Source organism: Phocoena sinus, chromosome 7, assembly GCF_008692025.1.
Source record: "Phocoena sinus isolate mPhoSin1 chromosome 7, mPhoSin1.pri, whole genome shotgun sequence".
NCBI lineage: Eukaryota > Metazoa > Chordata > Mammalia > Artiodactyla > Phocoenidae > Phocoena > Phocoena sinus.
Genome location: NC_045769.1, coordinates 22,192,537 through 22,264,625, shown reverse-complemented (window position 1 = coordinate 22,264,625; position 72,089 = coordinate 22,192,537). Strand labels below are relative to the sequence as shown.

The window sequence follows — 72,089 nt, the reverse complement described above, 5'->3', positions numbered from 1 at the left end:
TTCAACAAGTTTCTATTCACTGCATTTTATTCTTAGATAATAAAATTTAATTGATACTAAAATTAACAAAAATAAAGCAAAAGTGTAAACGAGGGGGAAAAAAGACAGCAGGAATAAGATAAGATCTCCCTGTCTCTGTTTTCCTTGAGAGGAAAATTTCCATGCTCCGAGGCCCCTTAATAATTCTTCTGGGTGGGAAAAGGCATGAGAGCTGCAGGGTCTAGAGGAGAAGCTCAGTAAGCAGCTGCACTTCCTTCTTCACCAGGACACTAGACTCTCTTGGTTGCCCTACATCACCGCTCACTCCTTTTCTGTCTCCTTTGCTGCCTCCTCCTCTTCAGCTTGTCCTCTTGACACTGGAGTAAACAGGAATAGGGTCTTGGTGCTCTTCTTTCCCCAGTGACACCCAGTCCCATGCCTTCAACACTGATGGCTCTTACACCTAGTCCAGGCCAGACCTCTCTCCTGAACTTTGAGCTCCCATATCTCACCACCTAATCAACTTCTCCACTCCATGCCTAAGTACATCTTAAAGCGAATATATTCAGATCTGAACTCCTGATCTACCCACCTCAACCCATCAAGCTGTTCCACTCACAGCGCTGTAGGCTGATGGCAACTCCAACTTCCCGGTTGCTCAGGTGCAAACTTGGAAGCCATTCTTACCTTCTGTTTCACTCGCATCATGGTCAGTCATCAGGAAGTTGGGTTGGCTCTACCTTGAAAGTGTATCCAGAAGCAGACCACTTCTCACCCCTCCACCACCAGTGCCCTGGTCCCAGCCCATCACCTTTGATCTGGATTGCTATAACTGTAGACCTATATGTCTTCTTTTACACTTAACCTCTCCCCCAACTCACACATACAGCCTATTCTCCGTATGGCAGCTGGAGAGATCCTGTTAAAATATTTGCTCTGATCATGTCCTTCCACTCTATGACCACCCACTTCACTCAGAGTGAGTCAAAGCCCGTACAGCAGCCCACAAAGTCTTACCATGGGCAGCCCTGCATCGTACCTCTCTGACCACCTCCCCTCGTATTTTCCCCTCCACTCCCTCCACACCCCAACCATGCTGGTCTCCTCCTTTAAGACCCTCAACGAGCCAGGTTCTCTCTGAGCTGAGAAACTGTTTTTTTTTTTATCAGTTTTTTTTTTTTTTTTTTTTTTTGCCGTACGCGGGCCTCTCACTGTTGTGGCCTCTCCCCACCGCGGAGCTCAGGCTCCGGACGCGCAGGCTCAGCGGCCATGGCTCACGGGCCCAGCCGCTCCACGGCATATGGGATCCTCCCGGACCGGGGCACGAACCCGTGTCCCCTGCATCGGCAGGCGGACTCTCAACCACTGCGCCACCAGGGAAGCCCGAGAAACTGTTTTTTAGCTATTTTGTCTGCCTTCTTCTAGACATTCACAGGGTTAGCTCCCTCATCTCCTTCTCAGGAAGGCCCACCTACTTAAAAATGCAAACTCCACCCCTGATTCTCCATTGTCCTTATTCTGCTCTGTTTGTCATTTTTCTACAGCACCTAGCACCTTCTAACAAATGATGTAATTTACTTGTTTGTTATGTGTCCTCCTCCCTCTAGAATGTAAGCTCCATTTGGATGGGGCCCTTTGCTTTATTCAACAGATTAAATGAATTAATAAGCAGCTACATTCTCACTAGATAATTCTGAGACTGTATCAAAATAATGGTTAAAATAGAATTAAAGATTTTGGGGGAAATGCAGAACAAAATTAAGAAAGTGGGTTTAATAACATTATTTTTTTAAAGACTCCACACTATAGATTAATTAAACCTCAAAAAGAAATGTATTCAAAACAAGTAAGGAAAGGAATAGATACATGAGTATAGAAAAGACTCCTAGCTGACTAGAAATCAGAAAATCTCCAGAGAAGTCACTACTCTTGCACTTATTAACCCGAAAGGCAAACAAGGTCAAGAATAGTCCACAGCATTAAATACATTAGGAACATCAGTTTCCTAATTCATAAAATGGGAAAAACCATATATTACTTTCTTATATCAAGAAACTATTGTCAGGCTTGCAGGCAAACATTCCTTGTAAATTGTAAAGCGCTTTATAAACATGAGTTATTTTAATGTTCTGGTGTTGAAATACTTGCTTAGATTGGCTTTTCTTGGCAATTCTCTTAATTGACAATTGGCAGTTAGAACATAAAAATCCCTGAGTAGTTCTCATTTAGGGGAAGGAAAATTGATCCCTGCCTATCTTAGCTCTTCAGCAGAGACAAAGAAAGGAAAGCGGGTGATGGGCAGGCAGGGTCTCTGGTGAAATAACTGCTTTCTGCCAGAGTTCCAGCCGTACAGCCTTAAGGATGCAAAATGCCCACAGCCACCTTCTTAACTGGCAAAAGAAAGATAGGGAATGTTCCCAAAGAGTGAATATGTAGGAAGGTTGCAAAGTCTTAAATGAAGATGCTGTTTTTTCTATGTAAATTTCTAAATCATGTTATTTATTTTTATCAATAAAGATATCAATTAACTGGCCAGTAACTGGTGTCTCAAAAATTCAGCAATGACTAGATAAGTAGCCAGAATCTAGCTGTAGTGTTCTTCATTTATTTAAAGTCTCGCTTTCGGGCCTGCTTTAAATTTGTTTTATGAGACAGATAACACTAAAATAGTTTGAACATGAAAGTTTTAGAACATATTAGAAGCTCGATGTAGAAATCTGTAAATAGAGTATGTGAAGACCTTGCAAGCAACTCCTCTGTACTTGTAATTTTTTACGCCAAAAAGTTGCCTTCGGGCTTCCCTGGTGGCGCAGTGGTTGAGAGCCCGCCTGCCAATGCGGGGGATGTGGGTTCGTGCCCTGGTCCGGGAGGATCCCACATGCCGCGGAGTGGCTGGGCCCGTGAGCCATGGCCGCTGAGCCTGCGCGTCCGGAGCCTGTGCTCCGCAACGGCAGAGGCCGCAACAGTGAGAGGCCCATGTACTGAAAAAGAAAAAAAAAAAAAAAAAAAGTTGCCTTCTCAGTTTTTAGTTGTGCTAGTGCCCTCTAGCGGTCGGTATGGTAACTGCAGTTTTATTAAATCATTCCCTTCCTTCAAAATGCGCTTGACCGACCACCCCTTCAAAAAAAGAAAAAAATTATATGTATATGTATATGTGTGTGTATATATATATATATATATACACACACACACAATAGAATCATCAATTTTTTAAAATGCTGCACCAGAATAGAACCTATAGAACAAAACAAAGAAAATTAGTCATACACCACAGTTAGAAAAAAGCTTTGTACATTAATGGAATCTCAAAAATTTGAAGAAAGGTTTACGAGGTCAAAGATGGAGCTGAGGGGGGCTTCCCTGGTGGCGCAGTGGTTGAGAGTCCGCCTGCCGATGCAGGGGACACGGGTTCGTGGCCCTGTCCAGGAAGATCCCACATGCTGCGGAGCGGCTGGGCCCGTGAGCCATGGCCGCTGAGCCTGCGCGTTTGTGAAAGCTATGGACTTACTTCTTAGAAAAATGTGCATGCACCTATAATTTCAGGAGTTCATGTAGTACCTGAAGAGTCTGCATTCCAAGTTAAAGGCTTGGGGTTTACCTACTTCTATACACATCCCAGGTTCTCCAGGTTTAAAATTCTATCTGAGGGCTTCCCTGGAGGTCCAGTGGTTAAGACTCCATGCTTCCAATGCAGGGGGCTCGGGTTCAATTCCTGGTTGGGAAACTGAGATCCCACATGCTGCGGCCAAAAAAAAAAAAAATTCTATCTGAAATGTTGAGTTTAAAAATCAAGTTGGAGAAAGATATGTATAGCATGATTGTACACAAAATGAGTCTGTATAGTTTCTATGTATACACAGTAAAAATATACAAGCTATGGGAATGATGAACATTGATTTCATGATAGTGGTTACCTCTCAGAGCAAGGGAGGGTAATGGAATGGGGGAAAAACAAAGGTGGCCACGGTTATACCTGTAGTATATCATTTCTTTAGAAACTATTCAGGTATATATAGCGTAATATAATTTTAATAAAGTTTGGTAGATTAAATAGATAATGGATTTCCATAATTTTATTTTTCATTCTTGCCTATGTATTTGATATACTTCCCAACTTAATTTCCTAAGTTAAATTTTAAAAGTAATTATATTTTAATAATACATGATCTAATTTCATTGTCATATATAACAGGTTAATTTTCAAAAATATCCAAGTGTTAAGTTCATGTTCTGAGAAACATATTTAATTCTATATTGTATAAATCACCAAGCTTATTTTAAAACAATAAGGGAAATATTAATATTAAAATGGAAACCCTTGTTCTCTTCACAGAATCCTTAAGTAGAAAGCCTGCATTTTTAATGTTATAATTTCTTTTTTTTTTTTTTTTTTTCTTTTTTTGCTGTACGCGGGCCTCTCACTGTTGTGGCCTCTCCCGTTGCGGACCACATGCTCCGGACGCGCAGGCTCAGCGGCCATGGCTCACGGGCCCAGCCGCTCCACAGCATGTGGGATCTTCCCAGACCGGGGCACGAACCCGTGTCCCCTGCATCAGCAGGTGGACTCTCAACCACTGCGCCACCAGGGAAGCCTTAATTTGATCTCTTGATAAAGAGGAAAGGGGGAAAATTCTTCTGAAACTAATGTTATATTGGAACGAAGTTTATTATTGATCCATATTCACTGTACTACAAAATATAATAAAAGTTTAGATAAGGTATTATTCTCTTTGGGGATTTCATATATAACAAAGTCAGTGTGAAGCCGACTACGCCATTGCCTAGAGTCTGAACCTAATAGTCACTTAATTGATTCATGCTTGTTGCTGCACAGCCACGGAGCACCCCAGAGCATTCAGAGGCTGTGATCAGATACACCTCGTCATAAAGCAAACCCGCAAGATCTGTGCCTCCCTCGATTTGAATGGAGCGCGGGAGGAAAGAGGCAGCACAGGCACTATGGAAGGCTGGTAGGCAAGAGCACCAGTTTCTGGCTCACCTCTCCACTGATAGAGGTGACAGACCCTAGACATGCCTGGGGAGGTAAATCTTGACCAGGCATTAACCATCTGTTGGACAATATACATCGTTGGCCTCTGTGGTCAAATCAAGGCTCCAGTCCCCCCCGCCCTCCAATCTTAAGGAGAAGCAGTATTAATTTTTGAGGATCTTCACTGGGCCATGGTTTTGGGGCAGAGGGAAGAACTCCCAGTGTTAGGGTAAGGAAAAGGCACAAATCTTCTGCCAATGCTCCCCAGCTGGAATTGGTTTCTCAGAGGTCCTGTCCTTTCTGACTCATCTCATTAAAATGACTTTCCCAACAGCTCTAGAAAGAGATCCTGCTTTCCACCTACTAATCAATTCCTTCTACTGCCTCCTCTGACCACCCACCCAAACTCTGCTTCCTGGCTTGTGAAAGAAAGGCCTGGCCTGGGGTAGAGTGCTGGACCACTTCACCCTAGGTCCTAGGGGTGAAAAGAAATCATCCCATACACCCCCGCTTTTTCTTTGGGTTTATCCTTTTTTTGCCACTAACGTGAGAGCTGAAGAAATCTCTTTTAGTTAGGCCTTTAACAAAAGACACATAGGAATGTTTTCAGCCCTACATAGTACAGCACAGCTCATCAGGCCGAGGAATTCCACATAGGATGTTGGCACCAAACCTATATAGTAATAAACAGTACTCATGGGCTTGGCCTCATCCTCAGTTCACGCATCTCCCATGGGGGATCTAGAAGTAGCTGTGATAACAATAGGTAGCTGTTTAGGGATTTGGTGATCTTGAGTCCTGGCCTAATTATCAACTCAGAAATGAATGACATACACTCTTGGAACAGTTTGGAAAGGAGTAGGGAGAAAGCAAAGATTAAGGCAAAATGAAGATGGAGATATCCTGTATGCTAACCACCCATCTTAAGACATGGGCCTATCAGTGTGGCTTCCCCAAATATATGGTATTTCTGAAGCACCTAAATTATATTTCTGAATATTTGGATATTTTGAGCTTTTTTCTTCTTTTTACCATGTTTACAGTTAAGCTACCTCCCAAAGCAAGCTCCATCCATCCTAAACCATTTGTTTTAAAACCAATCCCATCTTTAAAATATTCCTACAGATAAGCTGGTAGTAAATATCAATATGATAGGTAAAAGAGTAGCCCCCACTCGCTGCAACTAGAGAAAGCCTGTGCACAGCAACGAAGACCCAACGCAGCCAAAAAAATAAGTTTAAAAAATTATTTAAAAAATAAATATTTTACTGAAAGTATAGCATAAACACAAAAATGTATACAAATCATTAGTGTACAGCTCAGTAAAATTATAAAATTCAAAATTTCAAAAAATGAACACAACTATATAACCAATATCCTGATCAAGAAACAACGTTATCAGCACCTCAGGAAGCCCCTCAGACTCTACCCCTGACAAAGGTACCCACTATCTTGATTTCTAAACACCGTAGATTATTTTCATCAGATGTAGTTTTCATGGATGCTTCCAAGTTTCCTGGCTGGATGATCCAATGAAAATCATTCCTACTTTGGGAAAAGAGCCATGAGAGCAACTAGATTCTGGCCTGGGGCCCAAGTGACCTGGGTAGCAGGGTGCCTCTCTTTCCTCATCCCTCACTCTCTCCCCAGCAATTCAACCCATATACCCCTGCTCCTAGTTAAGAGATTCCTGGTGGCTAGAGCTTCACTGGATGTATTTCTTGGCCTTTACAAAGGTAAGGTTTGTAAGGAGAAAAAGAGCTGAGGGGTCAAGGCCAAGCTCCAAAGTCAGAAAACCTGGTGTTGACGTTTCCAATAGTACCCTGAGCGAAGGGCAGAAGTTATCCAAGAAAGAGAACCTAGATGCCAGCTAAGAGAAGTTCCTGCCCCACAGAGGGATGTACCTGGACCCTAGCATGGTGAGGGGATGCAGTTGCATCTGGGGGATCTTCACGCCAGTGAATTATTCAAGAGAAGCAGGAAACAGCTGCAGAAATGCCAATTCCCCATCTCTTGAAGCAACTGCCATGCTGACTGTGCTGAGAACAGCATGGGCAGCCAGTGTCACCTACCTCTGGCATTAAAGACCAAGCAAGAGGATCCCACCCCTCCCCTGCAGACTTGGGCTGTAGGCTGCATTCATTCCCTGAGGTGTCAGAATCAACCAGTGAGGAGTGGGGAAGAAGTTTTGAAATGTTGAATGAATTCTAAATCCTGAGCTGACCTGAAAACTCACTGTTTTGAAGCGGGAGAAAATTAAATGAATTAGATTAAGTTGTCTACATGAGCCACAGCAAGGGACTCAGTGTCAGCAGTTACACTGGGTTCTAACAATTTTTTAAAACCTCATTGCTGTGGCCATGATTGTCATACACACGGCAGAGGCTATTAACCATTTCATCCATATAGATGTAAAACACTCAGTAATATTTTCCCCTGGTTGAGCTAGGTTTGCTGTTTTGGGGATCCCCTGACATTGGCCCACTTACTAGTTGGAGCGATCATGTGAAACCACAGGCAACTGAACCTTGGGAACACCTGCCTCAGTGTTTATAAATACAGGGATAACATCAGGACACTACAGCTGATAGATCCTGGCACCACACAGATATAATTACAGTCTGTAGGCCTTCTCAAGGGGAAGTGGAAGTGAGAATAATGAAGTCAGCCTCATTCCACTCCCTAATCCGATTCCCAGCCCAAGCCAAGTGGCAGTGTGGGGCTGAGAAAAGAGCAGAGGAACCCATAGAAGAGCTGAAGTGTGGTCAGTACACTGCTGCAAGTCCAAGAATTATCTGTTATTGGTTTATGGCAAGATAAGTACAGAAATTGAGAGTAACGATTTAAAACTTTTGGAAAAATTTGATGATAATTGTACGGCTGCTGAAACTAATAATTTAAAATGTGTGTTTCTATTTTGTATGGCTTTATTTTCATTTTTCCATTGCTCTAGTACATCAATATTACTGTAGTTTATAAAAGTATTGGTCAGCAACAAATTGGAGGGGGCCAGGGGATCTGGTCCATCATCTGGTTCAAAGACAATTTGTAAAGCACTGATCTAGACGTTAAGGCCCTTAGGTCTATTGATTAAAATCTAATAACTTACCTTTTTATGCAAAAGTACTGATTCCACATAGATAATGTCTTTTAAAAATTTTCCTCCAGTTTGGTTAATCTCAGCAAGTAAAACATGAAGTCTAAATTTAATGTCAAGATTTAGATTTGACAACTTCGGGCTAAACAGTAAACTAGCAATCATTATGCTCATCAGATATAAGTCAATTTAATAACATTTCTTTTGCCTGGTTCAATGGTTTATAGGCTTCCAAGAAGCAATACTATTTAATCAAATACCAAAGGCATGCTTATTTCATGAGATGCTACATTCCACAGACAATAATAAAAATGTTAAAAAAAAAATGTTATCAAAAGTCAGGAGAAATGACTCTAGTCTAGATAAATTAAAAACAATTTAACTGAAAATATGAATCAGAAGACAATATTTTAAAAAGCAATTTTCTCCTTTGGCTTTGTCCTATCTTTATAGTTCTATGAAAAATTTTAATACAGATCAATCTCCAATACAGATCTCATAGTGTTATTATTGAAGCTCACAGTTGAAAATGCTTGTTTACAAATGTTTATCTTGCCAAACAGATAAACATTAAGGTGCTTTGTAATGGGTTTTTGTTTTGAGTTTATCCATTGATTTGTAAAATTCACAGTGCAGATCCCCTGTGTTAGGCTTTTAAATTTGCAAGCACTGGAGTTCAATCAATTCCAATTGTTGGAGTGGGACCAACATCCTTAAGTGAAAGAAAACATTACTTGATAACTCCTTTTATCTTCTTTAAGCTGAGGAAAGCAATGGTTTCATTCAAATGCCAGCTTCCCAATGAGAAACACACACTTTCAGCTTTATCTCCAACATAAGGCAGAAAGAGAATACAGCTAGCAGAATACTACATTGTGTCTGAACATCTGATAGCCACACACAACAAAAACAGATCTTAAGTTGAATCGTTGCACCTTTAAATGGATCCAGCAGTTATTAAATGGAATCATTCCTTTAATCATAAAAAACAAGTCTTTATATTTTCTCTCTCACATTGCAAGTATTAAAGATTTTTAATACCTTTTTCCCGATTATAAAAGTAATAACATTCATTATAGAAATGCATAATAAGAAAGCAAAAAGCATTCATAGTCTTATCACATTTCGAGATAAACATTACTAATGCTTAGATATACTACTGCCCTTCTTTTCTATGGATATTCACACATAATTAATTTTCTATACAGCTGAGATAATAATATGTATATCACAACATATCAGTGTGTATCTTATTCTTCTATTTGCTATTAAAATATATTTTCCAAACTCAACAGAAATTAGAGTACACAATTTCCAATGAATGCATAATATTATATTGTACTGAAGTTAATAACGCACATGGGCATTCTCTTATTGTTGAACACAATTTTTTTTAGAGGTTACAAAGATGGTTTTAAAATCAGACTTGGGGGCTTCCCTGGTGGCGCAGTGGTTGACAGTCTGCCTGCCGATGCAGGGGACATGGGTTTGTGCCCCGGTCCGGGAAGATCCCACATGCCACAGAGCGGCTGGGCCCGTGAGCCATGGCCGCTGAGCCTGCGCGTCTGGAGCCTGTGCTCCGCAACGGGAGAGGCCACAACAGTGAGAGGCCCGCATACCGCAAAAAAAATTTTTAAAAAAACATAAAAAAAAAAAAAAAATCAGACTTGGTTCAACTGCTGGCTGGCTCTGCCATTTATTAGGTATGTGACCTTAGTCAAGTTACCTAATCTCTCTAAACAGCAATCTTCTCAGCTATAAAAAACTAAGATGATAATAATACAAATTACAGGGTTGCAATAGTAAACAAGATGATGCATACAAAAGAGTTAAGCACAGTGCCTGGCTTTTCTCAGTAAATGTTAATTATTTTCATACTGGGATGAACACCTTAGGTCATACAGCTTTGGTCTAGTTTTTTATTTAGTTTAGACATATGCCAAGAAGACCAGGAATAGAAAAGTATATTTTAATGAGTACTTTTCAGCTTAGAGTACAATCAAGAGAAACTCCTGGACAGTGACCAGACTTTGTCATAATATGCTCCATTACTATAAGCAAACTTATAAATATACACCAAGTCTGTTTACTCCGTAAGTCATCAAATACGAGAAAGAAGAAAAGAAATGAGATAAGTGGTAAAAAGAACTACCAAAAATATCCAAACTCATTTACTCCCACAAATCTCTTAAACACTTATAAGAAATAGAAGTTAGTTACCCATCAATTAATTTATTATATTTGTCAAAAGAATACACATGTGTTAAGTAATTTTTTTCTCCATTTACGTTTTTGAAAGACCTTAGGCAATTGAGTTTATAAGAACAACTGTGGCAGCCAACCTCAAAGATGACCCTCATGCAGTCACATCAAATAAAACTAACATGTATACCCAGCAGGATACTATGGAAATGATTGAGTGTGACTTCCAAGGCCAGATCATCAAATACGTTGCAGCTTCCACCTTGCTCTCTCTTGGATCACTCACTCTGGTGGAAGCCAACCACCAACCATTAAGTGGGACACTTAGTCTTCCCTATGGACAGGTCCATGTTGTGAGGAGCTGAGGCCTCCTGCCACCAGCCAGCATCAGCTCATCAGCCTTATGAGTGAGACACCTTGATGCAGTGATAAATAGATAATACAACTGAAGTTGCTGCACCTACAGCACTATTGTTATTAGAGTGCTCATTTAGTTCTTACTGACCAACTAAAATTTTACACCATTATGTATAAAAAGAGTTTAGAATAACAACTTAAAAAAATCAATTGTGAGGTCAGATGGGGAAAATTAAACTCCAGCAGTCCCCAAATACATCCCAAAAGTGGTTATTCAAGTGGTCTATAAATATACAAAAAGGTTCTCAGATTCACTAATCATCAGGGTAATTCAAATTAAAAGCACAATGAGATACAGCTATATACCCATTAGAGAGGCTAGAATTAAAAATAATAACACCAAGTGTTGATTATGATAGGAAGCAACTGGAACTCTCATACACTGCTGAAGAGTGTACAGTCACGTTGGTAAACTATTTGGTAGTATGTACTAAAAGTTAACTTATGCATACCCTATGACCTAACAATTCCACTCCTAGTAATAAACCCAACAGAAATGTACCTATATATGCACCAAAAGACATGTACAAAAATGTTAACAGTCAAACACTAAGAACAATCCACATGTCCGACAGCAGTAAAATGGGTAAGCTGGAATGTATCCATACAAGGAAATACAATACAGCAATAAGAAAACAAATTACAGATATACCCACCAACAAGAATGAACCTCACATACATAACACTGAATGAAAGAAGTCAGTCTTTTAAATCAAAAAAAAGAGAAAAGGACAGCTATGTAATTCCATTTATATAAAGTTCAAAAGCAGGCAAAACTAATCCATGGTGATAAAAGTCAAAAAGTCTTTGGGGAAGAGAAGGAGGCAGATGAGAAGCAGGAAGTGACTGGGAAGGGACACAGGGTGGGGAGCTTTTGGGTGCTAACAGTGATCTATTTCCTGACCTGTCTGGTAGTTACAAAGATGTGTTCACTTGGTGGAAATTCACTAAGTTGTGTATCTATGATTTGTGCACTTTTCTGTATGTATGTCATTGTTAGATAAAACTGTTCAATTAAAAATATACCCAACATGGTAATGTATCAACCTTAATTTCCTGATTTTCATGATTGAACTTTCATTAGACAGGAGAGTGCTCTTGTTAGGAACTGCATATTAAAGTATTAAGAGGTAATAGGGCACATGTCTGTACTTCTCAAGGGAATAAAATATAAAATATACAAACTATAGGGCTTCCCTGGTGGCACAGTGGTTGAGAGTCTGCCTGCCAATGCAGGGGACACGGGTTCGTGCCCCAGTCTGGGAAGATCCCACATGCAGCGGAGCGGCTGTGCCCATGAGCCATGGCCGCTGAGCCTGTGCGTCCGGGGCCTGTGCTCCGCAACGGGAGAGGCCACAACAGTGAGAGGCCCGCGTACCACAAAAAAAAAAAAAAAAAAAAAAAAATATATATATATATATATATATATACATAAACTATATAGAGACAAAGCTAACAATGAGGCAAATGTGGTAAAAAAAGAAGTTAACACCTGGGGAGTCTGAGTGAACAGTATGTGAGAGTTCTTTGTGTTATTCTTGTAATTTTTCTATGAATTTGAAATTATTTCAAAGTATTATAAAAAGTTTTAAAATATATCCAACTTCATTTCTCTATGCCTCAGAAGGCTCTACTGTTACATGGCCTATTAATATCTACCTTTTAAGGTTATTATAATGATTTGAGAAAATAATAGAAATAATAAGTGACAGTTACATAACTTGCCTTAGTTAGTGTGAGCCAGAATTTGAACTCACAGACTCTGACTCCAGAACCTACATTTCCATCTAGCACACGACTCAGTCAAGCAAATGACACAGTGAATGACACATAGCAGATGTCATTAACAGTACCTACGATGATGACGACAATGATACTTCTGTTAGTTTGCTAGGGCCACCATACGAAGTACCACAGATTGAGAGGTTTAAAACAACAGAAACTGGGAATACCCTGGCTATCCAGTGGTTAGGACTCTGCGCTCTCACTGCCGAGGGCCTGGATTCAATCCCTGGTCGGAGAACTAAAATCCCACAAGCTGTGTGGCATGGCCAAAAAAAAACAAAAACAAAAAAACACACACACACACAACAGAAATTTATTCCCCCACATTTCTGGAGGCTAGAAGTCCAAAATCAAGGGGTTGGCAGGGTCATGATCCCTCTGAAGCCTCCAGGGGAGGAGCCTTCCTCGCCTCTCTCACCTTATAGTAGTCCTAGGCACTCCTCAGCTTTTGGCAGCATAACTCCATTCTCTGACTCCATCTTCACCTGGCCATCTCTCTGTGTATGTGTCTGTGCGTCTTCTCCTCTTCTTATTATAAGGACACCAGTCATATTGGATTAGGGCCCGATCTCATTTTAATTTGATTACATCTACAAAGACCCTCTTTCAAAATAAGGTCACATTAATAGGTACTGGGAGTTAGGACCTCAAAATATAATTTAAGGGGACACAGTTCAACCCATAACAATGATTAAAAACGTTGTCATGTTCTTTCCAAAAAGAGTAAGTTTAACTAGAAGAACTCCCTTGCTGATTCCTGGGCACAGAAGAGATGATGCTCGGGCATGAGGAAAAGAAATCCTCTATGACTCCTCCTTCTGCTTCAAAAGAAAGTGAAATGGGGATGCTCTACTCTACTCTCACTAATGTGGTCATTTCAAAGTTTATTCAATTCCTTCTACATTAAAGGGTACAGAACAAGGGCAGATGGCCAAGAGTGCCTGGAAAAGGCACAGTTTGGAAGAAACTATGTTAAAGGGTAACAATTACCCCTCAGGGTAATAAATATAAAGTGATACATATATAAGAGAGCAGAGACCCTGGCCAATTGTCATATTTAGCTAAAGATTTCTATTCCTCTCTACAAAGTACCTTTCTCCTTGGGAAATAGGTGTGTCTGTGTGTATTAGACTTGATAATGGGAGGCTTCCAATGAGATGGTGTATCTCTATTTAACACTGAAGGAGGAGTAGGAAAGAGAGAATGGAGAAGGGGGTTTGCCATGGAGACTAGTGCCCACCTTGGGACTATCATGGTGAAGCTCCCAGGGGTGATATTCTAGCTTGAATAATTCAGATATACAGGCAAGTCATGCTGTGGATAATGATGTCTAGAGATTACATGGAAGAGGAAGATCAAACAAATCCCGGTGAATAGAGAGGGTTTCCCAAAAGGGAATCAGAGGTTCACACAGCATAGGTATGAAGAAGAAAGCAAGTACCAAGAAATGTGGAATTGAGGGCAGGAGATCAAGGAAGGAACCTGAATTGTGTCCACAAAGGCAATCCTTCACAAAGGTTCGAGCCTTTGGGAGCTTTTCCCTTGGGAAATGGGAATAGTGACATGCAACACACAGTTTAAAACTTTTCTCTATGTCCTAATTCTCTTTCCTCCCAACACAATAGGTGAATTGGACACATCTGCACAGCCTAGTGTAGCAAAGAATGAAACTAAGGAAGGGAGTAACGAAAGGAAGTACAGCCAGTTGCTCATCTACCCCTCTGCATGCAATCACGGGAGGCCTAGTTTCCAGAATATGTAAGCACTGTTAGCATCAGAAAGAGTACTGATCAGTCCCAAAGTAGAACAACATGAGATGGGAAGCACAGTGAGCCAAGAAAGACAAGAGCCAAGAGGATCGCTCAGGAGCTGGTGGAGGATGAGCAAGATTTCCAAAATACTCCAGGAAAAAGTGACTTGGGGAGATGGATGGCGAAAGGTGGCGTGGTATTACACAATCACTGGAAACGCTTGCGCCCAAAACCCCACCACTTCATCATTTACTATTTGTATCATATGCTTACATTTTTATAACTTGTATTTTAAAAAGTTACCAGAAATTTGGAGAAAACATGGTCCTGTTATCTTTTAATATCACTACTCATTAGGGTCTAAGTTCTGTGAAGTTAGATGTGTAACTTACAGAAACCGATCAACTGCAAATGATTTTCGTCCTGAAGAGAAGCGACTCTGAAGGTTATGGTTTATTGCCATGTAGAACATTAGTAGCCAGATTTACATATAATTTAGCAATCTAATTTCAGGATTCCTTTTTGTTTACTTTTTTACTTATTATACATATCAATCTCATATTCTTATTTAGCCTGGTGTTTTTAACCTACTAATTAAATGAAAGTTTGATCCATGCTATCTACTTATATACAAATTATATTTATATTTTGAAATTATACATTAAATCTGCATACGTTTGCAGAAAAATCACATCAAAGGATATATGCTTTTAATTTTGAGCCTGGTTGGTTAGAGATAAAACAGGCAGAAGAAGAACAAGAAAGGACATGTCAGACATTTCAGGAAGTATATTTGTAGTCTGTAAAAGCAAACAATATTATAATATTTTATATCTGACTACATAAATAAAGCATCATAGATTTATTTTGGTTGGTGGGAATGTGTAGGTGATAGCAATGATTTGCAAATGGAGCATGACAATTTTATGTTTATTAACAAAGGGGTTACGGATTCAAAAGAAGTAAAACACATTCCTTTAGGAAATTTTTCAGTATTGTAAACTTCATGTACGGGAAGAGTGATATACTATTCCATTTACTATTGCTCTTATTTTTAAATTTTACAAACAAACTAAAGTGTCCTTGATATAAACTTTAAGACTGTATCTTTGGCATACCATAAATAATCATGTTGCAAGTTACTGCAGTGTGTGACCAATTAGCTCAGCTTGTTAGTTCCTATGCTAATGAGCCCAAGGCCTCCTGATGATCCCCAGATGATGAAGCAAGTCTTGCAAATTCATGATGGATTATTAGTCACAAGAGGGATCTATTGATTAGTAAGAATCTGGATGAAGCAGCACAAATGCATTGGCCCCCAAATAACTCCAATTGTACAAGCCATATTTCACAGTTTGGCAGCATTCTTTATCATGGTATGGGGGCTCAGAAACACGTCAAACCTAGAGCTGACTCTAGCCAATGACTTTTTTTTTTTAAACTAATGAAAGACAAGAAGAATATCGATCATAAAATATTGATCACCCTTAGTTTTAATAATTCATTCACCAAACTATTAATAACGAGGGCTTCTCTTGTATAGAAAAATGTATTTTGCTTTAATCATCAGCTGTTATACTGGAGCCTTCATCTGAGGCTGACCTATCCTCAGCTTATATTTAATTCACTCCGACTTATTTGGCTTCTCCAGGGAATGTGGATTCCCTTTCACCAAACCAGTTCTAAGAGTGATAAAAACCCCTACAGCCCTTCTTCTCTGCCAGAGGCTTTTGGTGGTTTTTAAAAAAAGAACATACTCTCCTTTCAGTATCTAAGGACTCAACCTTCCTTGGTCTCTGTACGTAAAGAAGAAATTGGTTTTTCTGTTCCATGTGCCAAAACCTGAGAGAGGAAGGAAGAGAGAAAGAGAGAGAGAGAATCCTTTCTTGCATGTCATGAAGAATTCTTCCATCTTATCAGGTATTTTTATAGATTGATTTCCTACACCAAGTCCAACAGGATTTCATATCAAAGGAAACAAGTTCCCTAAAGTCTATTTGATACTTGATTTTTGCAAAAGTCTATCCTCTCTAAAAGATCATATTTTTTCAAGCAACATTTTACACACATTCAAATGAGGAAGGCTTCTCTCAGAGGCTTATCAGAAGCTAATTTTATCCCATTATTTAATTATGGAAGATATAATACATTAATAAAATCACCTCATTTATCTGTAAAATTATAGTATATTAGATGGCAGTAATATTACATAGAGAGAAAAGTGGAAGAGGAAGGAAGTATAGAAGGATGTGAATGGTTCTGTAAATACCTGAGTAGCTAACTCCCTCTTCTCCCTCAAGTTTTTCCTTAAACATCATTTTCTTAGTGAGGCCTGACTTGATCACTGAAGCATGTCATTTTTGATCCTCTGTAAAGGATTCTATACTTTCTTTTTCTATAAGATTTAAGGTTGAATTTACGTCTTTATTTTGTGCATTGCTTATCTGCAACCTCTCTTACTCCATGAAGGCAGGAATTTTTGTCTATCTGAGTCACTATTGTACCCCAAGATTTTAGAACATTGCAGAATAGGTGCTCAGTAAATAGATATGGAATGAATGAAAAGTGCAGTTACGGACGGCCTCTCTGAAAAGTTGACAATGAGGAAAGATGTGAGACTGGAGAGGGAGTGAGCCCTAAAAGTGGATGCATGCCTGGAATGTTGAAGAAGCAGCAGAGATTCCACTGTGGTTGCAGTGGAACAGACAAAAATGTGAATAGTGGAAGAGGAAGAAAAGTAAGAGGCCAGATTGTATAGGTCTGTGGCTCATTATAAATACTTCTGCTTTTACTCAAAGTGAGAGTGGAAGCCATTGGAAGGGTTAGAGCTGAGATGAATTATGATTGTATACGCTTTTGAAAGGATTTCTCCACCCGGTCACACTGTTGAGAATAGGCTGCAGGGGGAAGGGTAGAAAATGAGAAAAACAGTTACAAGGATGTTGCAATAATCCAGGAAGGAGATGACAATAACTTGGCCAGATAGGTAGTTGTAAAAAGTGGTTAGATTCTGTACACATTTGAAGATAGAGTTGATGGGAGTTACTGACAGACTGGATATGGGGTATGAGAAGAAAAAAAGAAATTCAGGGCAACTTCAAGGTGTTTGACCACAAGTGGTCAGATACAGATGCACTGATGAGACGTAAAGACTATGTGAGGCATTCTTCGGGGTGGGGGGAAGTGCAGGGATGGAAAAAAGCTTTGGGAATCAATGCTTTTCTGCCAAATTTTGATTTTGATGTTCAAAGCAGTTCAAATTTCTTGTCCTAATTTATTTTCCCAAGTCCCCCAGCAGTTTATACTGTGGACTTACCCTGAGGCGTTATTGAGTCCCTTAATGGCTACCACTTTTGGGGGCTCCCAATACAACTACCCTGGAGTCTTTCTAGAAACCCAGGAACTTTCTGGGAGGGATATATATACATAGAGAGAGAGTGTTTGTGTTGTAGAACTTCACTCAAGGGAGTGGAGCTCCAATTTGAGAGTCACTTACCCACAGCTGTTAAGGATGAGAGGGGCAGAGAACTCGAAGGTATACAGCAGGCGCCTCGCTTGTGTCTCGCTGTCCCATAGGCTGTTAGCAGTCAGCTTCGGATCCCATTCCTGGTTGCCAAAAGCTGTTAAGAAGTGATTAAAGAAGAAAACTGAGGTGATAGCAACACCTTTATCTAACACTTCATGAGGCGGACAGTCTCCTCTCAGAGAACTCCAAAATGGGGTGGAAGGGGCTTCCCTGGTGGCGCAGTGATTGAGAGTCCGCCTGCCGATGCAGGGGACAGGGGTTCGTGCCCCGGTCCGGGAAGATCCCACATGCCGCGGAGCGGCTGGGCCCGTGAGCCATGGCCGCTGAGCCTGCGCGTCCGGAGCCTGTGCTCCGCAGGGGGAGGGGCCACAACAGTGAGAGGCCCGCGTACCACAAAAAAAAAAAAAAAAAAAAAAAAGGGGTGGAAGGCTGGACGCTTTTCTAGGGCAAAGAATAAAGAACCCGAAAGAGACGAACAGAATATACCTGATTGGCTGGGGCCACAGAGCCAAGCGGGTTTGGGGTGAGTGGGAACAAGGACGCGAGAACAGAGCCCAGCGGTGGTCCGGGCGAGGGGACTGGCTGACCGCCTAGACTGCGTTTCTGGTGAAGCCGGGCACTGACAGGGACCTGAAAGTGACCCTTTTAAGTTTCTGTTTGCTCACGTGGCACCCGAGCAGGAGCGGCTCTCTTGGGGGCCTAGAAAGTTATTCCGCTCTGTTAGTGTGTTAACAAACTACTCCCAAATTTTTAGCAGCTTCAAACAACGGACGTTCATTACCATTTGTGGGTCCACATCCGGCGGGGGCTGGGGATCAGGGTCCCTCGCGGAGGCCGCAGTCCCCCGAAGGCGCGGCCACCGCCCGAGAAGGAGCCGCAGCTCAGCGCCTCGCCGCTGGCCTCTCCACAAGGCCGCTCGCAGCACGGGCCGGCCTTAGCCGGCTCGCCGTCTGAGGGAGGAGAAGCCAGACAGTCCCGGATGGAAGCGGCCCCGTCACTTCTGCCGCGTCCTGTCGCCAGGCCAGCCCTGCTAGTGTGGGATGGGACCCCACACAGGTGAGGAGAGCGGGTGGTGGGCATCCTCTGGGACTACGTGGGAGGCTGACAACTGCAAACCCACTCTGATCAGTTCCCATGTTTTTCGGCACAACACGCTGTGGATCGTCGAGAGGCTGGATAACGCACTATTTGTTAAACAGCGCTTTGCTAGTACAGTCAACCCTCGCGTAAAGGCGGGGGATTGGTTCCAGAAGGCCCGGGCACCAAAATCTGCGCATGTTCAGGGCCCAAAGGCCGCCCTCTCTATGCACGGGTTTCGCATCCGCGGATTCAACCCACTGTGGATGGAAATTTCGAATCTGCGGATCCGAATGCCAACCGGAGAATATGGAAGGCCAACAAGTCTTGGTGAAAGTGGACCCGTGCAATTTAAACCCGAGCTGTTCAAAGGTCAATTGTATGTCCTTACATAAGAAAGATGGGAGAGGATTTTCTGCGGAGCCGCTGGCGCCCATTTTGCATTTGATGTTGGTACTGTCTGGATCTTACCATGTGTCGCTGGAAAGTTTTGGGTTTTTGTTTGTTTTGTCTGAAAACTATTTCCTTACCTTAATGCTCCCAGTAGCAATCTAGTACGGCACATAGTAGGTATTCTTTACATGTTTGTCGAATCAATGAACCTGTCAAATGATCTAATCCAATTCCTTCATTTCAATATTAGCCCACGGCCTCTCAATCTTTCAAAAATCCTGGTGACAAAGCAGTCACATTTGCTGCACACTGAAAATTGTCTGGTCAACGTTAGCAGATGGAAATACATGTAAGGCAAGAAAGAGGTGGGCCTTCTTAAGAATGCAAAATAAGGGTGGAGAATACATCCACTCCCGCAGTGTTAATGAACTGTGTTGCAAATTCCACTTAAGCAAAATATTTTCTCTTTTGACACCAACCACTACTACTACCCCGCCTGAAATTGGGCATTGCTTTTTTCTTAAAAGGAGTCAATGCTTTTGAGAAGGGAAGGAAACCTTAGGATCCTTCTCTAACTTTGCTAATGAGTCAGGAATCATCTGGTATGCATCACTTTGAAATTTCAGTGAGAACTAGCCCTATAGCAATGACATACAGGATAAACACACTTTAGTATGAAACAAGAGGAGAGAGAATTAGGAAGACATGACCAAGAATAAGAAGAGTACAGACTCCTTGTACCACTATTTTTTTAATTAATTTTTATCAGAGTATAGTTGATTTACAATGTTGTGTTAGTTTCTGCTGTACAGCAAAGTGAATCAGTTATACATATATCCACTCTTCTTTTATATTCTTTTCTCATATAGGCCATTACAGAACACTGAGTAGAATTCCCTGTGCTTTACGGTAGGTCCTTCTTAGTTATCTATTTTATTTATAGTAGTGTGTATATGTTAATCCCAATTTATCCCTCCCCGCTCTCCTCCTTGGTAACCATAAGTTTGTTTTCTACACCTGTGACCCTATTTCTGTTTTGTAAATAAGTTCATTTGTATCATGTTTTTGTGGATTCCGCGTATTAGGGGTATCATATCATATTTGTCTTTGTCTGACTTACTTCACTCAACATGACAATCTCTAGGGCCAACGATGTTAGTGCAAATGGCATTATTTCATTCTTTTTTCTAAAATAAATTTATTTTATTTATTTATTTTTGGCTGTACTGGGTCTTTGTTGCTGCTCACGGGCTTTCTCCGCTTGCGGCGAGTGGGAGCTACTCTTTGTTGTGTTGCACGGGCTTTTCACTGCAGTGGCTTCTCTTGTTTCAGACCACAGACTCTAGGCACACGGGCTTCAGTAGTTGCAGCAAGTGGGCTCAGTATTTGTGGCATGTGGGCTCTAGAGTGCAGGCTCAGTAGTTGTGGTACACAGGCTTAGTTGCTCCACGGCATGTGGGATCTTCCCTGACCAAGGATCAAACCCATGGCCCCTTGCACTGGCAGGCGGATTCTTAATCACTGTGCCACTAGGGAAGTCCCTATTTTGCTCTTTTTTATGGCTGAGTAATATTCTATGGTATATATGTACCACATCTTCTTTATCTATTTCTCTGTTGACAGACATTTAGGTTGCTTCCATGTCCTGGCTATTATAAATAGTGCTATAATGAACATTGCAGTGCATGTATCTTTTCGAATTATGATTTTCTCTGGGTATATGCCCACGAGTGGGATTGCTGGATCATATGGTAGCTCTATTTTTAGTTTTTTAAGGAACCTCCATACTGTTCTCCATAGTAGCTGTACCAATTTACATTTCCACCAACAGTGTAGGAGGGTTCCCTTTTCTCCACACCCTCTCCAGCATTTATTATTTGTAGATTTTTTTGATGCTAGCCATTCTGACTGCTGTGAGGTGATACCTCATTGTAGTTTTGATTTGCATTTCTCTAATAATTAGTGATGTTGAGCATTTTTTCATGTGCTGTACCACTTTCTTTAAGAGGTTATCAACACACATATGCACACATGCACACACACAAACATAAGTTTATGACACACTTTATTTTAATTTTCTAAAATTGGAATGCAACTTAAAATTAATGTGGAGTGTTATACCTCTCCTCCTACCTAACAGCAAAAAAAAACTGATATAAAATCAATGGTATACCTGAAAAATTCAGTGGTTGCTCCTTTTTGGCTATAATTCATGCTCCCAGGAGGCTGTCTTTTATCATTAACTCTCTGTACTATTAGCCCAAGCACAGACTTTAGAGTAGAAAACATAGTTTCAACTCTATCACTTTCTAGCACTGTGACCTTGAGCTTCTGACCTTGAGGCCTTCACATTCTGCATCTGAAAAATGGGGATAAGAATAGAATGCCCCTCATTGTGTTATAAGGAAAATGAGCTATAAGAGCACTTTTTAAACCTGAAAACATTATGCAAATATAGTTGATTATCTTTGACTTTGAGATTGCAAGTTGATGATGATGACCCAGGGAACAACCTTTGCTGCTCACTAGGGGTGGCATGTTCTCCTGGGAGCACTGTTCTAGAAATAAATCATCTTTGCTTTCATTACTCTTTGAGGTGATGCTTTTCTTTTGATATGCTTAATATTCTGTGTAGAACTGCATGAACTCATTGCATAAATATTATGTAGAAAATAATCTGAGCAGAGAATGGTTTAATTATTCTTCTGTGATTGCACTTTCTTAGATTTCTCCACTTCTCTGCCCTTGTTAAGCTTAAATGTCTTAAATGCCCTCCTTTTATCCATTCCCATCTCCTTGTCCTTAACATTTTAGCAAACATGAATTTTTAGTGGGAAGGAGGAAGCCTGTAAATGAATTTGCACCATGCGTACTTTGTCCACTTACATTTGTGCTCTGTTAACCGTAGGTCTTCTGGCCCCTTTCTAGTTTGCATTATCCTTCAGAATGAAAACTGATCATTTTATTTAAACATAGCTTTTTCTAGATTCCTTTCATTTTTGGCCAAAACAAGTTAAAAGTTTTTTCTGAAGACAAAAATCATACTTATTCTTTATTGTGTTTCTTCAAGGACCTAGTCCTTGCCCTCTGCTCTCCTGCTATTATATCCATCCAAAAAACAAATAAAGGAGACAGGTTCCTAAATGCTTATCGAAAACTTACTATCAAAGAGCCCAAGTAGATTATGTTTGGATTAAACAATACAAACTTGAAAATTATATTAATTTACAGTTGACATCCCTTAATATTTAATGACAAAAAAGTGAAAATAAATTATATTGATGCTATGCTGAAGTAATTCTTCTGCTTGGAATTTCTTTTGACATTCAGGTTCAATAATAAATAGAGGCACTGTGGGATCTCTTGGGTCTGATATTTAATCTTAATCCTAAACTAGATGCTTTGGTGGGGAAAGGAGACAGATGACAATTGTGTTTCACCTTATGATTGAGCACATGGAGTCTTTACTGTATTTTTTTTTTAATTTTAAATTTTATTTATTTTTGTATACAGCAGGTTCTTATTAGTCATCAATTTTAAACACATCATTGTGCACATGTCAATCCCAATCGCCCAATTCAGCACACCACCATCCCCACCCCCACGCGACTTTCCCCCCTTGGTGTCCATACATTTGTTCTCTACGTCTGTGTTTCAACTTCTGCCCTGCAAACCGGTTCATCTGTACCATTTTTCTAGGTTCCATACACATGGGTTAACGTACTATATTTCTTTTTCTCTTTCTGACTTACTTCACTCTGTATGACAGTCTCTAGATCCATCCACGTCTCAACAAATGACTCAATTTTGTTCCTTTTTATGGCTGAGTAATATTCCATTGTATATATGTACCACATCTTCTTTATCCATTCAGCTGTCGATGGGCATTTAGGTTGCTTCCATGACCTGGCTATTGTAAACAGTGCTGCAGTGAACATTGGGGTGCATGTGTGTCTTTTTGAATTATGGTTTTCTCTGGGTATATGCCCAGAAGTGGGATTGCTGGGTCATATGGTAATTCTATTTTTAGTTTTTTAAGGGACCTCCATACTGTTCCCATAGTGGCTGTATCAATTTGCATTCCCACCAACAGTGCAAGAGGGTTCCCTTTTCTCCACACCCTCTCCAGCATTTGTTGTTTGTAGATTTTCTGATGATGCCCATTCTAACTAGTGTGAGGTGATACCTCATCGTAGTTTTGACTTGCATTTCTCTAATAATTAGTGACGTTGAGCAGCTTTTCATGTGCTTCTTGGCCATCTGTATGTCTTCTTTGGAGAAATGTCTATTTAGGTCTTCTGCCCATTTTTGGATTGGGTTGTTTGTTTCTTTATTATTGAGCTGCATGAGCTGTTTATATATTTCAGAGATTAATCCTTTGTCTATTGATTCATTTGCAAATATTTTCTCCCATTCTGAGGGTTGTCTTTTCATCTTGTTTATGGTTTCCTTTGCTGTGCAAAAGCTTTGAAGTTTCATTAGGTCCCATTTGTTTATTTTTGTTTTTATTTCCATTACTCTAGGAGGTGGATCAAAAAAGATCTTGCTGTGATTTATGTAAAAGACTGTTCTTTCTATCTTTTCCTTTAAGAGTTTTATAGTGTCCGGTCAAATGCACTTTGAGTTTATTTTTGTATATGGTGTTAGGGAGTGTTCTAATTTCATTCTTTTACATGTAGCTGTCCAGTTTTCCCAGCACCACGTATTGAAGAGACTGTCTTTTCTCCATTGTATATCCTTGCCTCCTCTGTCATAGACTAGTTGACCGTAGGTGCGTGGGTTTATCTCTGGGCTTTCTATCCTGTTCCATTGATCTATATTTCTGTTTTTGTGCCAGTACCATATTGTCTTGATTACTGTAGATTTGTAGTATAGTCTGAAGTCAGAGAGTCTGATTCCTTCCGCTCCGTTATTTTCCCTCAAGACTGCTTTGGCTATTCGGGGTCTTTTGTGTCTCCATACAAATTTTAAAATGATTTGTTCTAGTTCTGTAAAAAATGCCATTGTTAATTTGATAGGGATTGCATTGAATCTGTAGATTGCTTTGGGTAGTATAGTCATTTTCACAATATTGATTCTTCCAATCCAAGAACATAGTACATCTCTCCATCTGTTGGTATCATCTTTAATTTTTTTCATCAGTGTCTTATAGTTTTCTGCATACAGGTCTTTTGTCTCCCTAGGTAGGTTTATTCCTAGGTATTTTATTCTTTTTGTTGCAGTGGTAAATGGGAGTGTTTTCTTAACTTCTCTTTCAGATTTTTCATCATTAGTGTGTAGGACTGCAAGAGATTTCTGTGCATTAATTGTGTATCCTGCCACTTTACCACATTCATTGATGAGCTCTAGTAGTTTTCTGGTGGCATCTTTAGGATTCTCTATGTATAGTATCACATCATCTGCAAACAGTGACAGTTTTACTTCTTCTTTTCCAATTTGTATTCCTTTTATTTCTTTTTCTTCTCTGATTGCCGTGGCTAGGACTTTCAAAACTATGTTGAACAATAGTGGTGAGATTGGACATCCTTGTCTTGTTCCTGATCTTAGAGGAAATGCTTTCAGTTTTTCACCATTGAGAATGATGTTTGCTGTGGGTTTCTCGTATATGGCCTTTATTATGTTGAGGTAGTTTCCCTCTATGCCCACTTTCTGGAGAGTTTTTATCATAAATCGGTGTTGAATTTTGTCAAAAGGTTTTTCTGCATCTATTGAGATGATCATATGGTTTTTATTCTTCAGTTTGTTAATATGGTGTAGCACATTGATTGATTTGCATATATTGAAGAATCCTTGCATCCCTGGGATAAATCCCAGTTGATCATGGTGTATGATCCTTTTAATGTGTTGTTGGATTCTGTTTGCTAGTATTTTGTTGAGAATTTTTGCATCTATGTTCATCAGTGATATTGGCCTGTAGTTTTCTTTCTTTGTGACATCCTTGTCTGGTTTTGGTATCAGGGTGATGGTGGCCTCATAGAATGAGTTTTGGAGTGTTCCTTCCTCTGCAATTTTTTGGAAGAGTTTGAGAATTATGGGTGTTAGCTCTTCTCTAAATGTTTTAAAGAATTCACCTGTGAAGCCATCTGGTCCTGGACTTTTTTGTGTTGGAAGATTTTTAATCACAGTTTCAATTTCATTACTTGTGATTGGTGGGTTCATATTTTCTGTTTCTTCCTGGTTTAGTCTTGGAAGGTTATACCTTTCTAAGAATTTGTCCATTTCTTCCATGTTGTCCATTTTATTGGCATAGCGTTGCTTGTAGTAGTCTCTTAGGATGCTTTGTATTTCTGCGGTGTCTGTTGTAACTTCTCCTTTTTCATTTCTAATTTTATTGATTTGTGTCCTCTCCCTCTTTTTCTTGATGAGTCTGGCTAATGGTTTATCAATTTTGTTTATCTTCTCAAAGCACTAGGTTTTAGTTTTATTGATCTTTGCTATTATTTTCTTTGTTTCTATTTCATTTATTTCTGCTGTGATCTTTATGATTTCTTTCCCTCTGCTAACTTTGGGTTTTGTTTTTTCTTCTTCCTCTAGTTCCTTTAGGTGTAAGTTTAGATTGTTTATTTGAGATTTTTCTTGTTTCTTGAGGTAGGCTTGTATAGCTATAAACTTCCCTCTTAGAACTGCTTTTGCTGCATCCCATAGGTTTTGGATCGTCGTGTTTTCTTTGTCATTTGTCTCTAGGTATTTTTTGATTTCCTCTTTGATTTCTTCAGTGATCTCTTGGTTATTTAGTAACGTATTGTTTAGCCTCCATGTGTTTGTGTTTTTTACGTTTTTTTCCGTATAATTCATTTGTAATCTCATAGCATTGTGGTCAGAAAAGATGCTTGATATGATTTCAATTTTCTTCAAATTACTGAGGCTTGATTTGTGACCCAAGATGTGATCTATCCTGGAGAATGTTCCATGCACACTTGAGAAGAATGTGTAATCTGCTGTTTTTGGATAGAATGAATAACCTATAAATATCAATTAAATCTACCTGGTCTATTATGTCATTTAAAGCTTCTGTTTCCTTATTTATTTTCATTTTGGATGATCTGTCCATTGGTGTAAGTGAGGTGTTAAAACTCCCCCACTATTATTGTGTTACTGTTGATTTCCTCTTTTATAGCTGTTAGCAGTTGCCTTATGTATTGGGGTGCTCCATGTAGGGTGCATATATATTTATAATTGTTATATCTTCTTCTTGGATTGATCCCTTGATCATTATGTAGTGTCCTTCTTTGTCTCTTGTAACATTCTTTATTTTAAAGTCTATTTCATCTTATATGAGGATTGCTACTCCATCTTTCTTTTGATTTCCATTTGCATGGAATGTCTTTTTCCATCCCCTCACTTTCAGTCTGTATGTGTCCCTAGGTCTGATGTGGTTCTCTTATAGACAGCATATATATGGGTCTTGTTTTTGTATCCATTCAGCAAGCCTGTGTCTTTTTTTTTTTTTTTTTTGCAGTACGTGGGCCTCTCACTGTGGTGGCCTCTCCCGTTGCGGAGCACAGGCCCTGGACGCGCAGGCTCAGTGGCCATGGCTCACGGGCCCAGCCGCTCCGCGGCATGTGGGATCTTCCCAGACTGGGGCACAAACCTGTGTCCCCTGCACCGGCAGGCGGACTCTCAACCACTGCGCCACCAGGGAAGTCCCAAGTTCGGGGTTTTTGAGCATGAACCATCCGTTTTCCTTCCTTGGCCCTGCAATAAACCTTTCTCTGCTCCAAACTCCAACATTTCAGTTTGTTTGGCCTCACTGTGCATCAGACACACAAACTTGTGTTCAGTAGCATATATTCAACTATTTTATTTCCAAATTTAATAACTGGCATGTTGGCAAGCAACCCTGAAAGGAAACAACACTTTCACATGATGATCACTTTTCAGCATGAGAAAAAAAGGCACTTCCTTTAAGTCCTGTAGGAACATAAGGAGAGTCTATATCAAGCTGTGTTCTATTTCTATTTTTTTCTAATGAAGATTAGGTTTTTAAAGTCAAATTTTAATTTAGCTTTTTCTGTTGTTAGAAACATTCCTTATCACAGAACTCAAAATCTAGGATTTTAGACTCAGAGGAACTTAGATTTCTGATCTAGAGAATTGAAGTAATACAACATACATTTTCCCTGAACATTATTTAATATCTCAGAGACAGGAGGAAGATATGAAGAATACATCTGAAAGATATGGTACCTAAATCCTGAATTTAGGTAGACTAGATTTTCTATAATCAATCCTAAGTCTCTGGAAATTCTAAGAATTCTGACAGAATCAAGTATACCACATTTCTAATTTCAAATAATTCCTAAAATTTGCAATTTATGTTTGAATGTTGCTATATAAATTGTATATAAAGCTTCAAGTATAATGCATGTCAAGGAATTCTGTACCTTACCCCAATTGGCAAGTGATGTGACAATTCTTTGATTTTGTCTAGATCAGTGCTGTTCAGTAGAAATATAATGGAAACTACATAAGTTGTTTTCAATTTTCTAATAGTCACATTAAAAACAGGAAAAAGAGGGACTTCCCTGGTGGTCCAGTGGTTAAGACTTTGCCTTCCAATGCAGGAGGCGTGGGTTCCATCCCTGGTGAGGGAGCTAAGATCCCACATGCCTCGTGGCCAAGAAACCAAAACATAATACAGAAGCAATATTTTAACAAATTCAATAAAGAGTTTAAAAATGGTCCACATCAAAAAATATCCTGAAAATAAAGTAAAAAGAAAAAAAAGTAAAATTAATTTAAATAATATATTTTATTTAACCCAATATGTCCTAAATATTGTCATTTAAACATGTAATCAATTAAAATTATTAGATATATTTTATATGTCTTATTATTTTGGTTCTAAGTCTTCAAATGATGGTGTTTATTTTACACTTACAGACCTCTTAGTTCAAACTAGGCACATTTCAAGTCCTCAATAGTCATATGTAGCTAGTGGCTACCATATTGGACAGACCAGGATGAGACAGTTCAAGTCAACCACACACTGTGTTAAGTGTGAATGAGTCCTATCCTTTGCTAGTCTCTTTCTGAAACAATTATATATTTTTTAATTTTTAAAAATCTTTTAGAACATTTTAAAATACTTGTATAGAAGACTCGAAATCAACTGGCTTAAAAAAAAAGACATTGACTTACTCAAGTAATAAGAAGTTTGAATGTGGGAGTGGCTCAAGATTTGCTGAATTCAGAGGCATCATGATGGCATCAAAAGCGCAGACTACTCTCATCTTTCTTTGGCCTCAAGGTAGATCTTATAGTTAAAAGAGGTAGTTAAAGGGTTGTTGCCATGCTCTAAGAGTCATATCCCACAGAAGAAAAGGGGTTACGTCTTTCTTGAGCCTCTAAGAGATTTTTAAAAAGACCCTCCAATAGATCTTCTGCATGTTTTATTATCCCCAAAATTGATCATATATGCACCCATAAACCCATCACTGCCAAGGGAAATGTGATTATAATTAAAAGCTCCTTCCATAAGTATATGATCTTCTTAAAGGGGTAAACTGGAATAAAATTGAGGTTCTGCCAATAAGAAGTAGGGGGAAGTGAAATTTTGAGTAGGAAACCAAGGATGTGCCACACGCAGTAACTGTAAGCACACTTTCTAATTTTTGACTTTTAGGATTTTCCCCAATAGAAAGTATCAAGGTATTTATCTATATCAAGTCAAGTTCCTAAACTTATATATTCCTTTCTGAACAAAGATTTATGTGTCTCAGAAATATATCATTTCTGGATATAGAAATCCAGAAGGAAATATTGGTAATCTCAATTTGTCAAGTTTATCAAGTGTCACATTGCATTTTAAGTGTAACCTTACATCCCAGTTTTACCAGGACCATGAGAGTTTATTCATTTTGCCCCAGTGTATTTATTAAATAACAATGACTTTCACTCACAAAAGTGTCCTAGTTTAAAAAGCAAAACAAAACAGACAACAGAAATTACCTTTGAGGAAGCCCAAATTTGGGATAGCAGGCAAAACTAAAGTAGTTATTGTAAATATGTTCAAAGAACTAATAGAAATCATGTTTAAAGAATTAAAGAATGATGAAAATTCATTGAAATAATAATATTAATAAAAAGATAGAAATTATTTTAAAAAGAATGAAATGAAAATTCTAGAGTTGAAAAATACAATAATGGAAATGATATATTCACTAGAGGCATTCAACAGTAGATAAGAGCTGGCAGAGAAACAATGAGTGAACTTAAAGATAGATCCATACAGATTATACAATCTGAAGAACAGAAAGAAAAGAGAATGAAAAAAATAAACAGAACCTTAGAAAATATGGGGCACCATTATATTTGTGTATAATGGACATATTAGAGGAAGGGGAGAGAGAGATGGGTACAGAAATAAATATCTGAAGAAATAATGTCTGAAAACTTCCCAAATTTGATGAAAACGTTAATTTACACATGAACTCTAAGTAGGGTAAAACCAAAGGCATCCACAGCTAGGCATATCATAGTCAAATGTTAAAATCCAAAGACAATGAGAAAAATCTTAAAGGCGGCAAAAGAAAATGATTCATCATGTACAAGAGAATTCCAATAGGATTAGTAGTTGATTTATCAAAAACAAGGGGGACCAGAGGGCAGTTAGGACATATTCAAAGTACTTAAAGGAAAAAAAAGTTGCCAAGCAAGAATCCTACATGTAGTAAAACTACCATCTGAAAATGAAGACAGAAAGAAAGATATTCCCAAATAAACAGACTGAAAAAATTTGCTGCTAGCAGACCTGCCTTGCAAAAAATACTAAATGAATTTCTTTAGACAGAAAGGAAGTAACATCAGAGTGTAATCCGAATGCACATGAAAAAACAAAGAGTACCAGTAAAAGCAATTATGTAGTAACTACAAAAGATAGTATAATTTAATTTGCCTTCTCCTAATTGATTTTTTTAAATAGCATAAAATAATTCCTAAAAAAATGAATTTGGGGGCTGATAGCATATAAAGATATAGTATATTTAACAAGACAAAGAAGTGAGGAAGAAGGAAGCTATAGTGAGGAAAGGAAGTGAAATCAGACAGTGACTCAAATCCACAAAAAGAAATAAAAGTACTGGAAATGGCTAATAAGATTGTTAACATAAAAACTTGGTAAATATATTTTTTCTTCTCTTAATTTCTTCAAAGGTCATATGATTACATAAAACCATGATTATTACACTGCATTGTTGGATTTGTAACAAGAAAAGGGACTATAATGGAGCAAGTCTTCTATATCTCATTGGAATTAAGTTAGTATAAATCTGAAGTCATTTCTGATAAATTAAGAGGTGCGTCATAATCCCTAGAGCAACCACTGAGGAAAATGACTTTAAAATATAACTAAAAGTCAGTAAAGGAATTAAAATTGTACATTAGAAAATATCCACTTAATCCAAAAGAACACAGTAATGAAAGAGCAGAGGAACAAAACAAGACATGAGACATAGAAAACAAATATCAAAATGGCAGACATAAATTCAAACATATCAATAATAACATTAAATGTGAATGGGCTAAACAATCCAATTCAAAAGGCAGAGATTGTCAGGTCTGTGCTGATTTGGGCAGTAAGCTATAATTCACCTAAGAATATTTTCCACTTGGCTCCAATGCCATTAGTAAGTAGAATTCACGTTGGAATACCAGTTTTAATAATATCTTGTTAGGAGTTAATCGAGGAAAATTCCAAGGAATTTTACCCAGAAAATTTTGCCCACAAAATTAGTATTGATTTAGAGCTTTTAAAATATCTTTTTTTAAATTTATTTTTATTTTTGGCTGCATTGGGTCTTCGTTGCTGCATGAAGGCTTTCTCTAGTTGCAACGAGCGGGGGGCTACTCTTTGTTGCAGTGTGCGGGCTTCTCATTGTTGTGGCTTCTCTTGTTGCAGAGCATGGCCCCTAGGTGCACAGGCTTCAGTAGCTGTGGCAAGGGGGCTCAGTAGCTCACAGGCTCAGTAGTTGTGGCACACAGGCTTAGTTGCTCCATGGCATGTGGGATCTTCCTGGACCAGGGGTCAAACCTGTGTCCCCTGCATTGGCAGGTGGATTCTTAACCACTGAGCCACCAGGGAAGCCCAAGATATCTTTTTTATACTTAGAGTCAAGGACCTCAAAGACCAGGACATTGAATGGGTCATTGATGGGGATATTGATGTCACCAAGATAATCATAGGAGTTGAGGTAGAAAGACTGTAAGCCTGGTGCCAAGATCTCTGTGAATGAGTGATGGTGTCTATGAATTTGAGATGACAAAGATTAAGCATAGAGGGTCGTAGAGCCCCATCTTTTAAGCTCGACGGTTAATGCCTATTGTTTACTAGTTATTTTATTAGGCATTCAGGTAAAGACAGAAAAATAAAACATAGTCCCTGTCTATCAAATGTAATGAGGTAGACAGTTTTACAAAGAAATTAATGCAGTATAATGTTAAAGGTGTTACAATTAAAGTAAGCTCCAGGATAAGAGAAGAAAGAATTAATCTATGTGGGAAAGGGAGTGATCAAGAAAGCCTTTAGAAGAAAAAACATAAAAGCTATTTGTTTTATCTTGGGATTAATTCATTATGATATCTTATTTTTGAAAACATAGGATAGCAGCAGTTCAGGTACTGAGAAAACTGTATAAAATCTACAAAAACTGATGGTGACTATTTAGCCAAGGGTGAAATATGATGGAGGCTGAGGTTAAGTGGTAATCTTCAGCCCCAGTTCTGACAAATGTGTGACACCAGTAATCAAAGATAAGTGGCAGAGGAACTCAGCAGTTGGGTGGGGATGACCAGAAAGACCCAGGGCATTAGCAGATACTTGAAAATCCAGGCAGTTATATCTGGGAGGAATAAGATAGGAGGACTGACAAGGAAAAGGCCAATTCCAACTGTGGACTGGTCTACTCAGCAGGTGATTGGAAAAGGAACTTCGATCATCAAAACTAAATAAAAACTAAAGGACTTTTTTGTAAATCTTAGCCCAGAATGTCCATTATCTAAAAAGATACTGCATAGTAGCTGGAGCCCCATTTTTGCTGTTGATTCTTGTCTGAATCAAGTCTTAGTATCAATATTGAAAATAATAATTTGGCTTTAATTTTAAATTCCTTAAATATGTAGAGGAGCTAAAGTAACTGCCAAAATGAAAAAAGATACCTGAAAATGTTAAATGTAATACGAATTTATAAACATAATCCATTATAACTGCCTTTAAGAAATTCCTACCTAATATATTACTAGAATTGGTATTTCGTATAGAGTTACATATTATTCAGTTATTATCAAAATGATAAAACTTCATTTGGACCATACAATTTATTGTCCAAATAGGCATGCTTTTGAAAGTAAAAGTTGGTGGTATTAACAAGTACCCCAGAAGAAGAGACATAAACTGGCACAGTCCTGGGCATCCCAATGACCTTCCCCACACTCCACCTTAACTTCCCACTCCCATGGTGACACTCTGAATATTGTCAATACCCAAGACTGCTCCACCCTATAAGCCCACTCTCTAAAACAGTGCTTCCATCCTTCCAGGTTTGCATGACCCCTAACTGTTCTTCATCTTCACATGCTACAGCCTTCCTCTTGGCTTTTACTTCTCTCCCTACCCAGCTTATATTTCATGGCCCATCAAGTCAATCACACTTACCAAAATACCAAAGTCCATTGACTCCTGTCCTTTTCTCATCCTCCTGTCAAAACCCCAATCCTGGATGAAATGAACCATCTGCCTTCTTTGTGTCTGTATGAGGACTACCAAGCTGCTAGAGGAAAATCACATATTTTAACAATCTCTATAAATTCACCATCATCAACATCAGACGCATTTCAGTATTGCCTGGCATTCTTCCTCCTGCCTGGCTTCTGCTCCCACCACTCCACTGAAGCTGATCTTACCAACACCACGATTGACCTTGACAATGACAACAAAGCTAATCGCAACAGTCACTTTTAGGTCTTCGTGTTGCTTTCCAACAATAGTTAAAATATTTGACAGCTTTTTTTTTACTTTCTGGCCTTGGCTTTCGTGACATCTTAAGCTTTGTCCTGAACATTTTGTCCAAAGCCCTCTTTTCACTCGGCAATCCCTTTCCCCAAATTTCCTCATCCAAGGAAATTTCACTACCATTGATATGCTGAGGGGCCAGACTGACATCTCCAGGCCAGACTTCTCTTTGTCATTTCCATTAACAACTTTGTCAGAAACCTCCAGCGTAATATGTCCTAAACAGAGTTCCTTATCTCCCACCCCCTCCCACCACAACCACCCCCCCCACTGTCACCTGTCCTTTTATCAGTGTCCCCATCTCAGTTAATGGCCGTTACTCAAAAGAGAAAACTGTAGTTATCTAAGATTCTTTCTTCTCTCATTTGCCACATCCTGTCATTCACTGATGCTATTGATTCTACCCCCTAAACATTACTTGAGTCTATTCACTTTTCTCCATCACTATTGTCACTACCTTAATCTAAACTACTATCAATTTCTCTTTGTCATTGCCTACATCCCCTCCAGTTTCCTTCCAAACTATTTTCTACACAGCAAACAGAAGGTTTTATTTTTAATTCAAATCTGTTGAGTTGATTTCTTACTTAAAACTCTTCAGTTGCTTATTATCATTACCCTTAGAAATAAGACTAAAATTCACTATTCAAATAGACCCATTCCAATACCCCAGCTATAACTCTGCCCCTTACTTTCTACATTTGAGATATACAAGGCTTCTTCCACTTTTGTCTGTAGATGGTAATCTTCCCTTCTTGACCTTTGCACATACTGGTTTCTCCTCTCTTGAATACAGTCTCTACTCCCCTATCTCTTCTTCTAGCAAACACTTACTTATTTAAAAGGTATTAGTTCATCGACAGATGAATAGATAAAGAAGATGTGGCACATATATACAATGGAATATTACTCGGCCATAAAAAGAAATGTAACTGAGTTATTTGTGGTGAGGTGGATGGACCTAGAGTCAATCATACAGAGTGAAGTAAGTCAGAAAGAGAAAAACAAATATTGTATGCTAACACATATATATGGAATCTCAAAAAAAAAAAAAGGTACTGATGAACCGAGAGGCAGGTCAGGAATAAAGATGTAGACATAGAGAATGGACTTAAGGACACGAGGGGAGAGGGAAGCTGGGGCAAAGTGAGAGTAGCATCGACATATATACACTACCAAATATAGAATAGCTAGCTAGTGGGAAACAGCCACGTAGCACAGGGAGTCTCTCTAGGGATCTCCTTGCTTTCACCTTCACTCTTGCACAACTAGAGTGAACATGTTAAGACACAAGCTAGACCTCACTCCTGCTCAAAGCTCTCCAGCAGCTTCCCGTCTCAGTGTAAAAGCCAAAGTCTTTACAGTGGCCCAGAAAGCCCTGTACAATCTGACTGCTGACATTGCTCCTTCTTTCTTAGTATTGCTCCCTCTGTTGCAGCCACACTGCCCTCCCTGCCATTCCTTAAACCTGACAGGCACACCCTCATGCAGGGCCGCTGCACTTGCTATTCTCTCTGCCTGGAATAGTCTCTGCCAAATACCTTATGACTTCCTACCCCTCCCCCATCATCAGTTCTTTAGTCAAATGTACCTTCTCAGTATGAAATTCTCTGATGAGCCTACTTAAAATTGCAGGTCTCTTCTGTCCTACCCTCTTCCCTGCTTTATTTTTTCCCACAGGGATGAAGTGTCTCCGTATCCAACACACTGTACATTTTATGCATTTCTGTTGTTTATTGACTATCATCTCCTCCTCTGAGATATAAACTCTGTGGTGGCAGAGATTTCTTTTTTTTAATCTGTTTGGTCCACCTTTGCATCCTCATTGCATAGTAAGCCACCAGTAAATATTTTTTGAATGAATTTGTGAGTGAATGAATATCATCTTCAATAAGTATTCACCAGATGAACACCTGCCGTAATACCAATTTTGTATTACTCTATCAGCCATTGTATTAATTATACGAAGGCTAAATGGTTAAAATCCACATGCACTCTAGGGCATTAAGTGTTTGCTTATTTTCTTTCTTTGGCCTTCTGACTTAAGCTATTTGCTGGGCCTAAGTAAGCCAGTTTATCATCTTTCAGACTTCAACTGCTACTTCAGTGTCATTAAATTAACAAATCTATTTATCTTTAGCCTCATGTCCATTCCTGATTTGCATTTGTATTCCCAAAAACTTACTGTATATTTTCATTTTGTTATTTATACTTCAAAATCAACATCTAGATATGTTACCAAATTGGTCAACTAGACACATGCCAGGGTCCTAGCCCCAAGCCAAGACCCCTTGTCTCGGCCAGGGAAGTTGTTTTTCCAATCAGATTCACGCAGCCAACAGCAAATGCTGAGACTGGAACAGTACAAGCTTTTATTCAATAGCCAAATAATAGAGAAGCAGGAACCTAGTTCACGAATCAACTTCTCAACCCAATTCGGGCGGAGACACCAAATATATAGGAAAGTTGAGGTAAAAGCAAGGGAATTGGAAAAAATGGGAGGAATATTCATGAGTTATCCAAGAACAGGGGTGTGGTTTGGAATGATGCAACATTCCTTTTCAGTCTTTGTATGGGCTTTTGGGGTTGTTGTCATGGCAATGGTGGATGTGTCATTTAGCATACTAATGTGTTACAATGATCGTATAATGAGGCTCAAGGTCTACTGGAAGTCAAATCTTCCACCATCTTGGGCATAGATGGTTCTAACTAGTTCTTGTTTTTTTTTCTCTTTGCAGCTTCCTCCTGAAACTTAGAATATAATTGAATATAATTATATAAGAATATAAGGATAATTGGTTTCCATTCGAGGGAGGGGCTGCGGTAGGATCTGGCGCAACAGCCTTGGTAACAGAAACGCAAATTTACCCAAATGCTCACGTTGACCTCAAATAAAAATAGACACACACCCAAACTGTTCTTTCTCTCTCTCTCTCTCTCTCCCTCTCTCTCTCTCTCTCTTTTTTTTGCGGTATGCGGGCCTCTCACTGTTGTGGCTTCTCCCGTTGCGGAGCACAGGCTCTGGACGCACAGGCTCAGCATCCATGGCTCACGGGCCCAGCCACTCCGTGGCATGTGGGATCTTCCCGGACCGGGGCACAAACCCGTGTCCCCTGCATCGGCAGGTGGACTCTCAACCACTGCGCCACCAGGGAAGCCCCCTCTTTCTCTTTTTTAATGTTAGTGATTTGCTTCACCAGCAACTCAGATGGCCAAGCTAGAAATGGTGGGGCCTCCCTTATTTCTTTCCACTTCATGTTTCCCTTATGCAGTTCATCTCCATGTGCTATAGGTTTTACCCCTGATTTTCTCTCCAATCAATCTCTCCTTTTCCATGCTTTCAGGTCTTTGATTAGGGTTTGTGTGATTTCTTAAGTGGTTTTTCTGATTATAGCTCTTCTAATTCATTCTTTGTATGTTTGCCAACTTTACATTTCAGAACACCCCTAGTGAAACCGTGCAACTCAGATTGGGACTTGAACCCACGGTCTTTTAACTGAGATCACACACCTGGTCTCAGGACTTAATGAAGCTCAGGTTCTTGATGTCTTGTCCTAGAAGGAATTCAGTGAGAGACAAAGTGATAGGTAAGAAGTGGATTTATTTAGAGAGAAACACACTCTGCAGACAGAGTGTGGGCCATCTCAGAAGGCGAGAGATGGCACCAGGGTATGGGGGTTGTCAGCTTTTATAGGGGTGGGTAATTTCACAGGCTGAGTGGGAGGAGTATTCCATCTATTTTGGGAAAGGAGTGGGGATTTCTAGGAATTAGGCCACCGCCCACTTTTTGACCTTTATGGTCTGCCTTGGAACTGTCATGGCGCCTATGGGTGTGCCATTTTGCTTCCTGATGTGTTACAATGAGCTCAAGGTCTAGCCATCTAGACTGAGGCTCAAGGTCTAGCCATCTTGGATCTATTTGGTTCTAATCAGTTTATGTCATGTCCTCAAGGTTGTGCCCTGCCCCCCCTTCCCTCCTGTTTCACTAGAACCTTCAAGGAAAATGTTCAAATTCATTAATATGTCATAAGATAGTTTAACCTCTAAATTAGAGAGAAATTTTATTGATAATCCTTAATGCATTAATCCGATTATCCAAGCTCCTGGGAATCACTTTATATGGCAGACTATATCCATGTGAGTGGTAAACTCTTAGAGCAAGTTGGCCCAAAATGAGCAGCCTTACTAATCCTTGGAGTCTAGTAGGAGTTCACAGATTTGGGAGTAGAATGGAGGCTTTTTGGAGGAAATGATAAATTTAGACAAAGAATAAACAACATAGAAGAAAAACAGATAATAGCACACTTGAAAAACTGAAATTACTTATAAACATATCAAATGTTTTTAGATATATAAAGATGATTTCAGATTCTTTAAGCTTCCTTTGGGAGGGGTGTGAAGTAAGAAGAGAAGAAATGAAAATATAATCATTATAGTGCACACATGTTCTTTTCTGTCTGTCTGGAACAGGAATGCTAGTGATAGACCCTTAGAAGGTGAGTCCACATCTCTATGAAAATATCTCTCATTTCATTTCTAACACACTAGCTTGCTTGGGACTAGCATTTTTAAGGAGGGCATACTATGAAGTCCAGAGAGATACAAACTTAGTCAACTATATCAAGGGAATGAACCAAGAAGGAAATATGCTTCTTTGTTACCCTTATTAGTCACTTTATAGTTTCACTATAAAGTCACTTTGTATTTTCAATAAATTAATTTGCATCTTAAAATCTAAAGCTTACAGAACAAATATTATGCCCTTATTACACACAAGGCAACTAAGGTCCTCAAAGATGTAGTGATGTGGTCAGGATCACAAAGCTAGTAAATTCATTTACTCCTCTTGCCATTAACATATGAGATAGTTATCAAGTCTGAACTTTAATACTATGGCAGGATTAGTTAGAACTAATCTTAGCAAACATCATTAAATGAAGAGAGTTGTGTCTTGGTCTGGAACCCACAGTTCATTCTTTTTTAGTATATATGGCAGTATTCCAAAGGACCTCTACAAAAATCAGTTTAATCCCATGTTTTCTCTTTCTATTAGTATTTTCTAGTTGTACCTAACTATGTTGCTACACTTACATTCCATCATGAGCTCCTTGAGAACAGTGATTAATTGATATTCATCTTTGTCTTTCTGACACTGTATTTCTGCCATTCAGGCAGACAGGGATCAATAAATATTTATTACATTGAATACTTGAAATTCACATGCAGGAAAAATGCCCAGTGCCTAAGTGCTGTTTATTTTCCTCTTATCACTAAATCTCTGCATTATTTTCTGCTTTTTGTATCCTATAAAAACCTACAGTGACTGGCCAGGGAAATTTCCTTTATTACAAGCTATGAACTTTTTGTCTTTTTAAATTAAAAGTTGGCAAACACACTCTGAAGACACCATTATAATCTTAATATATTTCTCTTAGAAATGTGAGAAATATTCAGAGCAAAGTGTTCACGTATTCAGAGGTTATAAAATACAGCCCTTGATTCTAGCCAATAGGTATTCACTTTGCGGAGTAAAGAAGAGACTGGAAGAATCGGGGAAGAGGAAAAACAGAAATAAATAGAATGTGGGTAAGAGAAGACTTTTTTTTTCTGCAGCTGTGAGCCCATGACAGAGAAGATAGGCAGCACTATTATTTTGTAATATAATTCTAACAAGGAACATTTTTAGAAGATTTCTTTAGACAGCAACATGTGTATATTTTGTGGCAAAGATGTTATTTTCAAAAAGAAGTGAATGTGTTCAGTTTTGCTTTCCCTATTTTTCATAGATTAAAGCATCCCCCGGAATTCCCTGGCGGTCCAGCGGTTACGACTCGGTGCTTTCATTGCGGGAAGCCGAGTTCAATCCCCGTTGGGGAACTAAGATCCCTCAAGCCTCAAGGCGCGGCCAAAATAAAAAATGGCATTCCCCTCGCCCCCACCCCAACCATTATCATTCCTCTCATCCAGGCTTGAGTTAAAATATTTACCGATTTGCCAGAAGACACCAGCTTTCATAAGCAGATTTCAGGCTATTGTATAAGGTGGAATCCAAAACTCAAATGAATGTCAATTTCACTTCATTTTGCCTCTGGGAACTGTGGAGTCACTTAATCTTTAGGCCTTCGTTTTACTTTTTTTAATATATTGAAACGGGAGGAAAGCAGATGATTGCCAAGATGCTTTCCAGCTTTGCTGCTCTAAGAACTTTTCCTTGTGTTTTTCTTGATTCCTCCGTCAGGGCTTCTGACGCTTTGATCAGCCTCCGGGACAGGCTGCCCCGGGCAACAGGAGTTAGCTCCCGAGGCTTGGGGCGACCACATTTTGTGGGCAGGGACAAATCACTCTCGGAGTGTGAGACTGTAGGTGGTGATCCCTTCCAGTTCTGGATTTAGGAAGCCAGCTGCACCGCACCCCACCCCGCATTCCCTTACAACCCTGAGGCTCCAATTTCGCGTCTGAAATTGAACAGGGGGCGGGTTGGGTCACGTGACGGATCAGGCGCCCACCGGGTCCGCCCCGCCTCCTTCCGGCGTAAATTCTGGCCGCACCGCCCCTCCTTCCGCACGTGGCGTCTCCGCTTTTGTGCCCCGCGCTCCCCGGGGCCTTGCCGCCTGCAGCCATGGCACCCGGCCAGCTCGGTGAGTCCCTTGGCGCCCTGGAGGTGGAGGTGCCGCGCCATCGGCATCCGTGCCCCGCGGCACCCTCACCCCGGCAATGGCGGCGGCCGGGCGGGAGCTGCGGGGGCCCGGCAGGGTGGGAGGCGGCGCTGCGGTCTGCTAGGCCCCGGCCCGCGGAAATGGGGTTCGCTGGCGGCAGGCCCGGCCCCGGGTCAAGGTCTGGGTAGTGAGGGCCTTGAGATTCCCGACTGCCCACCCCCCCTTCCCCGGCCTTGAGGAATGTAATGTGTACAGCGAGTGATGAGAAATGTTTTCTGTTTCAGCCTTATTGAGTGTCTCTGACAAAACCGGCCTTGTGGAATTTGCCAGGAACCTAGCTTCTGTGGGTTTGCATCTGATCGCTTCTGGAGGGACTGCAAAAGCTCTCAGAGATGCTGGTCTGGCAGTCAGGTAAGGCACAACTTGCTTTCTAAGTTAAGTTCTATCAGAACCTAGCGTGATGACGTTGACCAGAAAGTAATGTATTCCAGGCACTGAGTAAAATAACGTTATTTACTCCTCCCAGACAGGCTGTGAGATTGGTAAACTACTTAACCACCTTTGTGGAAGAGGGAGATGAGGCCCAGAGAAATTTAGTAACTTCTGTTCATATTTACAGAGTAAGGAGTTGGGACCCCCAGAGTCCTCATTTCAGAGCCCTCCTCAGCCACAACAGATTAATTTAGGTGGACTGTCTGTTGGGCAAGAAGGAAGTTGTGATTTGCAGGATGCCTATGACCTGTTTTGACTGGCTTGTTAGTGAAACTGTTGACATCATTAAAATTCAACTCTGAAGATTCAGTCTCTCTTTCCTTAGCATCTCTGGTAACCATGTTCAACATGTTGATGTGTTTCCTTCCAGTGTTTTTATAAGCATATTTTTTTTATTAAATAGCTCATACAGAAGATAGATGGTCTTGCTTGTTGCTTTTTTCACATATTGTGGGTTTTTAAAAATTTGCTTGTAAATTCAGACAGAGAGGGTTCAGGTCAGTTTGGTGATATGGATTGATATTGAAATGCTGTCTTTTATGTGTCCCTTTGTCATGTTTTGTGATTATCTTTTTCCAGCTTTTTCTTTTCATGTATTGAGTAAAAAGTTTTTAAATTTACATAGATCAGTCCTTTGTTCAGTGTTTTGAAAGCATTCCTCACATACTTAATTTTGGTACTTCTTTTATTAAAGTGCTCAAACTTTTGATTCGGAATCTGTATTTGCATAGTGTTAACCAGTTATTCTAATACCAACACCACTTTACTAAACAATCTTTTATTGCCCCACTCATTTACTCTGCTGTCTTTATGCTTGTTTAATCATAAAAATAAATCCTTGCTTTCTCTTTAGTCTGTTTCTGAGATAAGAATATTAATTCTTTGTTGTATATTGCCAAAGTACTTGTGAGTTGGATTTATTTCTTAATATTTCATTAGTATGGCTTATGATTCATTTTCTGAATTCTGAAAAACCAGGCTCTGAAAAAATGTTGGAAGATGTTTTGGAATGGTGTAAAATGTAAAATGACAACTCAGCAGAAGCACCAGCAATATTCTGTTTATCTGTTTTCAGAGACATCTCTGAGGTAACTGGATTTCCTGAAATGTTAGGGGGGCGTGTGAAAACCTTGCATCCTGCAGTCCATGCTGGTAAGTGGTTTATACCTTCAGTATTTTTTTTTTTTGCGGTACGCGGGCCTCTCACTGCTGTGGCCTCTCCCATTGCGGAGCACAGGCTCCGGACGCACAGGCCCAGCGGCCATGGCTCACGGGCCCAGCCGTGCTCCACGGCATGTGGGATCTTCCCGGACTGGGGCACGAACCCGCATCCCCTGCATCGGCAGGTGGACTCTCAACCACTACCAGGGAAGCCCAGATACCTTCAGTTTAAAACAATCAGTTACTTTGTAGAATAAACAAAGGAATAAGGAAGAAGGCAGGTCATAGCTTAAAAAAAAATTATCTGTGAGGTTATGCTGGTTTTGTCACATGTGCTGCTAAAGTTCATAATACATTAGAACCTGTTTAAAATCTGGTTTGCTTTGTTACTTGATGGATTCCTCTGCTTACTATTAGTCCTGGCCTGATAAATAAGTTAGAGTGTGATATTTCCTGCTGGAGTTAATGAAAATACTTAGATTTTAGAGTGTGAAAAAACTTTTATGATGATTCCAAACTTAGAATAAAGCATCACAGTGTAACTGACTTTCAAAGGAATTCTTTCAAAATGCTTCAGTATTTATGGGAGTACATGGAGTGATGGAACTGACAACAGTTATATGAAAATTCCTTTTATGTTTTGTTGCTCAAGAAAAAGGGAATCAGGAACTGATGCAAACAGTTTTTAAGTATACCCACTAATCTGAGATTTGTACTGTCTGGTATTCTTAATTAGGCAATGCTAGGGGCTTTAACTTGATTGATGGGATCATGTTGGAAAGAAGTACCTTATTCTGACTTGTTTTTTGAACCTAATACTCTAACTTTGTTAAATTAGGCATCTTGGCTCGTAATATCCCAGAAGATAGTGCTGACATGGCCAGACTTGATTTCAGTCTTATAAGGTAAAAATTCAAAGTTGAACTTTTAATACATTAGGGATCAAAGACAAAGAAGCCAAATCTGGTGTCTCTTTTTAAAGATCAAGGTTGGCATTAGGTTTAGTTTCCTCATCACTTACTATAAACATTTATTGAGGACATTTGTGACATTGTATGTGGGTAAATAAGCATTTTGATTTTGCCAAATTTATATTACTAAAATACATAATTATGCTTAAACAACCTTTGGTTTTTTAGTAAGTTGTGATCTAAATTGTCGTACATATAAGTAATTTAGTTATTTGCATAATGATATTCACTCTTTCTTTTTAATACATATGTATAACAGCTTTATTCAGCTTAATTCATGTACCATACAATTCCCCAGTTTAAAGTAGATAATTCAGTAGTTTAGTAATTTAGTATATTTAGAGTTGTACAATTATTACCACAGTTAATGTTAGAATATATTCATCACCCCACCTCCCACCCTGACCCTCCCCCCTCAAAAAACTCTACCCATTAACTTTCATTCTTCATTTCCTCCAACAACCTAGGCAACCACCAGTGTATTTTCTATTCTGGATTTACACGAACATTGCATATCAGTGTAATTGTATAATATGGTCCTCTGTGACTAGCTTCTTAGCATGTTTTCAAGGTTCATCCATGTTACAGCATATATCAATTCACTTTTTTATTGCTGAAAAGTAATTTATTGTATGGATATACTCCCATTTATCAGTTCATCAGTTGATGGATATTTGGATTGTTTGCACTTTTGGATGTTATGAATAATGCAGCTATGGACATTCATGTACAAATTTTTGTGTGCACATATATTTTCATTTCTCTTGGGTATATACCTGGGAGTGGAATTTCTTGGTCATCTGGTAACTGTTTAAACTTTTGAGGAGCTGCCAGATTATTTTCCAAAGTGCTTCGTCAGTTTACATTCCCACCGGCAGTGTACAAAAGTTCTTACTTCTACATACTCAGCAACATTTGTTATTGATATTTTTGATTCTAACCATCCTATGATGTGGTATCTCATTGTGATTATGATTTGCATTTCCTAATGAGGTTGAGCATCTTTTCATGAGCATAAGCCATTTGTATACCTTTGGAGAAATGTCTGTTCAGATGCCCATTTTAATTGAGTCACTTATTTTTTATTATTGAGTTGTAAGAATTCATTTTATCCCATTCTGTGGATTGTTTTCATTTTCTTAATAGTATCCTTTGACCATCATAAAAGTTTTAAATTTTGGTAATATCCAACTTACCTATATTTTTTCTTTTGTTGCCTGTGCCTTTAGTGTTATTTCTAAGAAACCATTTCATAATTCAGAATAATGAAGATTTATGCCTATGTTTTCTTTTAAGAGTTTTTTAGTTTTAGCTTTTATGCTTAGGTCTTTGATTCCTTTTAAGCTACTTTTTTTATATGTGGGTGTGAGGTAGCGGTCTAGCTTTATTTAGTATGTGGCTATCCAGTTGTCTCAGCATCATTTGTGGGAGAGACTATTCTTTCCCCATTGAATGATCTTGGTACACTTGATCTATACCTCCTTTATGCCAGCACCACGCCATTATCTTTGTGGTAAATTGTGAAAGTGATAAGTGTGAGTCTTTCAGCTTTGTTCTTCTTTTTCAAGATTGTTTTGGGTATTCAGGGTCCCTTGCATTTCCATATGAATTTTAGGGTCAGCTTGCCCATTTCTGCAAAAAGGGGCGTTGGAGTTTTTGTAGGAATTATCTTGAATCTGTAGATCAATTTGGGGAATATTGCCATCTAACAATATTAAGTCTTCCAGTCCATAAACATGGCATCTCTTTCTAAAGATTTTTTAAAATTTCTTTCAACATTGTTTTGTCCTTTTTAAGATACAAGTCATATTCTTTTCTTAAATTTATTCATAAATTTGTTTGTTTTTGATGCTATTGTACGTAGAACTGTTTTCTTAATTTTACTTTTGGATTGTTCCTAGCTAGTGTGTATAAGTTCAATTGATTATATCCTACAACCCTGCTGAACTTATTTACTGATAAGTGCTAATGATTTTTCTGTGTGAATTCCTTAGGATTTTCTAGATACAGGATCATGTCACCTGCTAATAGAGATAGCATCACTTTTTTCCAATCTTGGTGCCTTTTATTTCATTTTCTTTGCTAATTGACCAGGCTAGAACCTCCAGTACAGGGTTGAGTAGAAGTAGTGAGAGTGGACATCCTTGTCTTGTTCCAGATCTTAGGGGAGACCTTTCAGTCTTTCACCTTGAAGTATGATGTTAGCTGTGGGTTGTTTTTTTTAAATATCCTGTATCGTGTTGAGCAAGTTCTAGTCTTAATTTTTGACTGTTTTCATCACGAATGAGTTCAGTTTTATCAGATGCTTTCCGTGCATCTATTGAGATAATCAGGTGGTTTTTGTCCTTTATTTTATTGACATAGCTATTACAATAATTGACTTTTAGATGTTAAACCGACCTTACAGTCGTGGGATAAACCATACTTTGCTGTGGTGTGTACTTCTTTTTATATTTTACTGTATTCAATTTGGTAGTATGTTAAGGACTTTTTGGTCCGTATTCATAAGATACTGTTCTGGTTGTTTTTTTGTGTGTGTGTGACATTTTGTCTGGTTTTAGTATCAGGCATTGGGAAGTGTTGCCCACCACCCCCCCTTCTGTTTTTCTTTTTTTGTTAGTTTTTGCCAGTTGTGCTTATTTCACTGGGGAACCTGCCCACATATCTCCTCACATTGCAGCCCTAGGGGTGGATCTCTGTTTCACTGGTGGTGAATTTTAGATCAGGTCTGTCCTTTAAATTACTCTTTTGTCCTTTTACCATTATTGTGTATGACGTTTCTGAAGACAAAACAAATATTTCCCCTTTAGAATGACCTATCATTTTTCATCATTTTACACAATCCACTGGAAATAGAGTGTAAAATCCAGTGTCGTAGATAATGGTGATCACATTCCAAATTGAGGATATTATCGGTAGCTTTGTGTTTTATTTCAGTTAAAATTTTGTTTTTAAATTTTGATGGCTTGATAGGACAGTGTGTAGCTAAGGTTACCCAAGCAGAACATTGCCATATGATTTGGAGGGAATAATGTGTATTGAGAGCATTTGCTGACTACAGCCCCTTCTGTATACCTATGCTCTTGCAAATGTGGGAGGTCCTGATGTTTCAAAGTAACTTTAGAACTTTAAAACATCAGGCTCACAGTTGATATTTTAGGTCTTAAGGGGTTTGGTCATATTAACAGCTACTGACTGAGGTGTGTAAACCACGGAAGTTTGAGTTTTTAGTGACAGCTGAATTCCTCTTTGTTTTTAGAGTTGTCGTTTGTAATCTGTATCCCTTTGCAAAGACGGTGGCTTCTCCGGCTGTAACTGTTGAAGTGGCGGTTGAGCAAATTGATATTGGTAAGTCAGAAAAACCATATTTGAAGACTGCTGGAGGAGACACTTCTTTACACTGTAAACAAGATGACTCTTGGACGTTCCCTATTGAGGGCCTAGCAAATAGTCGCTGCCCCCAGATTGTGTTCTGGGATGACCGATTCATCGATATTTTCTGAGCTCTTTCTCTGTTTAGAGATTCATCTGGCTTATTTTTCTCTTATTTTTAAGGCAAGAATTATAGTAGAAAGTACGTATGCATACAGTGACTTGATTTGAAAGAGGTGAAACTGATAAGAAAATGCAAATCGTCTTTTGTTCTTCAAAGGGGGAGTAACCCTGCTGAGAGCGGCAGCCAAAAACCACACTCGGGTGACAGTAGTGTGTGAACCAGAGGACTACGCAGCTGTGTCCTCAGAGATGCAGGGCTCCGACAGCAAAGACACATCTTTGGAGACAAGACGCCAGTTAGCCTTGAAGGTGCGGACATGCTTTTATCTAGTGCAGTGCTTGCAAAACCAACAGTACTCAGTTCTCACCAGATTACATCACCCTCCAGGGTTCTGCTTGGAGCTGCTATCCTTTTGTTGTAAATGCGAAGACCAGCTATCAGAGAGGTAGTCTGTCAAAAGATTGAAAGAGAAATGGAAAGGGAATAATTCTTTGTGCTATTTATTATTATTTGCTGTCTTTCCTGCACAGGCATGTGTGCGGGCTGTGGGTTGTAGTTTGATATATACTACTTATAACCATTTTTACCTCACTTTCAGAAATACTGCGGCTATTTTCACAAATCTTAACTCTTATTCTAGGCTTTCACTCATACGGCACGATATGATGAAGCAATTTCCGATTACTTCAGGAAAGAATATAGTAAAGGAATATCTCAGATGCCCTTGAGGTATGGAATGAACCCTCATCAAACTCCTGCCCAGTTATATACCCTGAAGCCCAAGCTCCCAATCACAGGTAAAAGCTGAGCGTTAATGTGGCACAGTTTGCCGTGTCTGGATGTGTGTGTCTTTCTCTCTATTGTATCAGGTGTGATTCACTTTTTAGAAGATAAAGTAAATTACTTAGTACCTCTTATAGTTGCCTGAAGTTTGAGCTGTCAGTGGGACTTGTGAACAAAAAATATTGAGATAATCCAGGGTTCTGGAGAGAGGTCCAGTTGAAGATACAGATTCGAGTGTCTGGTGTGTAGATGGTTTTGAAGATGTAGGACAGGATGGGGTGGCTGAATTTTGGAGAAGACGGTCAAGACCAAACCTTGACATGGCAGTGGAGAACCATCAGAGAACCTATAGAGTTTCAACCAGTCGGAATGCTGCTGAGAGAAGTAGCTATTTGATTTGGGAATGTTACAAACGCAGTTTCCTTGGAGTGATGGATCTGGAAGCCCAGTTACAATGGGCCAAAATAGGAATGTGAGGTTAGGAAAGAAGAATGATAAAGATAATTCTTTGAACAGAGAAATTAGTCAGGGCTTAAGGATTTGTAGAGTTATGAGAGGGATTTTACAGTTTTTGGTTCTGTTTTGTTGTTAAGGCGGACCATTTAATGAGCAGGCACGTCCTACTCCCTGGTAGAAGGGAAGAGTGGGTCCAGGGGGCAGAGGAGAGACGTGTAGGTGTGAAGACTTCGGAGGGTTGAAGTTGGTGGGGGGCTGCCCTGGGTGAGAGCACGGACAGCTTCCTTCAGGCACTGAGAAGGCAAGCTCAGAGCGCACATTGGTAGATTGGTGCTGTTTACTCCCTGTTATCAGCGGAGAGAGGGGAGGAGAGAGAAGCAGTGCAGGAAGTTTAAGGAGCATTTAAAATACTCTCTTCTTTGCTCTTGACAGTCGGTAAATTCTATTACTACTTTGCCTCAGATATAGTTTGAATCTTTTTTAATGCTGCCCAAGCCCGTATGCTCAAGCTCTAGAGTTGTGTGTGTGAGAGAGAATGATGTTGATGACTGGTTTTCTTGTGATTGGAAACGAGAAGAGTTCTGTTTTGTTTCAACTGTTTAATAAATTAAACAACTTTAAACATTTCTCTGTAGCATTTTCTCTTGTGTCTAAAGAGTTGTTAGTGTCTTTGGAAATTTGATAATTTGAAGGGGTTATTCTAACTAACTGAAATGTTTCAGAAGCCAAGTTTTCTCCCACTTACCACAATTAAAGTATAAAAAAAGGGAGATGGGGGAGTTTTATAAACGATGTCTCATTTAAGTTTTGCATGTTGTATGTCTTATAGGATATTTTACTTTTGTTGTTTACTGTTTATTGCCTGTTTTGTTTCTTCTATGCCTCTTGCATAAGCTCCATGAGAACAGTAATTTTTTTTTTTTTTTTTTCCTCGAGGGAACTTTATTTCCAAGTAGTTTTATTAAAAAGAGCAGGTTTATTTGGTTTTTTCTAATTAATCCTTTTTTTTTTGGCCACACCGCACGGCATATGGGATCTTGGTTCTCCAACCAGGGATTGAACCCATGCCCCTGCAGTGGAAGTGCAGAGGCTTAACCACTAGACCCTAAAAGAGCAGTTTCAGATTTACAGAAACATTTCCCAGAAGTACAAAGAATTCTCATATGTCCCCCTTCCCCCAGTTTCCCCTGTTAACAACTTTGCATTAGTGTGGTACGTTTGTTACAATTAACGAATCAATATTGGTTCATTATTATTAACTAAGATCAATAGTTTAGATTCAGAATATGTTGTACATTCTACGGGTTTGGGCAAATGTATAATGTATTCACTGTGAAATTTTCCTACATAATAGTTTTACCACCCTAAAAACTCCTCCCCTTCCACCCCCCTAACCCCTAACCCCTAGCAACCACTGTCTCTATACGTTTGCTGTGTTCCAGTATCATATAGTTGGAAACATACAGTATATAGCCTTTTCAGACTGATTCTTTAACTTAGCAATATGCATTTAAGTTTCCTCCTGTGTCTTCTGGTAGCTTATTACCTCTTATTACTGAATAATATTTCCTTGTGTGTGGCTGTACCGCAGTTTATCCATTCACCTTTTGAAGACATCAAGAATGTAAGGATGCTGTTTGGCAGTTCATGAATAAAGCTGTTATAAACACTTGTGTACATGCTTTTGTGTAGACACAAGTTTTCAACTCATTTGGGTAAATAATATTTTCTATTGTATAATTCTATTGCGCATTTTGTTTCCTTTCTAACTCCACCCGTAAGCTCCATGATGACAGTAACTTGGAATTTTTTTTTTTTTTTTTAAATTCAAAGAGCATTTTATTGTTTGGAAGAAGTATAGAGAAACAGATTAATGTTTGAATTTTTTTTATACAGCAGGTTCTTATTAGTTATCCATTTTATACATATTAGTGTATATATGCCAATCCCAGTCTCCCAATTCATTCCCTGCAGCTCGCTTTTCCCTCTTGGTGTTCATAATTTGTTCTCTACATCTGTGTCTATATTTCTGTCCTGAAAACCGGTTCATCTGTACCATTTTTCTAGGTTCCACATACATGCGTTAATATACGATATTTGTTTTTCTCTTTCTGACTTACTTCACTCTGTATGACAGTCTCTAGATCCATCCAGGTCTCTACAGATGACCCAATTTCATTCCTTTTTATGGCTGAGTAATATTCCATTGTGTATATGTACCACATCTTCTTTATCCATTCATCTATTGATGGGCATTTAGGTTGCTTCCATGACCTGACTATTGTAAATAGTGCTGCAGTGAACATTGGGGTGCATGTGTCTTTTTGAATTGTGGTTTTCTTTAGGTATATGTCCAGTAGTGGGATTATTGGGTCATATGGTAATTCTATTTTCAGTTTTTTAAGGAACGTCCATACTGTTCTCCATAGTGGCTGTATCAATTTACATTCCCACCAACAGTGCAAGAGGGTTCCCTTTTCTCCACACCTTCTCCAGCATTTGTTGTTTGTAGATTTTCTGATGATGCCCATTCTAACTGGTGTGAGGTGATACCTCATTGTAGTTTTGATTTGCATTTTTCTAATAATTAGTGATGTTGAGCAGCTTTTCATGTGCTTCTTGTCCATCTGTATGTCTTCTTTGGAGAAATGTCTATTTAGGTCTTCTGCCCATTTTTGGATAGGGTTGTTTGTTTTTTATTATTGAGCTGCATGAGCTGTTTATATATTTTGGAGATTAATCCTTTGTCCATTGATTCGTTTGAAAATATTTTCTCCCATTCTGAGGGTTGTCTTTTCATCTTGTTTATAGTTTCCTTTGCTGTGCAAAAGCCTTGAAGTTTCATTACGTCCCATTTGTTTATTTTTGTTTTTATTTCCATTACTCTAGGAGGTGGATCAAAAAAGATCTTGCTGTGATTTATGTCAAAGAGTGTTCTTCCTATGTTTTCCTCTAAGAGTTTAATAGTGTCTGGTCTTACATTTAGGTCTCGAATCCATTTTGAGTTTATTTTTATGTATGGTGTTAGGGAGTGTTCTAATTTCATTCTTTTACATGTAGCTGTCCAGTTTTCCCAGCAACACTTATTGAAGAGACTGTCTTTTCTCCATCATATATCCTTGCCTTCTTTGTCTTAGATTAGTTGACCATAGGTGCATGGGTTTATGTCTGGGCTTTCTCTCCTGTTCCATTGATCTATATTTCTGTTTTTGTGCCAGTACCATATTGTCTTGATTACTGTAGCTTTGTAGTATAGTCTGAAGTCAGGGAGTCTGATTCCTCCAGCTCTGTTTTTTTCCTTCAAGAATGCTTTGGCTATTTGGGGTTTTTTTGTCTCCATACAAATTTTAAGATTTGTTTGTTCTAGTTCTGTAAAAAATGCCAGTGGTAGTTTGGTAGGGATTGCACTGAATCTGTAGATTTCTTTGGGTAGTATAGTCATTTTCACAATATTGATTCTTCCAATCCAAGAACATGGTATAGCTCTCCATCTGTTGGTATCATCTTTAATTTCTTTCATCAGTGTCTTATAGTTTTCTGCATACAGGTCTTTTGTCTCCCTAGGTAGGTTTATTCCTAGGTATTTTATTCTTTTTGTTGCAGTGGTAAATAGGAGTGTTTCCTTAATTTCTCTTTCAGATTTTTCATCATTAATGTGTAGGACTGCAAGAGATTTCTGTGCATTAATTGTGTATCCTGCCACTTTACCACATTCATTGATGAGCTCTAGTAGTTTTCTGGTGGCATCTTTAGGATTCTCTATACATAGTTTTATGTTATTTGGAAACAGTGACAGTTTTACTTCTTCTTTTCCAATTTGTGTGCCTTTTATTTCTTTTTCTTTTGTGATTGCTGTGGCTAGGACTTCCAAAACTATGTTGAATAATAGTGGCGAGAGTGGATATCCTTGTCTTGTTCCTGATCTTAGAGGAAATGCTTTCAGTTTTTCACCATTGAGAATGATGTTTGCTGTAGGTTTGTCGTATATGGCTTTTATTATGTTGAGGTAGGTTCCCTCTGTGCCCACCTTCGGGAGAGTTTCTATCATAAATGGGTGTTGAAATTTGTCAAAAGCTCTTTCTGCATCTGTTGAGATGATCATATGGTTTTTATTCTTCAATTTGTTAATATGGTGTATCACATTGATTGATTTGCATATATTGAAGAAATGCATCCCTGGGATAAATCCCACTTGATCATGGTGTATGATCCTTTTAATGTGTTCTTGGATTTTGTTTGCTAGTATTTTGCTGAGGATTTTTGCATCTATATTCATCAATGTTATTTGTTCTGTAGTTTTCTTTTTCTATAGTATCTTTGTCTGGTTTTGGTATCAGGGTGATGATGGATGGTGGTGAGTTTGGGAGTGTTCCTTCTTCCACAATTTTTTGGAAGAGTTTGAGAATTATGGGTGTTAGCTCTTCTCTAAATGTTTGATAGAATTCACCTGTGAAGCCATCTGGTCTTGGACTTTTGTTTGTTGGAAGAGTTTTAATCACAGTTTCAATTTCATTACTTGTGATTGGTCTGTTCATATTTTCTGTTTCTTCCTGGCTCAGTCTTGGAAGGTTATATCTTTCTAAGAATTTGTCCATGTCTTCCAGGTTGTCCATTTTATTGGCATAGAGTTGCTTCTGGTAGTCTCTTAGGATGCTTTGTATTTCTGTGGTGTCTGTTGTCACTTCTTCTTTTTCATTTCTAATTTTATTGATTTGCGTCCTCTCCCTCTTTTTCTTGATGAGTCTGGCTAATGGTTTATCAATTTTGTTTATCTTCTCAAAGAACCAGCGTTTTTTGTTTTATGTCATATTACCTTATTTATAGCATTCACTGGTATGTTTGTAGAATACAGATTTTTTAAAATGCAAAAAAACCCAAAAAGAACCAGCACTTAGTTTTATTGATCTTTGCTCTTGTTTTCTTTGTTTCTATTTCATTTATTTCTTCTCTGATCTTTATGATTTCTTTCCTTCTAACTTTGGGTTTTATTTGTTCTTCTTTCTCTAGTTCCTTTAGGTGTTAGGTTACATCGTTTGAGATTTTTCTTGTTTCTTGAAGTAGGCTTGTATTGCTCTAAACTTCCCTCTTAGAAATGCTTTTGCTGCATCCCTTAGGTTTTGGATCGTTCGTGTTTTTGTTGTAATTTGTCTCTATGTATTTCTTTATTTCCTCTTTGATTTCTTCAGTGATCTCTTGGCTCTTTAGTAATGTACTGTTTAGCCTCCATGTGTTTGTGTTTTTTACGTTTTTTCCGCCTGTAATTGATTTCTAATCTCATAGCGTTATGCTCAGAAAAGATTCTTGATATGATTTCAATTTTCTTAAATTTACTGAGTCTTGATTTGTGACCCAAGATGTGATCTATCCTGGAGAATGTTCCATGTGCACTTGAGAAGAAAGTGTATTCTGTTGTTTTTGGATGGAATGTCCTGTAAACATCAATTAAGTCCATCTTGTTTAATGTGTCATTAAAGCTTGCGCTTCCTTATTTATTTTCATGTTGGATGATCTGTCCATTGGTGAAAGTGGGTGTTAAGGTCCCCTACTATTATTGTGTTACTGTCGATTTCCCTTTTTATGGCTGTTAGCATTTGTCTTATGTATTGAGGTGCTCCTATGTTGGATGCATAAATATTTACAATTGTTATATCTTCTTCTTGGATTGATCCCTTGATCATTATGTAGTGTCCTTTGTCTCTTGTAATAGTCTTTATTTTAAAGTCTATTTTGTCTGATATGAGTTGCTACTCCATCTTTCTTTTGATTTCCATTTGCAAGGAATATCTTTTTCCATCCCCTCACTTTCAGTCTGTATGTGTCCCTAGGTCTGAAGTGGGTCTCTTGTAGACAGCATATATGTGGGTCTTGTTTTTGTATCCATTCAGCGAGCCTGTGTCTTTTGGTTGCAGCATTTAATCCATTCACATTTAAGGTAATTATCGATATGTATGTTCCTATGACCTTTTTCTTAATTGTTTGGGTTTGTTTTTATAGGTCCTTTTCTTTTGTGTTTCCCACTTAGAGAAGTTCCTTTAGCACTTGTTGAAGAGCTGGTTTGGTGGTGCTGAATTGTCTTAGCTTTTGCTTGTCTGTAAAGCTTTTGATTTCTCCGTTGAATCTGAATGAGATCCTTGCTGGGTAGAGTATTCTTGGTTGTAGGTTCTTCCCTTTCATCACTTTAAGTATATCATGCAACTACCTTCTGGCTTGTAGAGTTTCTGCTGAGAAATCAGCTGTTAACCTTATGGGAGTTCCCTTGTATGTTATTTGTCTTTTTCCCTGTTGCTTTCAATAATTTTTCTTTGTCTTTAATTTTTATCAATTTGATAACTATGTGTCTCGGTATGTTTCTCCTTGGGTTTATCCTGCCTGTGACTCTGCGCTTCCTGGACTTGGGTGGCTATTGCCTTTCCCATGTTAGGGAAGTTTTTGACTATAATCTCTTCAGGTATTCTCTCGGGTCCTTCCTCTCTCTCTTCTCCTTCTGGGACCCCTATAATATGAATTTTGTTGCGTTTAATGTTGTCCCAGAGGTCTCTTAGGCTGTCTTCATTTCTTTTCATTCTTCTTTCTTTATTCCGTGATAGTGAATTCCACCATTTGGTCTTTCAGGTCAGTTATCCGTTTCTCTGCCTCAGTTATTCTGCAATTGATTCCTTCTAGTGTAGTTTTCATTTCATTTATTGTGTTGTTCATCTATGTTTGTTTGTTCTTTAATTCTTCTAGGTCTTTGTTAAGCATTTCTTGCGTCTTCTCGATCTTTGCCTCCATTCTTTTTCCAAGGTCCTGGATCATCTTCACGATCATTATTCTGAATTCTTTTTCTGGAAGGTTGCCTATCTCCACTTCATTTAGTTGTTTTTCTGAGGTTTGGTGTTGTTCCTTCATCTGGTACAAGTCCTCTGGCTTTTCATTTTGTCTGTCTTTCTGTGAATGTGGTTTTCATTCCACCGGCTGCAGAAGTGTAGTTCTTCTTGCTTCTGCTGTCTGCCCTCTTGGATGAGGCTATCTAAGAGGGTTGTCGATGACAGTAATTTGGGAGGGACTGTTTTATTCACTGATAGTATCCCAAGTTCCTAGAACAGTGCTTAACATTGTAGTAGGCACTCAGTAGATGTTTGGCAAGGTTTTGCTTTTAAAAGTATGTGCTATCCAAAATAACACAAAGGAAATGAAATTATAAAGTTGTTTTTAATTAGTGGCCCACTAGTTTTGTGTGTGCGCTGAACTTCTTATAAATGTTTATTCACAAGATTTTGGCTTTTAAAAATCCTGCCACTGTTAAGAAAATAGGCAGTGAAAAAGTTGTAGTCTCCTTTTTAACTGCATTTCAACTTTAGACTGAGTGTACCGAGTCTGGTATAAAAGAAGAGAAACCCAACACACGTTTTTCCCTCCATCTCTCCCACCCACTAAACTCTTGCTTTAGTTTGTAACATTATTTGTTAAACTGACAGGACTTACAATTTAAATTTTATACTATAAATTGTACAGTAAAGTTGCCACCGTTGTTTGATCTTATTTCTGTACTGAAGTGGATCCCTGATGATCACTAGTCTAGTCGTACTTTTTTCCTGTTCCTGAATTCTTTGTTGATTTATATATGGATTGGCTGGCTTTGGTCCACCAGTGGTGTGTGCACACATATGTGTTCATGCACCTGTGGTGTGTGTGTGTTTGTTGAGATGGGCTCAGACTCGGGTGCTTTATTCAGTCTCAGCAAGTTCTTGTATGTTCGTGTGTATCTGTTTGCCTCTTCGTTATACTTTATTTGCAACATATTTGTGCAACCCTTACATATGTGTTTTTAAAATTTTTCTAGGAAATGTACACATATCTGATCTTATTGACCTGGCTTGTTAATGTGTATTCATATTTTTATATGTAGTTTTGAATGGAGCCCCTGGATTTATCAACTTGTGTGATGCTTTGAATGCCTGGCAGCTGGTGAAGGAACTCAAAGAAGCTTTAGGCATTCCAGCCGCTGCCTCTTTCAAACATGTCAGCCCGGCAGGTAAAGCACTGCCCTCTGGGATTCTCTGGAACTGTTCAAAATACACTTTTTAAAAAATTTTTGGAAGTTTGACAAGACTCAAAAGCGAATATAGACATTCTGTGAAGTCCGAAACCACTTTTGTTAATAACAGTATCAGTGTAGTAACTGGATAAAATCTGATAACAATACCATGCGCACGTATCTTTTACGTATATATAATATGTAACACTATTATGAGATAGGAAGGTCAGATAATAGTTGTATTTGTAGTGGAAACATGTTTTAGAAAATAAAAGTGATGTTGCTTAATGCAGTATGACTAAACTAAACATTTTTCCACATGGTTGAAAAGTTAACTGAGTAGACATAAGTTGTTCTTATGGCCCTTTAACTTTTTATGGCCATTGTATGAGAGACCTTTTTTCTTCTGTGTTTAAGTCAGCTTTACAGCTTAGTTATTTGTGTCACCTACTGACAATTCAACACATAATTAGTTCTCAGATAGTTTTTGGATATGAAAACAATGGGAGTGGCAGAGAAATAAACGGTGTGTGATATCAAGCAGGACAGAGAGTCAGCAGTGAATTAAAGTAGCTTCACACACGCCTAGTGTTGGCAGACTCAAGACAGTGGCTCTGTTTTCAGAGGCTGGAGAAGAGATTCCCCCCGCCTCACCCTCCCCTGCAGTTATATTTTTGGCATTTAATTACCTGGCCAAACAGGTTTTTGTTTAATTTGGCCCAAGCACTAGAAATTATGCTATATAGACTAGATGTTTAGAAAAATGTCCTGATTTAGGAATTAATAAGTAGTCACTTGAGATTTTTGGTTTATTTATGGTTTTCTATACCAGGCGCTGCTGTTGGAATTCCGCTCAGTGAAGATGAAGCCAAAGTCTGCATGGTCTATGATATGTACGAAACGCTCACACCCATATCCACTGCATATGCAAGAGCAAGAGGTCAGAAGAATAATAGCGCTTTTTCTGTTGTTTTTTTTTTTTTTTGAGAGGAAAAGCAATATTTTATCTTAAAGTAGTAATATCCTTTGTTTCGTTACAGGATTTCAAATTACCTTAATCTGTTTTTCATTAATACTTCAGAATGACTATATGAGAGCCTTGGAATAAATTTGTTTATAAAAGTGTGTGTTAGTTTTAGTATTTAATGTAATAAAGGGAAGCACAATTGGAATTTGGTGCGTGAAGTTTCAGATTAGGCTATTGAATGTATTTGTATTGCTAAATTTAAGTTGTATGGTTATTTAAGTACACTGAATTTTGTTAAAGTTAATATTTTATATAATTCATAAGTATCTAATGCATGAGCTTAATAACCTGTGAATATTATTGTAAAATTAATGGGAGATTATTGAGACACTTTCTCATGGTTTACTTTCTACCACAGGGGTTGGCAAAGTGTGGCTCATTGGCTAAATCCAGCCCACCACCTAGCTTTGTAAATGTAGTCTGGTTGGAATAGGGCCGCATAGTACTGTCGGTGGCTGATTGCTAACCACAGTCTTGGAGGTGGAACAGGGTCGCGTGGCTGCAAAGCTTAAAAAATATTTACTATCAGGCCCTTTACAGAAAAAGTTTGCTGAATGTTGCTCTAGGAGGTAAAATGAAAGAATATTTCTTATTGATTATTTCAGTTAAATGACTTATTAATCTGCTGTTTAAATCTTAGTGAAGTTAGATTGTATATGATCACATTGGGGTTTGTTGAACATTACCTTTTTCTGTATAAGGATGGATAATCTGTGATAAATACTACGTTTTAATTTTTATTTACAGGGGCTGATAGGATGTCCTCCTTTGGTGATTTTGTTGCATTATCTGATATTTGTGATGTCCCTACTGCCAAAATTATCTCTAGAGAGGTTAGTGGACATTCTGTATCTTGTCCCATGCATAACTAAGTAGAGCTTAATTTGTTCATAGTGTTTATTGAAACCATAACCTATAATATTTGTATTTGGCTGTTGTGATCAAGTTTTATGTATTTAATTCTTTAAAATTTTCTAGTAGTCATTGTCTTAATGCCAGAGTTACTGTTTCTGACGAATAGAGGATGCTCTCTTGGATGGTGATGTAATAGTGAACCTGGCTGTAAACTTTCATTAGGTCTGTAATGAAAGAGACTGTATAGTGAGGGGAATTATAAACTACTCTAAAAAACTAACCCGCATCAATTGAGTACCAAACGGGCATTCCGGAAAGGTGGGGTTGGGGCTGGGGAGATAGAGAAGAAGATGAAGGAGATCAGATGCCTCGGAGGGAAACAAACAGTTAGCAGTTAAGGCTAACAGGGCCTGTGACTTGACAACATTTAGTTGCTTTAGGGATCCTTACCATCACCCCTGCCATCCCCAGGTGCCATGGAGCTGGTGTGCTGCGTTATAGGTTACAGCACAAGGCTTTGGGGTGTGATCTATGACTTTCGTATCTGTATAATGTGTTAAATCTGATTTCCTCTGACCTCTTTTCTTGCTGTTGAGGAGCCTGCCTTGCCTCGGGTCATTTAGCCAGGTTTTGGCAGAGCCAGAATTAGAAGAACATGCTCTTTCTAGTACAAAACCTCCCTGTGAACAGAAGAGTAAAAAATCATTTTTCTTCCTAAGATACATGTATTACAGCGAATCACTCATATATTCTTGGTTAAAATTGAAACAGACAACCAGGACAGCCGATGAGATAAGATCAGCTGTAGAAAGTTGTATTCTAGCATAGACTTACCTTTTCCAAGTATAGTATTTGTATTATGTGGTGGAGGCAGAAACCAGAAACTGCTACTGCATTATTTATGACAGATAATTATCTCTAGATCGTTTAAGAGGTGTTCTCTAATTTTTTAAAATAGAAATTAATATTTAATACACATATAGGTATCTGATGGTATTATTGCCCCGGGATATGAAGATGAAGCTTTGAAATTACTTTCTAAGAAGAAAAATGGGAACTACTGTGTTCTTCAGGTTAGTGCAATTCACGTTTGAAACAGTAATTTGCTCTTCTCTTTTGTCTCTTTTTCCCCATATTTAATCTTTCCTTTATACTGGCACCCTTCTAATTTATCCTTCTTTGCTATGGTTTTTTTATCCTTAACCCTGCAAATTTTTTCTTCCTATTAATTTTTTGGGTTTAAGATCAAGAGAGCTTTCCCGCCCTTACTTTTCATTTCTTTAAAAATAATATATTTAATGTGGTTTCCTATTCAAAAGGTTTTGAAGGTTATTTGATGAAGTCTCCTCATCCTTCCCTTCTGCTGCTCTGTTACCTTTTTTAAAAGTAATAGTCTCAATTTCTTGCTCACCTTTCCTGAAATATGTAGTCTATACATATTCAGCAAATATTTGCATTTGCATTTCTTCTTTTTCTCCCCACTGACACAAATGCACACTGCTTCATCATCTTGGAAGTTTGTCCTGTATCTGTGCATCTTATCTAGCCAGTCACCAGTCTTTACCCTGCAGTGAAATAAGCTAGAGGGAAAGTCCTGAGAATAAAATTAGGACTGGGTTGCAGACTGTCTGTATTGGTGACTTTGATAGATGCTGCTCATTTTAAGGTTGTACAACCAATTTTATGTCTTAATGGGAATGTGTAAGGGTGCCTGTTTCCTAACACCTTTGCTAGCATCAAGTTTTTAAACATTTTTATCTTAGCAGTTAGATAGATGAAAATGGCATCTCATTGCAGTTTTAGTTTCTCATTGTGTGTGGGTGAACATCTTTTCACATTTAAGTGTTTTTACTTCCCTTTTATGAACTGTCTGCCCGTGTTCTTTGCCTGTCTTTCTAATAGATTGTTGAGTTTTTTCCTTACTGATTTTTACAAGCTCTTATACGTTAGGGAAATTAGCCCATAGTCTGATCATAAATGGGTAAAGCAAAAAGTTATTTGAATTGAAAGTTAAAATTCATAATACTGTTTTTCAGAAGGTATTAATGTAAAAGAAATTTGTGGAATCCAAATTCCATATATTGAAAGTTATTATTCTTCCCTTTAAGAAACCAATAATTACATGGTTCACCATAGACTCCATGTTAGCTTTTCAAGGAAAGAAAACAAAAATACCACATTAAATGTAATACTTTTTAAAAAGCTACTTGACAGAAGTAGCTTTTTTAAAAGGTACTTAATCATTCAGTTAGCTGCCCCTGTATTTTCACTCTTCTGTTTTTTGTTGTTGTTGTCATTAAGAGTAGTAAGTACTTCTGGCTGTTAGCAGTTACTTGTAGCATCATGGAGAATGTTTTCCAAATCCTGAGCCTGACTCTGATCATGACCTCTTTAGCACCGGACAATATCATGTTTCAGGGTGTCAAAAGAACACCAGGGCTTCCTAAATATTCTGTTTATTTGAGAGGTTTTTTTATGACATCAGTTAATAGGCGGGCACATCTCAGTTTTAGAAATTTTATAATATAAAGGGAAAAGGACCATTTTAGAATTCAGGAAAATGCAGATTAAGCAGAATTAATATGAGGTCTTGCTTATAAGTTACAGATATCAGTGCTTTCTAAATCAAAGATCATCCAAAGGTTAAATGAAGAAATACTGTCAAATTTGGAAAAGTGTCTAGGGAGAGAGTGGTCTTATGCAGGTTATTCCCATGTCTTACTATCATTTCAGTTAAAAATTTGGGAGAGGAAGAAAGCAATGAATGACATATTCCTTTTCAAATAACAAAGACACAGACTACAAATGCTGTTCTCTCTCTTTTAACTTTTTTTTGTTTTGTTTTGTTTTGTTTTAGTTTTGGCTGTGTTGGGTCTTCCTTGCTGCATGCGTGCATTCTCTAGTTGTGGCGAGCGGGGGCTACTCTTTGTTGCCGTGCGTGGGCTTCTCATTGCATTGGCTTTTCTTGTTGCAGAGCATGGCCTCTACACAGGCTTCCATAGTTGTGGCTCACGGGCTCTAGAGCTCAGGCTCAGTAGTTGTGGCTCATGGGCTTCGTTGCTCCGCGGCATGTGGAAACTTCCCGGACTAGGACTTGAACCCTTGTGCCCTGCATTGGCAGGCGGATTCTTAACCACTGTGCCACCAGGGAAGCCCACTCTTTTAACTTTTAATCTAAGTCTTAATTAAGTATTTGTAATAGATTCTTAGAAAAAAATTGAGGTTAGTTTTTGTGCCACTGCCTATTTGTTAGCATATCTGTTTTAGTTTTTTTTTTTTAAGAAAAAACCATATGTATAGTGCTTTCAGTTACTGAAACCAGAAATGCTCTGTTGGAATCATTGGTTCTAATGTTTGGTATAAGTTACAAAACCCTATAAGATTATAAAACCTATAAAAAATTTTGGAGCAAAATATTGGTGCCTGGCCATTCTATTACACCCATCCTGAAATGATCTTGTACCTGCCTAAGTTAGAAAAAATGCATATAGCCTTGCTTATAATGAAATATCTTGAACATAAATTAAGTGAAAAATTTTGAGGGATGTAGACATATTTTTTACTCTTTTAACTCCTTAACTTTGTTTTATTTAGATGGACCAGTCTTACAGTCCAGATGAAAACGAAGTTCGAACTCTCTTTGGTCTTCGTTTAAGCCAGAAGAGAAATAATAGTGTCATCAACAGGTCATTATTTAGCAACATTGTTACCAAGAATAAAGATGTAAGTCTGAAAATATCTGAACTGAATACTAGTAATTCAGTAGATCTGTTTTTTTTTTTTTTTTTTTTTTTTTTTGGCGGTACGCGGGTCTCTCACTGTGGTGGCCTCTCCCGTTGCGGAGCACAGGCTCCGGACGTGCAGGCTCAGCCGCTCCACGGCATGTGGGATCCTCCCGGACCGGAACACGAACTCGTGTCCTCTGCATCAGCAGGCAGACTCTCAACCACTGTGCCACCAGGGAAGCCCAGTAGATCTGTTTTTAATATTTATATGCTTATGCATTTATTAAGGCCCATATTTAAAACTGGTCGATATGCAAAGAGCTAGCTCATCTCTGAGTTGTCAAGTAAGTTTGAGAACTCAAAAAATGAACAGAAGGCCATATTAGAAACTTCTGTGCATATGTATATATGTAGTTATTTACCTTCAATTCTACATATATGGGATCATGTCTTTTATAAATCTGTTCTGTAACTTGCCTTTTTTTCTATGCACTGAGCTACAAATGTGTTTATATATCAAGAAACATAGATCCACATCTTCATCTGAAAGGCCGTGTGGCAATCTGCGTACTATGATGGATATTTAAGTTGTTTCCATTTTCAGTGATGTGATGGGTGTTTTCACATAGTCACGATTTTGCTATTGTCCTGTTGTCATCTTTTAGAAGGACATATTCCTAGGATAAAAATCGTTTTCTATTTGTATTTACATGTATTATATCAATTAATATGCACAGCTCCCTCTGGGCAGGGTGTGACTACTGTCAACTCTATTGTAAAGATCACAAAATTGTGACAGAGAGGACAGTTAAGACATTTGCCCAAGGATGGATGAGCTAGTAGTACTTGTTTTTCTGAAATCCCTTAATTGGGCCTTCAGTTTTAAAGGATATTTTTGCTGGGTCTAATGTTGGCTGTGCTTTCTTTTCAGTACGTCAGATGTGTAACTGACTTCATTGTTTTCTGGTCTTACCTGCTGGTATGGCTGGTGTTTTTGATTGCATGCTGGGCATTGGATATTGATGAAATAAAAATTCATATTTTAAGGCAAGGCAAGAAAAATGTAAACATGAAACTTTTTCTTTGGCCTCCTCCTTCCCCTCTAGCGTGCATTGTGCGTCTGCATTATGCATTAACCAGGCTTCCCCAGTGGCAGAAATACCTGCTCAACCATAAAGCTCAATTTTTCTTCTTCTGGTGCCAGCCACGTAACTCCTTAGAAGATAACATTCCTTTCTCAAACCTGTGAGGGGTCACGATGACCCACCACTCTGCCTTGTGTATGCAGACATCTTTGGTGAACTTTATGTACAATGCCAATATATCACTTCCCTTAAAGATAGTGATTGGTACAGAGCAGACTGGTCAGACAACGTGGGGAGATTCTGGGCTGCACCTAGTGGAAGTTCTTAGCTTAAATACTTATGACCTTATTAATAGTACTAGCTATTTTATTTCTATTCTGCCTATTTTACAAGATTATTGTTTCTTCCAAATATGTGACTGAGCGTTTGATAAAAATAACGATGACTAGGGGAGTTGAAATGATTGGCCAAATACATCTTTCTATAAGATCAGTGATTATAATAGTGTAACTATAGATATGGGAAGAAGCAATAAGAGGAAACCATTTCCTGGACCATAATAGACTAGTAAATCAGGTGGTCCAGAGGCTTTTGGTTACTGCCAAGAGGGCCTAGTCCAGTAATAGCACGTCGAGTGGCTTATCAATGAAATCCTTGCCTGAACTGAATGAGCTTTCCTAGCACCACGGGACAAATTAGTCACAAAATGCCTCCCAAACTTTGGTTGAAATTCAGACCAAAAGGGAGGGGATCGTAAAATAAAGAATGTTGCCCACCATCCAGTTTTGCAAGAATCAAGTCTTTAGCCACTGCAGTCACTGAAAGGAATTCAGGGTGAGGTACTCTGTGCTCTGGGAAAACTGACAAAACTGGCCCTCAGGTAGTTATATATTTTCAGGAGATTTTGTGAACCCAGTTTCTTGTATCTTCCCGTACTTAGGAAAGCACTTAAAACCATTAATTAGGATGTCTGTTCCTCGAGAATAGCAGTAACCTTCTGCCGAGAAGCGTGATTGGTTGCACGTGCCCCTTCATCGAAATCACGTATATACTGGCCACCCCCCTTACCTATTTGCAACAGTTCTCAGATCTTTCTGAGAGACTGTCTCTTGGGTTCCTCAGGTTGTCTCAAATAAAATTTTCCATATCTTTTGTAGGTTGACTATTTGATCAGTTTTTTGGTCTGCAATATGAAAGAACCATATAGATATTTTGAGGGTCTGGATGGTGTTTTTTTCCCTTCATAGAGTTGACTTATGCGGGACTTAGCTCATTTACCTCTTAGTTACTGCCTTGCAACTTGGAAAATGCCTTGAGGGGAAAAGCATCGTCACATTCATTTCTTCCAGCTTCCTTTATCTCTGGGGTCTTTGCCTCTTGCCTCTCAGTACTTGATATTTTATGAGCTCTGTATTCAGTTTTTCTATTTGTTCTTAGAAAAGGATTAGTCTCTTAAGAAGTCATTTTGTAACAAGTGGACGAGTTGGCTATTGTTTCCCGGTCTGAATCCTGTGACTTTAAGTAGAATGCTGAAAATAGGCTTTAAAATCTTTATCAGGATAGTTCTGTTAATAAACATATAGTGATTAAGACATGATCTTTGTTGGTTTACTGGTTATTCTTTCATTTTTATCTTTGAAACGTAATGGTGCCCTGAAGTGAAGGAACATGTAGGAATCATATATAGAAAGATCTTTCAGTCCTTTGGAATCCACTCCTTTGGTCAAGGCCCTGAGGTACTGGGGTAGCAATGTTTTTAAGCAGCTCACAGTAAAATGAGACTCTTTTTTTTTTTTTTTAACTTTATTAATCTGGCTGGTTAATGTATTTTTTAAAATACCAAAAGGGTATTGAGCTAGATTCCATGGTACCCATGCTGACAACTGCGTCTACCTATTGAGACTCTTACTTTTGTAAGTTTTCCTTGTAGTTTTATAGGTATTGGACTGATTAATTTAGTAGCACTTGATAGGTTTTGTGCCTCTGGCTGTGCTAGCTTGGATATTTTTACAAGGGTTTGATTTTAATCTTTTATCTACAGTCTTTTGTACTTGTTCATATGTATTTTTAATGGAAATTTGGAAACCTAACTAAGGATGAGAATGATGGTATTATCCTCCTATAATTTATATTCCTCTCCCTTCTTTTAAAACAGGTTTTTATTAATATTCCAGCCTCAAAATCATCAGATTATACTATTAGGTCTAGAATGGTTTCAGTCCTGAGGAAGCCGGAGAAGTGTAATGAGTGTGTGTTAAGTATTAACAAACATGCTTGAATTTTTCTGTCTTCTACCATTTTTCTTGAATAATGCTTCAATTTGTTTTAACTATATGTGCCATGTTTATTACACTGGATTCCCTCACTCCCACCCCTTGACATGTCTCATAGTCCTTGATCCTAACTCGGGATACTAGGGTTATATTTGAAGGTAGGCAGCTAAGAAGGCTGGCTTTTGTTATTAATCTTTCTTAGAACCAAAGGAATAAAATGTATAGTTGGCAAAGAGCAAATACAGATAGAAAAGGGTATACTATCAATACATCAATAGCACCTTAGTATAATAAATTCTTAAAAAATTCTAACAGTGGTTTTTAAGCTTTTGAGTTTAAAAAGTAAAAATTATAGATACACATGCAGTTTTAAGAGTTCCCATGTATCTTTTACTCCATTTCCCCTAATGGACAGTGTCTTGCAAAACTGTTAATACAGCATCACAACCTTGATAATTGACATTGATGCAGTCAAGACACAGAACATGCCCCTCACTACAAGGAGGCTTCTGTTGCCTTTTATAGCCACACTCACTTCTCTCCTGCCTCTGCCTCCTCTGTAACCTCGGGCAACTACTAATCTGTTCCCCTTCCTGTAACTTTCATTCACTGTACATTCATGAACAGGTTTTTGTATGAACATAGTTTTCATTTCTCTGTTCTAAAGACACAGGAGTGTATTTGCTGGCTGGCATCATAGTTGCATATGTAGTTTAAGAAACTGCCAGACTGTTTTCCAAAGAGGCTGCATCATTTTATATGTTACACCAGCAACATATGCATGATCCCAGTTTCTCTGCATCCTTACCAGGTTTCTGTGTTGTCGCTTTCTTGTTAGATAGGTGTGTAGCAATACCTCATAATTTTAATTTGCCTTCCCTAATGCCTAGTGATGGACATTTTTTCATGTGTTTATTTGCCATCTGTATATCCTTTTTCTTCAAATGTCTCTTCATGTCTTTTGCCCATTTTCTAATTATATTTTTATTCTTGTAGCTGAATTTTGAGAGGTCTTTATATATTGTGAATACTAGTTCTTTGTTGGATATGTGGTTTGCAAAATATTTTCTCATGGTCTGTAACTTGTCTTTTTATCCTCTTAATACAGGATCTTTTCTAAGAGCAGAAGCTTTAGTTTTGATGAAGTCTGACTTAACAGTTTTTCAGTTAGATAATTTATCAATTAGCTGTGCTTATATTTTTTGTCCACTTAGCATACCAACATAGATCATTATTATTCTTTTCAATTTGTATTTGCTCTTTATATTAAAGATAGTGACATTTTTAGTTATAGTAGTTGTTTCATTCGTTTGAACCGGTAGTACATAATACATTTTTGAATAATTTCTATGTAGAATATTCTAGGCAAACCAAAAAATGATCCTAATTTGGTTTTTCCTGAGCAGTCTTGGCTGTATGTGCATCACAGTTATTTGTAGTGTCTGTGAAAATTACTCTCAGTGTTTTTTTGTTTTGTTTTTTTTTGCGGTACGCGGGCCTCTCACTGTTGTGGCCTCTCCCGTTGCGGAGCACAGGCTCCAGATGTGCAGGCTCAGCGGCCATGGCTCACGGGCCCAGCCGCTCTGCGGCATGTGGGTTCTTCCCGGACGGGGCACAAACCTGTGTCCCCTGCGTCGGCCGGCAGACTCTCAACCACTGCGCCACCAGGGAATGTTTTTTTTTTGAACATAAATTTTATCACATCTCCAGTTATTCGGTGCTACTGTGATAGAGAAAATACTGTTTGTCAGTTTTGGAGTGGGTATGGTATTTCACATCTAGTGTGATACGTAAAGAGGCTTAAGCCAAAGTTTGTTGCAAAATGGCATCAATTTGAGTTTGTGACGCATTAGGCGTCGCACAGAGTTCCATGACAAATATGTTAAATATGATTCTTTCAGTAAAACATGATAGTGTCTCCTATGAACAGTTAATTTCACTCCCTCATTTGAGGGATAGAACTATATTATAGGTCTGTTATAAGGGACACATAAGATGCTAAAAGTTAAATGAAGGTTTAAAAAAAAAAAAGCCCCATTTACCATTCTGTGTTTTTTTAGTTGCCGGAATCTGCGCTCAGAGACCTCACTGTGGCCACCATTGCTGTCAAGTATACTCAGTCTAACTCCGTGTGCTATGCCAGGGACGGGCAGGTAACCAAGCTGTCAGACTTACCTTGGGAGGACTGTTGTTTTGCAAGATGATGTTCAAAAATCCATCTGTCTTGGGAACTAGACTGCTTGAAAAGGAAAATTTGCCAAGTTTTTCTCTTCTCGGTTTGTCAGTATTTACTCAGTAATGAATACAAAGTATCTTTGGAACTAAGTGTTAAAATTGTTCTTATTGCTTCTTGCCTTGAATGAGTTGGCACGTTTTGGGTTAGGGGACAGTGGTTGCTAGGGAACTAGTTTTTTTGCTCCCCTCGTCCCTATCGGTAGCATTTCCAGTGAAGAGGGAGTAGAACATACTGCCACCCACTAGCCCATTGTTTTGCAGCATAAAGGGTATTTTTATTTATACTTTTAATGTTATTTTACCAAGAATCTGTAGACTAAGAGTTAACATGATGAAAAATCTGGTTTACTGAGGCATAATTTATATACAGTAAAATTCACCCTTTTTAAGTGTAGAGTTTGACCAGTTTGCACAGATTATATAGTTGTTTGACCGTGACCACTACCACAGTCAAAATATTGAACATCTTTTACTATCTGATGTTAAGCTAGGTATTTAACTTTTCCTAGTTAAAAGCCATAGGATGCGGGACTGAGCTGGCTCATCACTGGGCCTCTCCTAGCTCTAGGATAAACCTGGTTTTGCTGTGGCTTTAGCACTGTTTCTTCTCATAGTGTCTTGAGCTCCTCTCTAGCCATTTGTTAAATTATTTGGCCGGGACGTGGGAGGGGAGGATGGATGTTAATTGGCATGTGACCTGGAAGACCCTTTCAAATTCGGAATTTAGGTGATTGCCTACTGTTGCAAGATTGCTAGTCTGTAATACCAAAAACCTGGGAGACTGTGGCTACTTGTCTAATAAGTTCCAGCAAGACCACGCTTCACTACTGATGTTCAGGAGCTCTAGAAACTTCCAGATATTAATTAATAGCCATACCTCAAATTTCACTGAAGAGGTAACACATACAAATAATAGTTAAAACATGTTACACTTAACCTTTTTAATGACTTTAAAATTATTTGTATTTCTCTTATTTCAGCCTGATTTTCTTTTCCCCCCACAAAATTGATGGATTTGTGGGGAATATGCACAAAAGATCCATTGAGAAGCGTGTTGTTATTCATTTTAACGTCCGTGTTCTTCATTCTTCAGGTTATTGGCATTGGAGCTGGACAGCAGTCTCGGATACACTGCACACGCCTTGCTGGGGATAAAGCAAACTATTGGTGGCTTAGACATCACCCACAAGTGCTTTCCATGAAGTTTAAAACTGGAGTGAAGAGAGCAGAAATCTCCAACGCCATCGATCAGTATGTTACTGGAACCATCGGAGAGGTAAAAGGGCTGTCGTTGAGTGTGGGTGGAGTGTATTAGTATGTTTACCCTTTCTGTGTAACAGACTATCTTCATCACTACGAAGATAAAAGATATTTTTCTTGAAGTTCTGTATTATCTAAATTTACTAATCTAAAATTCTTCTGTCTCATTTACCTTTCTTTGGCGTTCTTTATCCCTTTCTGACACTACAGATCATGTCTTTTTAGATTATAACCACTGGTTTAGTTTTGTATGTTTGTACCTCCCCTGTTGATTATAAGCTTTTTTTTTTCCTATAAATTTATTCGTTTTTGGCTGCATTGGGTCTTCATTGCTGTGCGTGGGCTTTTTCTAGTTGTGGCAGGCAGGGGCTGCTCTTCATTGAGGTGTGCAGGCTTCTCATTGCAGTGTGTGGGCTCTAGGTGCACAGGCTTCAGTAGTTGTAGCATGCAGGCTCACTAGTTGTTGGTGCATGGGCTTAGTTGCTCCGTGGCATGTGGGATCTTCCTGGACCAGGGCTCGAACCCGTGTCCCCTGCATTGGCAGGTGGATTTGTAACCACTGCGCCACCAGGGAAGTCCCTATAAGCTTTTTTTTTTTTTTTTTTTTTTAAAGATTTGTTGCAGCATGCAGGCTTCTCTCTAGCTGTGGCACGTGGACTCTCTAGGTGTGGTGTGCGGGCTCTAGAGTGCGCAGGCTCAGTACTTGGGGCATGCGAGCTTAGTTGCCCCGTGGCATGTGGGTTCTTAGTTCCCTGACCAGGGATCGAAGCCGCATCCCCTGCATTGGAAGGCGGATTCTTAACTACTGGACCACGAGGGAAGTCCCTGATTATAAGTTTTGATGACAGGGGCTGTTTTTCACCCATCTTGGGTGTCTGTCACAGTGCCAGTCATAATGCTTACTATGTGATAGGTGTGTATTTAACATTGCATACAAATTACTTGATAGCAGGTAACAAATGTCCCTCTACATTTTCTACAAGCTCCATTAACAACTCAGTGTACTTGTGTTATATTTCATGTTCTTTAATGTTTTCTACTTTGAAGCAAGTATATGGGAGCATTAAAATTGCAAGTATTAGGTAGCCTGCTAAAAGAATAGGATTTAGCCCAGTTTCTGGAAATAGAAATGCTTAACAGGTACTGGATGCAAAACACAAAGAGAAGCTTGGTAATCAAAAACTCAGTGGTCTTCTGAGGGGGCGAGTCAACTCCACTGGGCTGTCCATTCAGGGATAGGAATCCGTGACATGATCAACAGGTGTCGTTGGAGAGTGTGCTTTGTAACCAGGAAATGCTTCAAACAGTGAATAAGAATAAAAGTATATTGTTTAAGCCTTTTGGCTTAAACCCTAAATAGAAGTACTTTTTAAAAATGAATACTGTTGAGTCATGTTCTGGTTGGTCTATTAGACTCTGTACTTAAGACTAATTATTGTAGAAATGTACTTCTAGAAATTATGTTTCTTTGCTTGCTTTGATACAGGGATATAAAGCAGTAGATTTAACTTAGAGATTAAAGAACAAAATATATTTGGAATAAACTGGCTTGTAAATGGTAGTCTTTATTTGGTACACTTAAGATTAATTTTCTTTCTTAATGAAATGTTATACAGCATCAAAAAAAGGTTCTAGAAATATGGACTTGGGTTTAAATGAGTCATTATTTATAATTAAGTCCTAGGAAAAATGCCCAAGGACATTTTTTCTGGCATTCTGATTTGTATCAGATAGTACTGAAGATGGTGTAAAACCTGTCTTTCCCCTCTGCCCCCACTCATAGGGTGAAGATTTGATCAAGTGGAAGGCACTGTTTGAGCAGGTCCCCGAGTTATTAACCGAGGCAGAGAAGAGGGAATGGGTTGACAAACTTAGTGAAGTTTCCATCAGCTCTGATGCTTTCTTTCCTTTCCGGGACAATGTAGACAGAGCTAAAAGGGTAAGTATGGAATTGGTGTGTGTATGGATTTGGTCATTATGCAGCAACCACTTCAGAGATGCTGCTTCTGGTTTTTCAGTTCTATGAGTTATATATCCAGGCTATGATGATGTGATATATCAGTAACATCTAGAGTATTATTTTGACTTCTCCTTTTGTTGTATGGACAACCCAAATCCCGTTATTTTGCCTCTTCACCGAATAAGTCTGCAGCGTGAATCATTGTTAGCGTGCATTTGTTATTGGGTGTGACGGGTTGATTCTGGACATGTTTTGGCATGAGGCTGTGTTATGACAGTCCATCTCTGTCTCCCCCTCAGAGTGGCGTGGCCTACATCGCTGCCCCTTCCGGTTCCACTGCTGACAAAGTTGTGATCGAGGCTTGCGATGAGCTGGGAATAATCCTCGCTCACACAAATCTCCGGCTCTTCCATCACTGACTTCTTCACGCATTATTTTATACCCTTCCTATGTGTAGGTGAAAAATCACATGTGGAATTTTGAAAATAACCTTTTTAAAAAAATAAAGCATTAAATTTTAATAATCTTGGAGCCATAGTGTCTGGTAGTTGTATTTAATTTGTCTTAGTTATAGGCTCTTTAGTTTGACAAACATTACACATGGTTATTTGTAAGAAATACAGGAGCATTCCTGCCTCCGTGGGCTCAGCTCATCCCAAAATGTTACCTGTGTGAACATCTGAAAATCATTAGGTAAACCAAAGAAACTGAGCAGCCACCATAGCAGGTGGCACAGGCATCCTAAAGTCCCACTAGTTTACTCATAGGGGATTCTGCTCATGAGTTTCCTCTAATCATAGTTCTAAAGAGTGTGGTTGACTACCTTCTAAACAAACAGCAGATTGTAACCCGTGGACTAGAAACTTAGGGGGGATTAAAGCTTCTGTTGGCCCGACATTAGGGTACTGCCAGTACTTCCTTTTTCCTGTGTTAAGTGAAATGTTTCCCATAATTTAAACCAGTCCTTGATGCCCCCTCTGGAGCTACCTAAAAAATGTATTCAATGTTTGGTGCCCAGGAATGGACCTGGTATTCTCCCAGGTTTACTACCAGAAGTAGGGCACAGTGGATGGCAGTGCCTTCCTACATCAGGACATAATTGTGTGTTTATGTGCCCTGCCCATGTGGTCCTGATGGTTCACATATTACACCAAAGGCCAACTGAAACCTTTTGTCATCTTTCACCTTAAAAGTTGAGTCCTGCCCTCTTCCCATGTCCTTAACCCACTTTCCCAAAATTAAAAGATTTATGATGGGTTTTTTTAAGGTTATCCTTCTAGTCGTTAATATGTTGACTAATCTTCCGGCCCTTGTATAGTTAGTGCCCTCCCACACTGAAGACAAGGCTGACTTGTGTGACCAACAGAATACTTTAGGAAAGATGTGTGACTGCTGAGGCTAGGCCGTAAAAGGCATTACAACTTCAGCCTTAGTTTCTTGGAGTTAGCCAGTGCCATGCTGTAGGTACCTTTAAGCAGCCCTGCTGAAAGAGAAGCTACCTTGCCAACACTACCTGCCCGCCATGTGCGTGACCTGCCTTGGAAGTGGAGCTCCAGTCTCAAGGCGACATCTTGCTGCCACCTCTTGTTTTTGTTTTTTTTTTTTTTTGTGGTACGTGGGCCTCTCACTGTTGTGGCCTCTCCCGTTGTGGAGCACAGGCTCCGGACGCGCAGGCTCAGCGGCCATGGCTCACGGGCCCAGCCGCTCCGCGGCATGTGGGATCTTCCCGGACCGGGGCGCGAACCCGTGTCCCCTGCATCGGCAGGTGGACTCTCAACCACTGCGCCACCAGGGAAGCCCCTTGCTGCCACCTCTTGAGAGACCTGAGCCAGGACTGCTCAAAGGAGCTTCTCATGAATTCCTGGTACACAGAAACAGATTATGTATTGCTTTAAGCCATAAAGTTTTGGGGTGCTTTGTTAGGTAGCAATAAACAGCTGATACATATTTTGGCTTATAACTTGTTAAGTGTGCATTCTATCTCTCCTTGACCAAAGGTTTAACACTGAGGGTATAATCATTGGAAGAATTGTTTCTCCATTTAACACTGTACGGTTTGAACACGTTTACGTAAATATTTTGAAGAATGGTACTACAAACTATCTCAATTAGATATAAATACTTATGTCCAGATTTATCAAGTTAATTCATTCTCTAATCAGTGTTTTACATTTGCAAAAAAGAGGACTGTGTGAGAGCTGAAATTCCACCCACCATTACTTCCCAGATATGCAGGCACAATATTAATTTTTTTTTTTTTGCGGTACGCAGGCCTCTCACTGTTGTGGCCTCTCCCGTTGCGGAGCACAGGCTCCAGATGCACAGGCTCAGCGGCCATGGCTCACGGGCTTAGCCGCTCCGCTGCATGTGGGATCTTCACGGACCAGGTCACGAACCTGTGTCCCCTGCATC

At 38.9% G+C, this 72,089-nt stretch overlaps 1 protein-coding gene across 2 annotated transcripts; it reads left to right on the top strand.

Moving 5' to 3' along the window:
* Positions 1-39,731: 39,731 nt before the first annotated feature.
* On the top strand, positions 39,732-70,208 carry ATIC (5-aminoimidazole-4-carboxamide ribonucleotide formyltransferase/IMP cyclohydrolase). Of its 2 annotated transcripts, none has more exons than XM_032638393.1 (16): positions 39,732-39,863; positions 40,166-40,292; positions 41,449-41,525; positions 42,373-42,439; positions 45,765-45,853; positions 46,158-46,309; positions 46,642-46,798; positions 55,129-55,254; positions 56,090-56,197; positions 57,032-57,117; positions 58,123-58,212; positions 60,734-60,862; positions 66,283-66,375; positions 67,551-67,733; positions 69,501-69,656; positions 69,977-70,208. In XM_032638393.1, the coding sequence occupies exons 1-16, from the start codon at positions 39,845-39,847 to the stop codon at positions 70,094-70,096; spliced, it is 1,779 nt and encodes a 592-aa protein (XP_032494284.1). In that variant the 5' UTR covers positions 39,732-39,844; the 3' UTR covers positions 70,097-70,208. The 2 variants fall into 2 exon arrangements, with proteins under 2 accessions (XP_032494284.1, XP_032494285.1); XM_032638394.1 differs by having other exon boundaries at positions 39,863-40,059.
* The last annotated feature ends 1,881 nt before the right edge of the window (positions 70,209-72,089 follow it).

Bases quoted from the DNA above. Each gene is read 5' to 3' on its own strand.
- ATIC (XM_032638393.1), top strand. The intron at 46,310-46,641 runs GTGCGGACATGC...CTCTTATTCTAG, and splicing joins GACGCCAGTTAGCCTTGAAG to GCTTTCACTCATACGGCACG. The intron at 69,657-69,976 runs GTAAGTATGGAA...TCTCCCCCTCAG, and splicing joins ATGTAGACAGAGCTAAAAGG to AGTGGCGTGGCCTACATCGC.